Raw genomic sequence first — 72,089 nt, forward strand, 5'->3', positions numbered from 1 at the left:
AATCAATAAAAACAGATTTCTGAAACATTTCTAAATATTAGGAATTTTCTTAATCCAAAAAGAAAATTAGGAAGCAATTATTTAACTGAATGAAAATTGAAAATTCGAAATCTGTGGAAGTAGCTAAAAAATATTTAGAGAGAAAATTTATCACATTAAAACCTTCTATTAGAAAAGTATATATGAAATTAATTACTTAAGCTTATATATAAAGAAATTAGAAAAAGAATGGCAAATGAAACTCAAAGTGAGCAGAAGAAAGTAAATACAGAACTGTGGGGAAAAATAAAACAAAACAAAAAATATGGATTTTTAAAAAAGATCAATAAAATTGATAAACTCTGACAAGTGATCATTTAAAAGACAAAAAAAATTCAATATCAAATGAAAGACAGAATACTGCTACAGTTTATACATGTTCTAAGAGCATAATAAGAGAGTATCATGAACAATTCAATGTCAATAAATTTGACAACTTGAATGAAACACAAATTCCTGAAAGATACAGAACACCAAAATTCATTCAAAAAGAAATGGATGAATGATATAGACCTATATCTACTGAACATATTAAATTTGTGGTTGAAATTCTTTTCACAAACGAAACTCCAGGTGCAGATGATTTCACTGGTGAATTCTACCAAACATTTCAAGAAACAAAAAAGCAACCCAACACACACACTTCCAGAAAATAGAAGAGTGAGGAACACTTTCCGGCCCATTTATGAAGCCAGCACAGCCTTGGTGACAGAACCAGATGAAAATACTGCACTGAAAGAAAACTACAGATTAACATTCTAACAAATATAGTGATGAAAATAAATTTTTTTTAATTTCTAGAAAATTGGTTTCAGAATAAATGATAAATTAATATATCTTGACCAATTAAGGTTTTTATGAAGAATCAAAATTTGGATTAAATTAGAAAAAAATAAACTTTATTCACCATATTAACGGACTAAAAAGAAAAAATATGTATGTTCATTTTAATAGATACAGTAAGAGAATTTGACAAAATTCAATGTTCATTCATAATAAAAACTTTCAGTAAACTAGGAACAGAAGGGAACTTCCTTAACCTGAAAAAAGGGACATTTATGACAATTTTACACTTAACAGCATACTTGTGAGTTCCCTTAAGTTTGGGAACAAGGTAAGACTGCTCTTACCACTTGTGTTCAACATTGTATCAGAAGACTTAGTCAGTGCAATAAGACAAGAAAAATAAATAAAAGGCATACAAACTTGAAAAGAAAGGTTAGACACTGTGGTTGTGTTTGTACAAGATCATAAAGAATCTAAGTTTTAAAAAAAGTACAAAGAAGGAAAAGAAACTAATAAATGAGTTTACTAAGGTCATAAAATAAGATGTCAATATAAAAATTCAATCATATTTCCTTATATCAGTAACACAGGATTAGAAACTGAAAGAAAGAAAAATCTATAATAGTGTCAAAGCTATTTAAAGAACAAACTTAAAATATGAGCAAAGACCCAGACTTATAAATTATAAAGCATTGCTGTGAGACATTAAAAAATATCTAAACAAATGTAGAAATATATCATGTTTATGGATCTAAAGGCTTAAAAATGTTAAGATGGGAATTCTCTCCAAATTGATCTATAGGTTCAATAAAATCTCCATAGAAATCCCATAGGCTTTTTTGTTGTTGAAATTGACAAGCCAATTCTAAAATGTATATAGAAATGCAAAGGACCTAAGCCAACCCACAGAATTTGAAAAATAAGAACAAAGAATAGGACTTACACTACCTTATTTCGTAATTTTCTGTAACACAATGTGGTGTTGGCACACTTTAGACGTATAGATCCATGTTACGAAATAGATAGTCCAATAATAAACCTATACATATATGGCTAATTGATTTTGAAAAATAATTTTGCAACGTAATTCAATGGGAAAATATAGTTTTCTTCAACAAATGTGTTGGAATAATTAGATATCCATGTGCTAGCCAGCCTTCGAGATGACCCCAGTAATCACTACTTCTCAGTATTCATGTCATTTTGTAGTAGCTTCCCATTGAATCAAAGCTGGTTTACGGGACCAATGAAATACAGCAGAAGTGAGGGAATGAGTGTGACCTCTAAGCAGGTGTGATCGTCACAGAATGGAAATCAGATCATCTTGCTCCCTTGCTCGAAATAGCCAAATAGTGTTCTCTCTCGCTCAGAATAAAATCCGAATTCCTTCCCTTGACTTACCAGATCTTTGATGAAAAGCTCTCTGACTTCATCTTTTACTCCTCTCTCCCTTACTTTGTCCTGAAATCAGTGGCTTGCTCCCCCATTTCACTGAAGTCATGGGATGTAAACTCCATCAAAGCAGCAACTTTGTTCTGTTTAATGACAAATCCCCAGTGCCTAGGCAGACACCTGTCATGTGATAGGGTAAACAGGCTGACTGAACAAATAAACCTCTGTACTCTTTCAGATTAGGAAAATAGTGGACCACGAAAAATGAAAATGAGGCAGAAATTTAAAAGAGAAGAAATGAAAAAACAATGGGGACCAAAAATAGGAGTTTATCATAAGAACATACCAGCTCCAAAGAATGTTCAAAAGCTCACGGTTTGGGTCAGCTAATGGGTGAGAAATGAAGAAATATCCCAGAAGTGAAGCCAAGTTGGAAAGTCTGGAGCCATCTAAGCAGCCTAGTTTGCAGGTGTATAGCCCTGTTGAAAAGATCTCAAAAAAGAGAACAAACAAAATCGTCTAGGAGCAGCTTTGCTACTACCTTCTGGAAGAATAAAGACCCGAAATGGACCAATTTCTGGGTTATTGTGAAAAGCAGGAGAGTCATAAGAAAGAGAAAGTTATTTCGCTGAAAAGGAAATTGGGGGCAGATTATGTCCAGATCCTGACAAATAATGAAAAGAGGGTCTTAAAATCCAGGATTTCAGGAGCTGCTCTTAGCTCTGCTTTCTTCACCGTCTTTCTTCTGAAGCTGCAATTATTTCTGTCCTGATTTCCCAGGAATATGGAGAGGAAAGGCACCACAGAGATTTCTTTGCTGATAGAGATAGTTGTCTTCCAATATTCGTTTTCTCTTTCATTGGAGAAGCGCCCGGGTTTGACGTCGGTACCCGGCCACCCAGCCATGGACTGCGGTGCTTTACCCTCCGTGATGCTAGGACTTGTCGGCTGGTGGGATTCCAGTGGAACCGACCTGTGCTAATCCACTGTCATCTTCTGGGCCATGCTTGCTATGGACTTGCTGCTTCCTGCTGGCGGGATCACAGCAAAGCTCCCTGGCCAGCCTGGGTCCCTAGATGACTTGTGGAGGAAAACATTCCAACCCACCTCGGTCTGTTTCATAAGAGAGAAATGGACTTCCTTCACACGTCCCTTTGTTACAGCTACAGAATCTGTCTCCTAAACACTGTGATCGTGCGATGGTGCAGAGTCTGGAGTGAGAAAAGCCCAAGTTCAGAGCCTTTATCTGTCACTCATCAGGCAGGTTCTTGAGTTTTCTCTCCTCAAAGCAGAACTGTGATAATAAAACCTGCCTTGCTGCGGGCTGTATGTTCACAACTTTAAGACGCGTGTAGGGTCTGATCCTTAGTATTTACTTGGTAAAGTGATATCTTTGTTATTGACTTTATTGACCACACACAAACGCCTTCCAGGAGCCATAGCACTTGATGGTGTCAGGAAAGAAAAGGATGGAGAAGAGATGCACCATGGTCCTTAGGCTCTTGCCCTCCGTCCTCGGTTCTCCGGAGTAGCATTCGGCGCCCAGAATTTCATGCCAGACACCGAAGATGATCCTCACATGTCAGTGTGGGAAGTCTTCATGACTTCAGGATTCTTCATCAAACTTAAGTGAGGGTATTTCCCAGACCTCCCACCCATTACTTCACAGATGCTTTGGTGACACTGTATCCTGCTCTCAAATCGTGCGCTTTCCCTTAGTTCAAAAAGCTAAACACTGAAGACAAAGCAATACCTCCATGATCCACCAAATAGGATTTCTGTAGTTTTAAAACCCTCAGTGAGGAAATGCTTGAAAATAACTGTTCAACCAGAGCAAGACCAGTTTGGCCACATCCCCCACAAACTCCCTGAGGATTGCTCCCCTCCCAACCCCCGGAACCTCTCCCCTCCGAAGAAATCTGTTCTTCGGATTTCCAACTTTGACAACAACTGCAAAATCTCAAACACACAGCAAAAAACATCTTTCCGGATATGATGTACTGCGATGTTTACCATTTCCAAGGAGTCACTTCTTAGTCTGCGACACAGTAAATAACCCATTTGTTTCACTCAAATCACTTCACGTAATAAAGGACTTGTGTAAATTCAGTAGGAGCTCTGTCATCCTGGGGTGACGAGTTGGCAGTGGAGAATTTATCTATCTCTACCATCCTCCAGTACGAAAAGCTGGTGCTGTGTTTTTTAGCACGGCAAAAGCAGTGAGAAACTTGCAGTTCTGGCTTGTGAATTCATCAAGAGCTGACTTCATGAAATCTTAATGAACAGATTCAAGCCAGGGCTGAGGATAACTCATTCAGGCAAACAAAAATGCATGAATGCAACATTAAGCTCAAGAAAATGTAAACCTCTAGAGCCTGAAAATTCAGTCATTGCAGGTATAATACATAGTATCCATTTATGTATGTATATTTATACATCTGTATGTGTATATAAGTGTGCATACATATGTATACATATATGCCCAAAGAGAGAGAGACAGACAGAGAGACAGAGAGACAGAGAAACAGATATAGACAACGTATATATTAAATAACCATAACTCAGGATACTGTGATCTAATATTGTACGATAAAACTTTTAATAATGATAAGTTAATAACCTGAGGTTAAAAGCTACTCTTGGTCTAGACTTGAAAATTGCTTTCAGCAAGGGAGAATTTGACCTCCCATTTTAGAGAGAACCCCTGAAAGCAGAATTTACTCCAATACATGGAGGTGTAGATATGTCATGAGTTGGAGGTGCCCAGTTTATGGTTTTTTTCTGTGGACAAGGATGCTTTCTTCATGTGCATAAATCCAACTCCACTGCCTAGTGGCATCTCTGAGTTGGGCTCTGCAGACACTAATGTCTTCAAGGTCCTCCAAGTGGTCCCCCCACAAACACTCATCTGAACACACAACAAGGAGAGGCAGAAATCTGGGTGATGTTTCCAGCAAAAATGAGGGAGTGAAGCATTACAAAGGGACTATTCATCCCAAATGCCAATAACAGAGTGAAATTATGGTGGGCTATGAGGTTCAACAGTTACTCATGGGACACTGTCTTAAAGGCCACATGGTCACATTCTTATGACAGCACTGTGGAGGAAACGCTCACTCTCTTTAGAAGTGAAGTGTTTGCTCCTCCCTGGCCAGTTAGGTGGTGCGCGCGCGCACGCGCACACACACACACACACACATACTGTCTGTGATGAGATCCCCTGCTTTTCGCTAGTCTGTGCTGCGCATGTGATGCTGGTCCATTCTGCTGTCCACGTGAGAGTCCCACCTTTGTCAAGGACATGTGGCTCCTTCCTTCAGTGCCACCTGCAAAGTGGCAAAGGCCTAGAGCTGAAAGTAAAATTCAAAGGCACCGTTCCCAAGGAATTCATCTGAAATGCAAGAGCGATTGGATGAGGGCAGGTTTTGTTCTTGCGTCCATGAGCATCCGGCCAGCACAGGGCCTTGGTTAATGCTGCTCACATACCCAGTTGAAATCGGTCTAAGCAGCTGGCTGGCTCGATCTTTTTTTTTTTTTTCTTAAATAAAAGAGCTTCCCACCCAGAGCATCTCAGACAATAGAAAATAGAGATATCAATTGGACGATTTGAGCTAATGGTAGTTTTATCTCCTTATAAACATTTTCTTATTAGTTCTTTAAGTGGTTAACATGAAACCCTTTGCAATACTTTCATTTGGGAGGACTCGGTAAAGTCATCCACTTGTCAGGTATATAACTGGAAGAATTGTAATACAAATATAAGTGATCATATTTTGGTCACATGTGGTTAATTTTCCTTAGATAAAACACTGAGGAACCCAATATGGAAATGTCAAAATTGCCTCAGAGTGAAAAACTCAATTTGAATATTTATGTACATGCTCCACGTTGAGGCAATCCAGCAAACTGTTTAATAAAGACAAAAGAATCGAGCTGTTTGTGCATTTTAATTTGCAAAACAAAGAACATCCCATAAATGTGATTTAGTTATATTATTACACACTTTAATTTATTATTCATGCATCTTATTTTCTATAACCCAAACAAGACATGTGTTGCAAAATATCGGCATTGCCACAATTCATACCATTTCTAGTAAAACTTGGGTTAACTGGTACACGGTCAGGCTGCAGGGCCAGGTGTAACAAGGGTGTGTGTGTGTATATACATGTAAGTGTGTGTGGAAGAGAGAGGATAATTTTATCAACAAAAGCAAAATTAAATTAAATAGGTCACGATGGAGAAAGTAACTAACTTTCTCGACACAGTGCCATTACCTACTATTTTCATGTTTGACCTGCCTGTTTATCACCTCTATCCTTAACTAAAAGTCCACTCTGTGGTAACCAAAGCCTTGAATCGCTCGCTCTCTCTCTCTCTCTCTCTCTCTCTCTCTCTCTCTGTGTCCTCTTTCCCATTGCCTCAACCAACACCTACCCCCTCGCAGATGTTCAAACATCTGGAAGCATCTCTTGCTCAGCGCACACCGGGCATTTGGGATATGTATGACCAGTGAGAAATCACGCCACAAGACCGCAGGCCCCCAGTGGTCCTTAGACTCATGTGTGAGTGTTTTCGTTAATTAATTCATCTTTATTGTGACAAAGTAAACGCACACTTTACCACGACAGCCATTTTCAAGTGTACAGGTCGGCGGCATTAAAGTATATGTCCATCGTTGCGCAACACTCACCATCTCCCATCCCCAGAACTTTTTTCATCCTGCTAAACTGGAACTATGCCCGTTAAACCCTAATCCCCCATTACTCCCTCCTCCCAGCCTCTGGCGACCCCCGTTTTACTTTCTGCCTGTGCGAATTTGACTACACCAGGCACCGCCTATAAGTGAAACCATACAGCATTTGAGTTTTTGTAACTGGCTTATTTCGCTTAGCACGATGGCCTCAAGGTTCATGCACGTCGTGCCACGTGTCACAATTTCCGCTTTTTCTAAGGCTGAATAATATTCTATTGTGGGAATACATTACAATTTGTTGATCCATGAACACGTGGGTCACATTTGGCTTTGATGACATGTTCTGCCTGAGGTTTGTTTATTTGTTTGTTTTAATACGTTTAATTAATTTCGAATGTCTTTAGACAGGGCGTGTCTTCTCCAATTCTTCTGCCCTCATCACTTTTCTTCTCCAGACTCCTCCCAGTTTCCCCATTAACTCCATGTGTCCACGCCTTTCAATGGAGATTGAATGACAATGATTACATTTCACTTGCTAACATTGGAATAGGAATAATTCATATCGTAAATCAAGAATTATACCAGAGAAGGAGTTTCTACCTAATCTTTAGTTAATTTTGGTGAAAATTTAAGAAAACATGTATTTCTTGAGCTGTCCAGTCTTAATAGATAGAAATTTGATGGGCATTCTGCTCTGACTGTTAAATCCCAAATTATTCTGTATAATTCTGATATGGTCACTGGCGTATTTGCGCACAGAGCCAACTCTGGCAGAAATTAGGTTGGCGGCCAGCATTTGTTCTCATTCATTCATTCAATCATTAAATACATTTTTATTGAGCGCCTACAATTTGTAAGGCTTCGAATTAGCCTGGCAAGAACTAGAAACAACAAAACCAAGAGTTTTGGCCCTTGGGATGCTCTCTGTTTCCAGGGGAGCCAGTATTAAGGAAACAGTACCTCAAATAACGTAAAACTTAAACATGAAAGGCAAGTGAAATCAAAACAGTGAAAGGAGCGTGAAGCTGTTACAGCAAAGAGCAGCGGAATCTGAAACAGTCCTACATGTGGGTGGGCGCGGGGCGGGGGTGACTGGAGGGTGAGTGTTCTTCTAAAACGCGGACACTGAGTATGAGTGTATGACGGTTAATATGAAGTGTCGTATGGGGACTGTGATGATAGAGGTATTCCCATTTCTCTTCCTCTCCAGTCATTCATTCATCCAGTCGTTCAGTCGGCCATTTCTTTATTGAGCACCCAGCAGTGTCGGGCACTAGGGTTAGAAAGATGAACCAGACCATCATGGTCCTTACCTGTACAGGGCTTGCATTCTATTAGGAAAACATACAAACACACACACACACACACACACACACACACACACACACACAACACACACACACACACACACACGTAAAATAACAAATGAAATCATGACAAATGCTTGTAGGTGTCATGAAGAAAACCAACCAAGGCTCAACTAGAGAACCACATGGTGGGGGAAGCACTTCAAATAGGATGGTCAGGGAAGGCTTCTTCGAGAAGGTAACATTTAGGTGCATTTCAGAAACTCGAGAAAGAGCCGGTTGCAAAACAAAACAGAAGGAATTGCATTGTGGCCATAAGGAGCAGTATAAGTGAAGTCAGCAGTGAGTTTGGCAAATCCGTGTGTTTGGAAGACTATTGCAACTGGAGGGCAGTTTAATTATACTATGAGGTTTGAGATGAACAGGAGCCTGCTAAGCCTTGGCAATAAGTTTGTAGCTTTTTTCCTCTTTTTTTTTTTTTAATTTTGGACATAATCAGAGAAGTGACATCATCTGATGTCCATCTGAGGAAGATTGTACCTGTTGCTGTGTGGGACACAAATTAACGATGTCATTTGGGATCTGCTCGAGGGAGAATGGCTGTGACCTGGACTCTGCATTTTCATTGTCTTGTTTTTGTTGGATGGCCCTCCACCTAGAACGAAGGCCACACAAGGGAAGGACTTCTGTCTGTTTTTGTTCACTGCCACACCCCCAGGGCCGGACGGTGCCTGGAATGCAAGAGCTGGTAGTCAACAAATATGTCTTGTTTTGAAGTAAGATACTCATCCCCTAAAAAAATAGCTCTCAAAATACTATTTACTTTAACACATCAAGGTAATGACCAGGGTAAATTTACCGAAACAATATCCATGGCGGGGATTCTTATCTTTTTCACTTGGTCAAAGAATTCTCAGCGAATATGCCAGCAGTCTCATTCCACTTTCAGGCAAAGATTTAATATCTAGAAGCAGCTGTAAGATTGCAGATCACTAAAGCTTCATTGCCTTTACAAAACAGACTACAAGGCATTTACTCGTGAGCCCTGAAATATTATCATAAAACTAAACCTCACTTGTCAAAACAAACAAGCAAAGTAAATTCCACAAGGCATTATAGCCTCAATAGCAACTGCATTATTTTTACAAGCTAATTCATAAAACCAGATAATTCATAACAGCACATCCTTTCCTAAACTTGAATGTAGGAGATTCTCTAGCATTAATACATCAGTGCAGATGTGTAAATAACTATACTGATCCTTCAATAAAAGTGTTTTATTCTCATCACTATTGAATAAATATGCCATCTGAATAATTTAGTTCTTCTTTCCCTTTTTGAAATAATCTTTCTGAAGATAAAAATTTAGATTCAGAAAATTAAGAAAAACTGCATTTGATTACAGTCTGCCAAACGTCAAAAGAAGAATATGAATGATAACTAATACTCATAATAGCAGGAATAATAAAGCATTTTGGTATGGAAGGCTCACTATATTTCACATATTTCAGTCAATTAGTCACCCAAACAGTTCCAATTATTCACATATTTTGGCATTGTGCAAATAAAACATCTGAATGACTGATTACATTTTTTTCCTCATTCGAAGGTTTTTTTTTCTCAAAGTTATTGTAACTTAGAGAGAAGTGGCGCTTTTAAAGAGTACACAGCATGCTTTGATTTGATTTATTGTTACAGTTAAAAAAAATTGTCAGTCTTTAATCTCTCCTCTATCCCATCCTATATGTGCATTGGATAAGTAAATCCTATACATACTAATAAAAAAATAACACTCAACATGCATTTGATCATTTCCATTCCAAATCCCTTTCATATTCCAACTCAAGTAAATATAGAAAGAGCCAAACTTGTTTGAGATCCAGATGGAGTCTTCTAGAGAATCATACTTTCCATATATATGGAAAGTAAACTCATTATTATAAAATATAAAAATATATAGCTCGATTGTTATTAAGAGCCCACAGGATCATATTTCCAGTTTTAGCTGGCCAGAGGTCTTACCTGATAACTGGAATTTATAAGGGTATCTATAATTAGACTATCTACTTTATACTAATACTAGCTTTGTTTCTAGGATTTAATCACAACTACAAATCTGTGTTTGGTAGGTGTATCGGCCTTATTTCTTGATCTTTGGGCAACATTGGCATCATTTGGAAAGCAAATTGGTATTTCCGATTGAGATGATCATCTGCTTATACAGAGGTATTTCAAACTAGTATCTAGTAGAAAACATTTGACTAGCCTAAAATAGAGTATAATGTGTACCGTGGTATGGGGTGGGAGGAGTACTTGGAAAGGTGACAGATTATTGAATTGAATTGTGAAAAGAAGAAACAGGATTCAAAGTAAGTGAAATTGGAAAGAAATGAACCATATCTGCAAGCACTCTCAAAATAAGTAATGCTCTATAACATAATGTGAATTTGTTCTTGAAAATACCTTGAAAGCTTTTGAGATTCTCTGATGGAAATTGCTATATGAGTACAAAGCATTAACATTATTAGCAATTATTATTATGAAACGTTAGTAGATGATAGCAACACAGGAATTTTCAGTAAGTTTCACAAGTGTAAATATAGTGTATCCTGCTAACATTTTGACAAAAAAATATATATAAATGAACATATAAACTGATTGTCATTTTTACTCTTTTCATACCTGAAAAACAAACACTACAACCAGATGAGTAAAACTCTCAAACGTGGCAAGTGGCTTCGATTGCCTAGAAATCGGTTTCTTAAAAGAGCGAATGGTTTTTTTTCCTAATGAGATTTCATTTAACCATCGTGTTTATTCAACGATCTAATTTTTAGCTCTGAGTATCTTCCAGACACTGTGCCAGGAAGAGAGTGCCCCAGGAGGCCCCCACCTTCCAGGAGCTGAGAGCGAATGCGGAATATTTGCTAGTTTTACTGTTACCAGTAGTAGAAGGAATAGCGTCATTCGATTGAGTCTTAACTCAGTAACGGTAAAAACACAAAATGTCTGATTCCTGTGCTTCCTGATCGCAACCAAAGAAACTCTCGAGGTCCTTTGGATGGCTGGGGCAGGTGTTGCCATCTCAACATGTAAAATGCATCTATTTATTATAAGGTCTTGATGGAACAAGCTGTTTCAAAGGGCCTCTTATTTTTAACAGTCTCTCTTCTGGACGGAAATCTGGCCTCAGTGTGCTTTTCAGGCATGCCCCAGGCCCTAGGAGAAGTAAATCCAGTAAATTAAATTAAATCAATTAAAATTCAGCACTAAAGAGCCTAGGTAGAGCAGAACGTACGCGGGCGGTTCCTAGCCCAACCCCAAGGAACCTTGGGGAGGCAGAGGTCCCAGGTGACTGACAGGACAACGTATCCACAGTGACGACAGGTGTGTTGCTTCCTGTCAACCACACCTATCGCTCGAATCAGAAAATTTCCCTCTAATCTGTTAGTTATCGTGGATCTCTCTCAAAGTTTCACTCATGCGGAGGACCAAAGGATAACTGCAGGGAAGGATGATGTATCATCCTTCCGCCAGGGGAGTCAATTCTCCCATAAACAGAGGAAAAAATTTGGTTTCGGAGCTCTCGCTACAAACACAATATGGGAATAGCCAGCTGACTCAAATGCTGCCGTGAGAGAGAGAGAGAAAAAAAAAAAAAACGAAGTGAGAAAACTGTCATAACGTATAAACCAGGGTAAAGACTGTGGAAACCACAGGTTAATCTCGTGACTCCACTAATTAGGTGGCAACGTGGGGCTTTGCACTAAATCCAGGTGTGGAGAATTTGGCCAGCGGCCAGAGAACGCAATTCCTGTACTGGAAAGTCCCAAGGAACTAGGCATTTCTTCTGCCAGAAGAAGCCAAGAGGTGGTCCTAGGTCCCTGTGTCAGCATAACAAAGAGGAGCAAAAGCTGGGACAGTTGGACAAGTTGAAAGGGTCAGGCAGCAGCCGGGGGATTTAGGTTATGCGGGTTCCAGAAATAATCATGTGTGCATGTGCTCGGGGGCGGGCATCGGCCAGATAGAGGTGATATGATTACTGCCTGGGCAGAGGAGGTCAAGACCCCTGAAACCAGAGAGAGCCACTCAAGCCCCTCGGGAAACACTTGTCCACAAGTCACAGTCCCATAAGACAAGAACCGCATTCGGCTCCTGTTCTTACCCTGCCAGGCCCCAGCCCTCTGCGGATCAGCCGCATCAATAGCAAAGGTCCAGACCCCAGCGGAGAAGAAACGCAGGCTCCCAGCACACGATGGGTGCAAGGCCAGTGGTTCGGCGTTTCCTTCCTTTTTCTTTCTTGTTTTTATTTTCTTATTAGGAAGAGTTTCAAGGTTCTGCTTTTTCTTTTTTTTTTTCTCCTTAGGAAGTGTTTAAAGGTTCCAATTCTTTGTATTTTTTCGTGTGTTTGTTTAATAAAAGCAATGCGAAAAGATGATCATAAATAATCATAAATAATTCAGAACAAGGCAGTAGTACATAAGACATAGAACTGTGCGGTACGACGTGATCGCCCCTAGCCACTTGTGGTTCTTCAACACAGGAGATGTGGGTGCTGGGAATTGAGATGCCCCGTTAAGTCTAAGATACACCTGGATTTCAGAGACTTCGGATGATTGCGAACATTATATTAATTATAGCTTTATACTGATTGTACGTTGAACTGATATTTTGGATATATTAGGTTGAAAATATATACCATTAAAGTGAATGCTATCTGTTTCTCTTTTTCCTTTTTAAATGTGGCTAGTAGAAAATTTAAAATTAAATATGTGATTCCCTTATATGCCTCTCATTATAGTTCTGCCGAATTGTGCTACAATGGGAGATGAAAGTTTTCCTTTACTCTCAGCATTCCTGTCCCCAGAAAAAAACACTTGTAATGATTTATCTATTCTTAAAGACCTCCTTTGATACGTAGACAGTTAAAAACAAAATAAAACCATTTTATATGTATTTTGCAGAAATTGTCTGCTTTTTACCTAACTGCAGGTCTGAGAGATTGTTCAGTGTTGGTGTATGCACACATCTTTCGTTTTTTGTTATTGCGATGTGCATGGTTTATGAATGTCCTCAATATCCATTCCATGTTTTTATTAATGGAATCTAAGGGTTTTTTTATTTTTATTTTTGTAATAATGTTACAATATGTATACTTGGACTTGCTGAGTCAAAGGGACTGAGAATTTTTCTTCTCTATAGAGATTGCCGAACTGTCTTTCAAAAGGTATTCATTAAATTATATGACCACCTAGTACAAAAATTCCATTTTTCTCACTCCTTTGTCAAGCTTTTAAAATGTTGTCCAATTCGATGGATGAAGCATATATCATTTAAATTTAGTTTTCCCTGTTACTGATGAGTTAGAATATTTTTTCACATTTCTAACCAGTACATTGACTAAGCAGAAAACAACTTGATTCATTTTCACAACTTCCTGTTGAAAACCCGATCCAGGACTCAGACTCTTTCACATTTTTTTCTTTCTTTCTCGCTTTTTGTGTGAAATCTCAGACAAATCCATTTGTGTTTCCGGCGACTAGCAGAGTAAAAGTCCTCCCATCCCTTTCAATCACAGGAACAATTTTGTAATAGGAAGTAAAATGTCCAGGTTAGGCTCAGAGGCACAGAATCCTTTACTTCATTCAACTCGAAGCTAGGCTGTACCCCAACCCGGTCTCTTCAGATTGGAACACCTCCCGCCCCACATCTGCCTTCCCCGCCCCCATGGAGGAGCAGGTGGGCGCATTGCAATTCTCACTCCCTCCTTACCGCGCCCTGCCCCCCATACTCACTTTAAGTTAATTAATTGTACCAGTTTTTTTTTCTCCCCTTAATGTTTATAGAAGCTCTCTACATACTCTGGATATTAATTCTTTGTCTGATATATATGCTGCAACTATTTTCTCCCAGCCTGTCACTTTTTTTTTTTTTTAACTTTATCATGTCTTTTACCAAATATAAATTTTGAATGCTAATTTATCAATCTGTTCTTTTAACTTCTGTGGTTTGCACACTGAGCAAAGCCTTATATACTTCAAGTTCACAGAAATAGATTCATTTTTATTTTTGTGAAGGCATCATTGAGATATAATTCACACACGTTACGACTTGCCCATTAACGTATACAATTCGATGGTTTTTAATATAGTCACAGAATTGTGCAATCATCGCCACGATCGATTTGAGAACATTTTCATCGCCTGAAAAAGAAGCCCCGTGCCCTTTAGCCATCACCCCCCAATTCTCCCATCATCCCCACCAGCCCTGGGCAACCGCTCATCTGCTTTCTGCCTCCACGGATTTTTCTCACTGCGAGCATTTCATACACTATGTGGTTTTCTTAAACAGGCTTCTTTCACTCGGTACGTTTTCAGTTTATTTTTGTTGCAGCATATACAAGTTCTTCATTTCTTTTTATGGCTGAATAAGTTCCACTGCATAGCTACACTACCTTTTACTTATGCATTCATCAGTTGATGAACATTTGGGCTGTTTCCACCTTTTGACTATCATAGATAATGTTATTATGAACATTCCTGTACAAGCTTTTACGTGGATATATGTTTTAATTTTCTTGGGTCTATGCCCAAGAGTGGAATTTAACTTTCTGAGGAAATGCCAGGCTGTTTTTAAAGTGGCCGCACCATTTTCCATTCCTAGCAGCACTGAGTGTACGAGGGTTCACAATCTCTCCCCATCCTCACCAGCACTTGCTGTGATCTGACTTTTTGATTTTAGCCATCCTAGTGGGTGTGAAGTGGTATCTCACTGTAGTTTTGATTTGCGTTTCCATAAGGACAAATAATATTAAGCATTTTTCATGTGTTTATTGGACATTCGCATATCTTCTTTGGAGAAATGTCTATTTGAATCTTTTGCCTATTTTTAATTGTGTTATTTGTCTTTTTATTATTGAGATGTAAGAGTTCTTTACATAACATGGTTCCTTATCAAGCATATAATTTGCAAATGTATTCTCCCATTCAGGATTGTCTTTTCATTTTCTCGATACTATCCTTTGATGCACAAAAGATTTTTTTTAATTTTGATGAACCCTAAGTTATCTTTTTTTGTCATTTATGTTCTTGGTGTCATATCTGAGGAGCCATCACTAGGTCCAAGGTCACAGAAATTTGCCCCCATGTTTTCCTCTAAGAGTTTTACAGGTTTAGCCCTTACCTATAGGTCTTTGATCCATTTCAAGTTAATTTTGTATATGCTTTGAGATGGGGTCTCCATTCATTCTTTTGCATGTAGATATCCAGTTGTCCAAGGGTCATTTGTTGAAAAGATGATTTTTTTTCCCTGTATGATTATTTTAGCACCATTGCTGAAATAAATTGATGGTAAATGTAAGGCAAGCCTCCTACCATTTTATTCTCACATTTTTATAGATATTTTTTTGCTTTTATATAGATATTTATTTCATCTGCAGTTTATTGCAAGATATGATGTGAGGCAGAGGCCTATTCTCTAAATTGATAACTAATTGCGGCAATATTATGTTTGAATAATAGGGTTATAAGTTTTCTTGCTTTATTAGCTTGAAAATTCACTTTATCTTGTGCCGTATTTTGCTACGCGCGTGGATCTACGAAGAACTCATTACGACAGTGTCGTGTCCGGGTAGCTTTATCCTTGCCGCCCTTCTAAGAACTTGCTTCCTTTTTCGGCAATAACACTTTCTTCTCTTATTTTATGAATAATTTCTCACCCCCATTGTCTTCTTCTGGAAGAGATAGATACCTTTGGCGCCATCCTTTATGCTTTAGTTTTCGTTTCATGTTTCCTAATTCTGTGCTTTTCCATTATCTCCTGCAAAAACTCTTCAATTTAACCTTTAACCTTTACACTAATTTACTCTTCGTTTGTATGTGGGTTTTTTTTTTTTCTGTCATGTCCAAATCTTCTGCTAAATTAGTTTTTACAAGTGAGTAAAGGCAATTTCCTCTCACCTCTTTTTCTGAGGATAATAGCTTGTTGCAGAAGTCCCGCGTACGGCCCTGCAGCAGCCTTCATCTCGGTGCTTGTGGACCTCGCCTCGCACAGGCCAATTGCCAGCACCTGTATTTCTTCGCCTCGGGGCTTTCTCTGGCCTCTGAAGCCCGCATTGCTGCCACAATTGCAAGCTGGAGGAATTGAGGGATCAAACCCCGGGGACAGCCCTCATCCAGTGACTGATGGAAGTAGGCGTACAATTAGCTAAGCTCTCTCTCACCCTCAGGTTGGGTCACTCTGACTCGTGTGCTCGGGACCGGATCCAGCTTCCCCCGTGGGATTGAGTTCTAGTTGCCACGGTGCTTGCTGACTTGATGTCATTCTCTTCTTTATTGGCTGCCTTTCCTTTCTTATTTCCCTTCCTCTCTCTCCTCCTGCTCTTTTCTTCACCTCCCAATAAATCACTTACCCTTGAATCCTTGTCTCTGGGTCTGCTTCTGGGCAAACCCGAACTAAGACACCTTCTCACGATTCACCTTATTTCTCTGGGCTTTAGTTCTTCTGTACTTTTGGTGGTTGGTGATTCTTATTTGTTTGCTCACCTTTGTATTTGAGATTTCCTGCTGCTTTGTCTGTTTAGGCTGAGAAGCTTGCCCTAGAGGAAAGACTCCTCGTATTTCTTTGCTAACCTCGTCTCTTCTGCATCCACATCCCAGGTCCCTAGCCTCCGTTTCTGACATATCCTAGGTTGGAAGTGGGGACAGAGAGTAAGAAAAAAGAGCGGTTTTATTTGTTGGGCACAAATGTAACCTAGTGACGGTGCCCTCGAGTGTGGCATACTCCCGGCGTGAGTTTCTAACACACGGGGCACTATGCTGAGCTCTTCTGAGAGTTCCCACTGGAAATCCCTAGCTCCCGTTTTTTGATGCAGAGTGACAACTGAAAACTCCAGTCTCCCAGACTGGGAGCATCCATCCACACAGGCTTTCTTTGTTAGGGACCATTGCGTGTTCCTAATACTGCTTTTTAAAATCCTTTAATTTCTCAGACATAAATCAAACACCAGTGCCTGGTATACCCATCACATTCTAGAGGAAACAGGTCACATCGTACAAGCAGCCTCTGTAGCGGCCCGCACACAAGCACCCACCCATTTGACTTAAAATGAGAGGAGGCCTCCCGGCGGGGAGCAATAGGACAAGGAACTGATTCCTCTTCCCGAGGACGGCCTCTCTTTCTGTGTTCTCCCGCGCCAATGTCGAGGCTTCCTTTTTGGTATGGTTCTGGGGATCTTACGGGAAAAATCTTTTCCCGCCTCCGCATTAAAACAGTATTCACTTTTTATTTTTATTTTTTGAAGTTTTATTTTTGTCATTTAGATCTTTAATAAACCAGTGCATTCTTCACTCCCTTTAAAATCATCATGCCCTGAAGTCCACAGGTATTGCACTAATGCATTTCTTACTGTAGGAAATTGGAGCGGGGGGCTGGAAGTGAGTAGTTTCGGCTTAGAACAAGACAACCATTGCTGGGCTTTGTTTTCAAATATAACCTTTTTTTTTTTTCTTTATTATAAAATGAGATCATTGTCTTGGGAACTTTGTTAAGAGAGAAAAGGTTTCTCTGTCACCCAGGTACATTAGGCATCCTATTGATATACAAAAAAAGAAACTCAGGGTCTGGCATCATTCAGGGTCTTCCATTTCGACATTGCTGAGTCTCTTCTCTGCATATCAGTAGGATGCCTAACCCACCTGGGCGACAGAGCTTGGCCAAGGGAAGATTTCATCCCACGTTAGAGGTGAAGAGCTTTTCTAGTCTTGGATGTAGAGAAAGGAGAGAAGAGGAAGGGCCGTGGAAGAGGTTAGAGCTCAGTACTGAGTTTCTCCCTCCAGCCACAGCCCTGGGGCGGGGTGGGCACAGGGCAACCCCAGGGTTGGAGACCACTATATCACGTCGTCTAGCAATATGGTGAAAACATTGTGTCCTTGTATAAATGCCATATCCAACAGGGCACGAACCACACAGCAGGTCACAAATGATTACCAGAAGAATCTCACCATAGAAAGGACCGGAGAGAGTAGCTTTCGTATCTCGATTCCCACCTAGAATGGAGATATCTGTTTCTCCAGGCCAAAGATGCTTACTGGGTTTGGGGTGCATCTCACACCTCCAGTATGCAGCTATAAATGGGTACATTCAAAGGCATTTATGTTTCTCTAGGAAGGGTTCCTGATTTTAGGTACTTGTTCCAGACTTAAATATTTCAGTTCAAAATTCCCATTATCATTTCTTGTCTAATTCTACTCCTAATTTTAGGGACGTTCCTGAGAGTTTCCCATGAGTCGAGGCACAATGAACCTGCCAAGATGCAGCCTGCTAGAAAGTGGAGCAGAAAGGTCAGCTAACTAAGAATTGGAGGTCAGGGGTGGCCAGGATTCGGAGGAGGGCCATCCGGTGCCAAAGTCAAGGGTGTGGTCGTGCTGAGGGAAGGGTTTGTGTTCCCCCAGTGAGGATGCCAGCGTGGACCCTACTCTGCGGCCAGGTCAGGAAAGCACTGCCCCTCCGGCCAGCAGAACCACAGGAAAAACAGTATGACAAGAGGACATGTGTTCTTCTCTTTATACCCAGATACCATGCAAGCGAGGAGAAGGGAGAGAGAAATCCTAAAAGTCTGAACATTTGCCTAAGAGAAACTAAATTACCCCCAAAGATATCGTCTTATCGGAAATATATCGATTTACCTTTCATGGGTAGTTTTTCCTCCATCCACAGAAGGATGGGGCCCCAACCATGAGATGAGAAAAATTATAGAAAATTAAAGAAAACTACTTATTTTTGAGATGCAAACTCATTTCGATGTAGCATCAGCCTCACTGCATGTCATAGACCTGTGACAATTACCTTCAGACACTACACAGCACCAGGCTGATTTTTTTTTTTTTAGAAAAGTTTAAATGCTAGATTTTTACAATAATACTGACAATGAAACAGTCTATATTTTTAGCATCGCAAATGTCGGGAAATTGCAATGTACTCCTCTTTGCACTTCTTTTCAATGTCTGCCACAGTTACTAGACCAGCAAAACTGTGTGGTTGAAGGAGAAAGCCCACGGCCTCGGCAGACAAAATCAATTACTTTACTTAGCTGCAATTACAGTGGGAGACGAAGTTTAGCCATCTCTTAGCTCCCCTCTTTGCTTCTTCCTCAGGAGGCACTTCGAGATGCTGCTGCCGATGGTCTCCCTGCAGTAAAAGGCTATTAGTGGGATTGCAAGATGGCCAAAGTCACAGCAAAGTGCACCTTCCCTTGTGTGAAGGACGTGGAGCTTTCTAATGGAATGACTTTAGGGAGGCAGACTCCGTAAGACTGTGAGTGCCCAGCAATGTCGGAATGGAAGACCCTGAATGATGCCAGACCCCGAGTCTCTGGGTCAGGAAGGGCTGAGGCGGCTGGGCAGCCTGTAATCGAAAGGACCACTCAGACTGATTCAGGGGGACAGAGGAGAGCTGAAAGGACAGAAAAGAATAATCCTAGTTAGAACTTGGAATCTTAAAAGCAGGTGAAGGAAAGAGAAATGGGTAGGAATACAGGAGAAAACACTATTAGGGAAAATATTCTGTTTCAAAAGAGCTGAGCAATAAAAGTAAAGGAAAAAAACCTGAAAGGCAGCCTCCTGCCCGCAAGGGTATGGCCGTGGCCACTGCAAAGTGGACAGTAGTGGACTTTCATCCCAAGAGATGACTCTCTGTCTCTACTGCCCCGTCCCCGAGTGCCCTGAGCTCCAGCAGGTCCTAGAAAGTTCATCTCGTCCTCATGCAAGCTTAATGAAGTGTGGGGGATTCAGATCATAATCCTATTCATTGTTTCCCTAGGCACTAAAAGTCACAGAATGAACCACCTTGTAAACCCCGAACCCTCAGAAGTGGCCCACAGAATACTGAGCTGCAGAGAAAAGCAAGGGAAGGGACGATCCATCGGGCTTGTAGCCACCATCGCTTCCTAACCGGGTATGGCCTGGCAGTTAGTGGCCAGCTGTGCTAACGTCTGCACCTAGCCATTACGTTCACAGTACATTTCCCAGTGCCATGAATGCTGAATTAAATACTTCAAAACATAATAATAAGTAGAATAAATAGCACAAGTGTCCTGAAATTGAAAGTAGAGTTAAGGAAAGAATGATGCAACTTAGTTGTGGTTTATCGGACAGAAACGTTAAGGCCAGAACAAGTATTTCAGACCAGGAACCCTTCTGAGAGAGACACGGATGTCATGGTGACCACTCGGAACTTCTTACATTCGGGCAGCTTTGCATCAGCTGCACCCAGAGACGCGGGTAAACAGGAATTATCAGGCCCGGTCCATGCATCAAATGCAGAATATGGCATTCCCTCCTAGAGAAGCAGGAGGGAAAGGGGACTCAGTCTGCAGACACCAGCCAGAAGGGGTGGCTGCAGCTCTCCGGGGCCTCACCCCGTCTGTGGTTGAGTATTAATCATGTGCCAGGAACCAGGGGCGAATCTTTCTGATGTATATTCTGATCTAATATTTTTCCGATGCTGCGATGTAATTATTATTTTCATCTTTCAGAAGAAGAAAGTAGGACTTAGGGAGCTGAAGTAACTCGTTTGCGATCACGGAGGTAGCAATGGGGATGGCGGCGTTTCCAACCCCGTCTGTCCAGCTCTGGTGCCAGAGTCACCTCGCCCTTACCTGGGAGCCAGCAGATACGGGCCGGCTCCCCCGCTGCATCCGCAGTTGCCTGAGACAGACCATTAGTCACCTAGCTCTTAGGGTGACGTCAGGTGAAGTCCAAGGACACATCCTAAGAGCTCCACCATGGGGATAAAGATACACGCATTGGAAACCTGAGCCTCCCCCAATCACTGCACTGTGCCTGATGCCAAAACAAACAAACAAATAAAAGCAAAAGAATCAGGTACGAAGAAGTTTCAACATTTAGTATACACTTACTTGCATCTTTTCTAAGTTACGACATATATCTATAGGAAACTTTCACAGTTTACAGATATTAGGGTTTTTTGTGTGTGTTTTGTTTGTTTGTTTCAAATCAGTGTAGATCGTCTGTCCATATACTGTTTCTGGACCATGGTTCCAGATGGTCCCTAACTGTCAGATGTGGCTTATGCTCTTCTCCGGTCCAGCTTCTTTATTCCGTAAAGGACCGTGTCTTAGCAGCGCGGCTCATTCACAGGCTTCCTGGTCTGGCTGCCGAGGGAACCACCTTCCCGTGTGCGCACAGACCGCGCACGCGCACACGTCCGCTCTGCTCTTCCTCCTGAATGTCCCCAGCCGTAGGGGGCCAGCATGTGTCCCACGGGCTTCTGTCACTACGCGGAAGCTGACTTGCTCTGGATCAAGCACGCATGACACTCAATGGGGACACATATTGTCAAAGAAAGGAAAAGAAAGTGCATGTGGCCTTTGGTGAACCTTCATCTGGAACCTGCATCGGGAATCTTTGAAGACTTGTAGATTTTAAAATAAGAACATCTCTGGACAAATTTATTTCTGAGTAAGAAAGTGAATCAATAACCTTAAAAACTGGGGAAGAATGTTGCCATGTTAGATGGCTCCCCAAAACTGCTTTGTAGGAGACCGAACCAGGTCCATTCATTCTGAGTGGCTTATGGTTCTTCAGCCTGAATTATCTACTCTCAGAAAGAAAAAAGGAATTTATTGACAAAACGCACCCTTTCTTTGGCTAATTGGCCAAATCCAGCTCTTCTCAGATTTCTCTCCTTGACCCGCATCTCTCTTAGGTTCATAGAACAACATCTTTCTGTGAGAGGTGACAGTGGGGACTATATTTTTTTTTCTGATGTGAAAATGATTCTTAAAATGAACATTTACTGACTTTATTAGTGAGGAAAATAGAAATTATTACCGATCAGTACATCTGAAACTTATTTTTAATCATCAAGTAGCATTCAAGGCAACTAACTGCCTTGTTAGCTCTTGAATCCTTTCATAAGGCACAAGTGAACTACATCAGAAAAAAGTCTTTAATACGAATTTCCTGGGACTCCATGTCTACTCAGCATTTCCTTTTATTTCGATTGTTCTGGGTCACCTGCTGCTTCTGCAGTGAGTCCCTCATGCCTTTGATCACTACACTGATGGGGCTTTTATGACACTTGATATTTATAATCAGAGAGCTGCATGCAGGTTATCGTTACATATTCAGAATATGTTTTTCCTTTCAACGAGAATGAGAATTATTCCCTTGGTAACGATAGGAGTGATGGAAGCATTCAAGGGAAAATTCAAGGGAAAATGTAAGGCTCCAGTAGGACCACCTGGAATACAGTACGCTAGATAGGATCCTGCTTTGCCCAGAATGAGAGACATTGGCTGATATCTACTGAAGTGGAAAATGAAATGAGATCGCATGAATCGAAGGCAAACTTTTATCTACTACAGAGAAAGAACCTCCTGGGAAAATATGGGCCTGCTAGGAAATAGTCCTGGGTAGCAAAGGTGATTTATGCTTCCTGTAGTCAGTTCTGAACTAATTCCCAGAACGGCGTGAAGAGATGCCAATTTGAACAGAAGACAAACTGTGCTCTCTGTCCATTTGAAATCACATCACCTACAAGAGGAATACAAATGGCTCGGAGTTTTTTTATAGTCACTTACTTCCAACGAGGTCCGAGGGCTTCCCACCCATGATCTCATTTACTAGCACATCGTGAACACTAGTCTCCCACGCGCAAGAGCAGTGCAACTCCTCTGGGTAACAGAGAGAGAGAGGGGCTTCCTCTATTCCATACCGCGTCTCTATTCAACCCTCTGCACAAGCAAAGAGGGAAATATGTCAGCTGCTCAAAACGGTGGCCCCAAAAGAGCAGGGTCTTCCAAGCCGGGAGACACAAGCCTCCATCTGAGTTTCCTCTGCCACTGTTCATCTGGATGAACTTGGCCAAGTCATCTTAGTATCTCTGGGCCTCAGTTTTTTTTCTGTCGATAAAATAGAAGTGACTCCTACCTTGAGGATGGTTGTGAGGAACAGAACGAATGCAGCTGAAATGTCTCGGACAATGTTTGGTGAATACTTGGCGTTCGACGAATAGTGTCGTTTGTTATTATTATCTATTGAGTTGATCCCAAGGTCAACGATCAGGCCTGCTTCCCCCCTCCCACTCCTACCCCACATTTCCTCTCTTGCAAGCTCCCTTTGTGATATGAATTTAGAAAAACGGCAGGACGGAGGTGTGGACATACATACGAGATGTCCAGGCAGGAGTTTCAAAAATGGGCACAGACAGCGGGGCCCCTTCTTCTTACCCATCTACTTTTACAGAGAATGGGGAGAAAGCCTGCATCCGCCCAGTGAAAGCATTCGACCAGTTATCCCATATATATTGCTGTCAAGGAGGTGCAGAAAGTTCCAGAAAAAAAAAAAAAAAAAGAGTCAGTCCTTAAAACCTCGTAAAACTAGGGATTTAGAAAATCAGTAACCTAAAATTGGTGTCGCTTGCTAAATAGATCGCGGACCTGTTAACTTCTCCTACGTCTCGTTTCACAGCTCCCGCAATCTGCCAGCCACTGTCCCAGACCCTAGGAGCCGGGCGCTGCCCTTGAGACTGTCACAGCACAGCTTTGAAATGACACTTTACACGTATGTAAACCGGAGTGAGGGGCAGGCGTGTCGCTGCACGGGGGGCCGTCTGTTCTCTCCCACCAACCCCTGCATGCGGCAGGCCCGAGCTGGGGGAGCTGAGGGGTACGATGGAGGGCCGTCGCCTCACTCAGCACTTCGAAATTATGACCTCAGATTTCTTTAGAGAAGGGTGACTATTAGTTTTGGAAGAAATAAATCATGCAGGAATCATCGTTGTTTTTTTTTTTTTATTAGTGTTATTTTGTTTTGTTTTGTTTCATTGTTCCTGACTTTCTCTTGGCAATACAAATTAGTTCTCAAATCACTTACTAAAGAAATCCAAACCTCATAAAAACAACACAGATTAATTATTTATTTCTAAAGTGGTTTCCACAGTTTAAGAAGTCGTTGAATGAAAGTGTGTTTCCAGTTATGCGTTCATAGAAAAATAGCTATTCTTATCATCATAAGTTTCATTGAGATATTTTCAAGTACCAAATATATTAATTTTCTAGAGGATAAAAATATAAACTGAGGGTTTTTTTTTAATCTTTTGTGCCTTCACTGCAGATCGAACAGCAATGTTGCAAATTAATGTATAAAGAATGTAATAGACACGTTTGCAACCCTCTCTAGCTATTGCTGGGGATCATCCCAAACCCTGCTAGAAAATTCCATAATAAACTAAACATCAAGGGTCCCCAGACCTCCTTCTTGGTTTGGATTCTACTCTGCAGGATTTACCCTGACACTTTCTAAACACACTGCATGAAAGAGACGTCTTGTCTGGTTTTGCTGGTTATCATTCTTTTTTCAGAATGATTTCAGAAAAGACCATAAGCTTGTGACAGAGTGAATTTGTGATCTTATCCAATCATCTGGGCTGTTTGCAAAACTTCAGTAGGTGGCAGCGTTTTGTTGATAAATGTTTTGTTAGCCAAGTGATCTCATTTAGTGCAACTGTTGCAATATTAATAAACTGAACTTATGATCGTGTTTGCCGGGACTGAAATTATTGCCATTCTATCCAGCGGGTGCTCTTATCTGAACTGACAGCAGCATTCATTGTATTGGAGATGGGGGGCGGGGAACACCCTGTGTAATTGTACGTGGGGAAGTGATGGAAGCAGAGGAAAGGTTGGGGAAAGAAGGCTTGAGATAAAGGAAAGGAACATGAAGGAACCAAGGTAAGTTGTCACGTCCACTACCTGGCTGGGTCTAAGAAAACCCTTGGCTGGCACAAATGTATGCTCCTTCCCAGGTGCCCTGTGTGGCCCATAATGACCCTGAAGGTGACCCCTGAGGTCCTAAGCAAACTGGATGAGGGCCGTTGACAAAGCAAGCCTCTTAGATTCCTTGTAGCAAACACAGGAAGGCTCGCAGGGCTGAATCGCCCCGATGCCCATTTCATGAGGCCGAGCCAGAGTGTTCCAGATATGTCCCCACGCTTCCCAGGGCCAGCACAGGCAACATCCCATTACCTCTCCAAATTAAAACAACTTCTGCCGGGCTTAGTATGACCAACCAGGAGGAGAAGTCCCAGAGCGGCCTCTAGAAAGAAGGGGACTGCATCTCCTTTACCAAAAGCCTCAGCCTGACACTCAAGGCTTTTCAATCTGACCCCAATCAATCATCTGACCTTCCTTCATTCTCCTCTGTAGTGAACCTCACTTTGCAGATTGTAAAGACCTGACCAGTAAACAGAACCTTGGGCATATTTGAAAAAGTGCCCAGTCTTTCTCAGGGGGAGGAGAAGCTACCGTTACACTAGAAATTTTTCAGAGTCACCTAGACCAGCACTTCATGGTGGTTCCTCGTTTCCTTGTGGGAATGATAGAGTGGCCCCAGATATGCCTTTTATTTCGCAATTCCAAAACTTCGCTGCTGCCATTTCTCTCCCTTGCTTGAGCTGCCCCTTATCCTGTTACCTTCATCTGTCAGAAAGACAGATTTCACGAGTAGACTCAAATCCTTCCTCAGCAGTAAAGGCCTCTCTGATCACCCCAGCTGGAATGGACATTTGTCTTTCATGAATACCCACGGCAATTATTGCTCCGCCAGCTGCCTTACACCGCCTGACCACAGGAAGAGGACTTGTCATTGCTGCAACTTAACTGCAGCATCTGAAAGCATAAGGGCCGTGGCCTATGTGTGCCCATAGGCACTCAGTTAAAACTTAGCTAATGCATTATTTGCCTTGCTTTACTTTTTATGTCACTTATTTTCGCCTTGTATGAAAATCGTAAAAATACCATATGTGCAATGCCTACTTTCTTCTCCAGACTGTAAGCTCCTTGCATGTAAAGGTTTATTGTATTTATCTTTGTATATCCCTAACACCTAGCCCCATGGCTTAATGACAACAACAATGACAAAAAAAAAAAAAGTCTTTTGAATTAATCAGTGATTAATTGATGCCTTTTTATTCAAATTAGCATGCTGATCAGTCTCATCGCTGTGTGAGGACTCCTTCAATTCTCTTTTTGGTGAAGTCATTTCTCTAAGACACCACGGTTAAATGCCTCACCAAGGAAAGAGACACATGTACCATTTCAGCCCCTGTAGCACAAGACCCAGGCCTCTGGACAATTACACTAATGACTAACTGAACAGATCAAAAATTATACAGCTAATTTGTTTCCAAGACTAATATATAAAGCATTTTTCTTAACATCAATTAGTAATCTTTCTTAGTTCTCTTTATAATTTCTTATTGAGGCAAAATGATGACCTTATTTGCAAGAAGGTTTTCTTTTTCTTCCTTGCCAAGTCCTCTTATTAAAATCAATCAAGAATCTTGGAAGATACTGATTATAGATAATATTGAATTGTCCGATGTGGCCCCAAGGAACACATCCTCTTTCCTAAGGGTTGCTCAAGTCACTACTTGAAATAAGTTGGAACTGAAGTCCATTTTCTTTACACAAAGTCTATCACCAAATATGAAAAGCTTTATTTATTTAGCCACATTGATTTATTAGTTCATCGTGTCAGAGTGAGTTAGGTAAATTTAAAAATGCATGACCATCCATTTACATCAGGCACCGTCGTTATAGCCAAATATTTTCTGAGAATGCACAGTGACATCTAAGCGAATGGTCTTACGCAGAGAAGGAAATGATGTCTGGGGTCAGCGCATGGGCTTAACAGCAAGACAGGTAGTATGTGAGGCAGGGAGGAAAAACAAAGGCCTCTGGTGGCATCGCTAAGTCCCTCCGATATGTCTTCCAGGCACTTCGGAGGTCTTTTGCGATAAAATCTCTCAGGGGTTTGGGTGGGAGAACGATTCTGCAGCTTCTGTCCCACGATCTACAAGGCTGTTTGTGTTCCTTCATACAATATTGCAATTCAAATGGTTGTCTTTTGCTATCCTAATTCTTTTCCCATAGGACCAATCAATGTCCAGGTGCACACGGGGTCTATAGAGGTTTTGAACTATAAGAACTACAGGTTCAAAAGGAAGCTCAAATTAGAGCTTTGCTTTACAAAGACGCCTCTATGTTCACACTACAGCAACAAAATAGTGTGGGGGCTTCGTCCTCAGGTTTAGATTCACAACCAGATTCACCTGAGACCAAATCACCACCATTGTTTCAAATGTCTACAGTAACTGATAAAATCGTGCTCATTCATTCTGCTTGAACTTCTAAGCCACGCTCCCCTGGAACCTTTGCATTTAAGTCTATCTGCCCAAGGTTCGCTTCAGAGCGATCACAATGTCGTCTCGTCCCTCCCGAGAACTGGCCATCGCTTTCATGGAACAACACATTCATTGCTTCATTCTGTCATGCTTCAGCCCACACACATCCCAACTGGTTGAAGCAAACAAATAACGACATTATAGACCAAAGAAAAAAAAGCACATCACAGAAAATGTTAATCCCTTCACAGCAATGACATAAATTAACTACCTAATTATGGGAGATCAAGCGGAAGTGTTTTTCACGACTCGCCGCCATAATTGTGTCTTCCTCGTATTGCTATCTCCCATGTAGTTGCAGCATTATTGCTGAAGAATTAAAGTTATTACGATAGAATGGATAGTGGACAGTATGCTAGTCTCCCACTTTTCACATTTGACAATAATCAGCCTGATGGAAGGTCTGGAATTCACACGGCCTGTCTGACATGAGTGGGCACTGGACATATTAGAAGTATAATTCTTAATTTTAGGATGTAGTCTTATAACATGGCATGTCATGGAAAGAAGGAAAAGGGGTCTGATTGTGATTGTCAGTTTGAAAGTTCTCACTATTGTCTTGATTAGTGATGAAATCTTAAATCTGACATCTCAGCTAGTTCTCTCAAGGTGTCATTATTTAAATCACTCATCATTAGGGCACTGGCAAGTAAATTAATTTTATATCACTATTGCTTATTTGTCTGGCATGAAACGATATTGTTAAATTTATTGCGAAAGCCACTTCTCACTTCACAGTCGAAGGAAGTTGTGTGGTTGTCTTGAATCCAAGGAACCAGCTGAGATATGTGCCCGAAGGAGCAGCGGACAGGAGTTTCAACTCCAGAACCAAATTAAATGACTTTATACAAGTCACTCTTTTTCTCTGGGCCTCTGTTGTCCTTTCGGCAAGATGAGGCCAAATACTGGCTAAGAGTTCTCTACTATTCATATTCAGTGATGCTATTAGCGTTTTATGATGTTGACACCAAAAATAAAAAATCACAAAGAATTGTGGTTGGCCACCCAAGCTCACAGAATTTTTAAGAACCTTTTCCAAACAGATATGAAGTCAAAGGTGACCAGTTGACCAGAGTGATGACGGGGGTTACTAGTGATAACAGGACTTGACCTGAGTAAGTAGGTGATAGTGGCGAGGGAAAAACTAAGACTCTTAATGATGAAATTGTATAGAATGGTGCTTATGGATGTATGGGTAGCACCTACTCTGGAAATAATTTTGATATAAGCAAATAATTTGGGTCCATAACCTCTTTCTCACCTGTTTACTCCTCTTCCAATTTTCCAGGACCTTTAGTGTTAGAATGGATTTGGGGCAAAGTGGAAACGCCACATGGAGCTTTACATTAATCTTTAATTTGCTTACTGTTTTCACTTCAAATTCATGATGATCATTCTCAAAGAGGCCCTAAATCCTGCCTAAAAATTTTTCTATATGTCTCTAGTCCATTGATTTCTTACTCTTCTAGACAATTATTCATCCTTACTCAAACCTCTAACACTTCCTCCATCATCTTCATTTTCATCTGACAATTTTGCTTCCTACGCCGATAGAAGATGAAACCTATAAACCTACCTTCGGCAGTACTCATATATTCTGCTTTCTTTCCTTATACCATGAGGGATGGAGGCCTCCAAGCTGAGAAAAATCTCTCCATCGTCACTAAATCCCAACCCTTCTCAGCTACACAAAGGCATTTCTCTGGTAATTGTACCAACTCTTACCTGCTTCTTCCGGTTTTTTTCCCTCTTTCTTAGTGTACTGCATACAAACATTCTATTAATTCTACCACTCTTATAAACAAACCAGTTTCTTCTCTATGCATTATTTCTTTGCTCTCCTTCACAGCAAAACTCTTTGAAAGACTGGTCTATACTCACTGCCTTCTTTTGTTCTACTGTTTTCTCTTAAAGCCACAGTAGGCAGCTTTCACCTGCACCACTCCACTCCACTCAGGTTGTTCCGATGTCAGCGAAGACTTCCCCATTCCTAAATCTAACCTTCAATTCCCAGTTTTCCACTAACTTGATCCTTCAGTAATTTCTCTGCCCCCTTGAAATAATTTCCTCATTTAACTTCCGTGATATCAGCCTATCTTGGTTTTTCTAAGACATTTTCCCCACATCTCTCTGACCATCTTTCTAACCTCTTATTTTTAGTCTACTCCAAGATTCGGTTCTCAAACTTCTTTTTTCTCTATAACTTTACTTTAAATACTATATATATACTAATTAGCCCTTTTTTATCACCAGCTATAATATCTCCTCTGAACTTTGGACTCAGATATTTATCTGCTAATTAAGATTTGGATGTCTAGCAGTACTATAGATTTGGCATGTCAAAAATGAAACTCACGGTGTTCTTGCTTAAATCTTCACCATCTCAGTATGGGTTACTTTATTCTTCCAGATGTTCAGGCCAAAAAAATCATGGTTTTATCCTTGACCTCTCTCTTTTCTCACCTCCCACATGCAATCAGTCAACGAATCCTATCGGCATTATTTTCAAAATATATAAAGAATAAAATAAATTTTCACTACTTCCACCACACTAATCTGAGCTAGTATTATGTCTCATCTGAGTTATTACGATCACCTCATGCCAGGTATTTGAGCTTCCATCTTTCTTCTTTATAGTCATCACAGCAACTGGAGTGAATCTATTACAAGCTAACTCAGACCAAGTCATTCCCCTGATTAAAACTGTGCAATAATTTCGCATCTCACTCAGGTTAGACAACAACATCTTCTCTGTGGTCTACAAGCAACTAGGTAATTTTCCCCATTCATCGTTAATTTACTGATCACATCTTCTGTTACCTCTCCCCCATTGCTCACTAAGCTCTAGCTGTCTGTCACTGTGGCCTCCTTGCTCCTGGAACATGACTGGTACACTGTTGCCTCCAGACCCTGTACCAGCTACTCCTTTTGCCTAGAACCTTCTGCCCATGGCTTGCTTCCATACATTCTTCTTATATTTGCTCAATTGTCACTTCTCAGTTATGGTTACATGATGTCTTACTTATAATTAATTATTAAAATCTACCTATCTCCCTTGCTTCAATGTCCATCTACAAGTTGTTTTCCATAACACTAGTAGCCTTCTAACATACTATATTTTATACATATATTGTTTTTCACTCTTTATTGCCATTAGAATATCAGCTTTCCAGAGATTTGGAATTTTTGTTTTGTTGACTGCTATAGCCTCAGCAACTGAAAAAAAATTGGGGCACGTAGTAGTCCCTCAATATTATTGCATGATTGAATTTCTTTAGCTTCTATTTTCCAAAAACATTCAGGTATTATAGTTATTGGCGATCTCTTCTAAAATAAATTTGCAGGGACATATGTGTGAACGGACTAATATTTTCTATCTAAGTATTTTATATGTAGTGATCGTGGTTTTATTTCACTTTGTCTAGTGAAAAAAGACTTAAATTTGAAGACAGGTTGGGCTGACTTCAAATTCTGGTCATGTTGCTTGTCAACTACATAACTTTCAGAAAATTTTTGGGGCCAGCTATAAAACTGATGCAATGAGGGAGCCTGCTACTCAAGGTTTTTGAGAAAATGATATGCATTGACCTATATAACGCACATAGAACAGTGTCAGGTACAGACTAGCTGCTCAATAAAAGTGATCTTGAATGTTCACCTTGTATGAATTAATCAGGTGTCTTAAGGCTCACAGAAGGTTTAATACATAATCTCTGTCTCCTCTAGGGAGCACTTGGATTCAAAGGAGGAAAACGTACAGGAGAAATGCCTAGTATCCGCCATCATGGAGGAGATTTTTATTGGTGATGGGAGGAAAGACAAAAGGAGAGGCTGGGGTGGGCAGAACGCCCTCCCCTCCCAGGCCTCCTCACGTTCCGTGGGAAATCACTCTCATTACAACCCTCAGTGTCTCTGAGTTTTAATAGAGTGAGAGACTAATTCAAGAGCACATTGTGACTTCTGTAACACAGAGACGGACTGTCTTTGAAGATTAAAATCTTACCAAAAGGTCCCCCACAGAGATGAAATGCTGAAAGAGAGGAAAGACAAGCATGTGGGGGAAGGGTGGGGTGAAGAGAGAGATGAAACAAAAACTAGGAATTGTTTCTTCTGTAATAATTGCTGCATTAACACCTGAGTGGCTAACACACACACACACCCCATGGCATGTTAAATGGGAAACTTCAAAGACTGTAAATACAAGAAAAGTGAGGATGCTTGACTCTAACGGTTGGTATTCACAGGCAGACAGCAGTTGGCATATATAGACTCAGATTCCCCAGGCCACACATGTGGAGAGACACTTGTTCCCAACATCCCCCGTCCTTTAATAAGCCAATAAATATTGATTCTGACCTGGTTGCCACTTGTTCTCCTTACCTCGTCTTTCATTCCAAGGTTTCTCAAAACTATAAAAGCTAATTTCCAGATTCCTAGTCTGACCAGAAGGACTCTGGTTTTCAATCAGATCTCCCAGAGGTCTGATAGCAATCATTATGAATGAGAAAAGGCATTTTGTATTCTTCTCAGGTTGGTAGCAGTTAGAGGAAGACTGGCCAGTTACCTATAGAGGCCAGGATCAAATTAAAACACTAGGACCTGCTACTCGCCCTGGAAGATCACAGAAAAAGTGGGGCAATTGCTTGACGTCCAAAAAGACGGTCAACAGTCACTGAAAAGTATAGCTTTTGGCCTGAAATTATGACCAAAAAGTCAAAATGATTCTAATTTCTCACCACCAGGATTTTGTCTCAGGCAATACAGTTCTAAAGAACCTTATTCTGAACAACATACATGATGACTAAATTTAAGTTTTAAAAAAAACACGACTGAAGGGAAACTTGACCTACCTGGTGAAGCAATATTCTTTTCACTTTTCAGAGTCAAGAATACCAAGAATCTACTCTATGCTTAACACTATTGGAATAGGTCACCTGGGTAAGAGACAGGTCCCTAATTCAAAGAGATTTTACTGATTGGGAGACAAGACAAGCCTGTACATTCAGAGTTCTGTTTCTTAATATTTGAGGGACCATGGAGCTCTTTGAGAATCTGATGGCTGGTAAAGAGTCCTGTTTTAGTAAAATTCAAATATACATACAATCCTCTATTCCACTTTAGAGATTTTGCACACCTCACAGACAACTCTGTGGTCCAAGATGAGGCTGAACTTCCCATCACACTTTCCCATAATGCCCTTACTACCTCTTCGGAAGCACATGTTACATGTCTAAAGTGTATTTCTTATTTTGCCATTACCATTTAGTAAAGTTCTGTCCCATGATAACTATTGTTGAATAAATAAATGTATCCATAGGTTTAGCATGCCTGCACTAGAAAGTAGAAAAAGCAGAGTTGATGCTCAACAGTCTGGGCCCCACGTGGGGTCCAGTTGATCATAGTAACAGAAAGTCCATCAGGACTGGTAGAATTAGGAAAGACATCATGAGGGGATTTGAGTTGAAACTTGACAAATGAATAAAAGTTGAGTATGACAAAGAAGAACAAATATTATCACCAAATCACAAAGATTGGGAGAGTAAAGTGTTGCCCTTAGCTTGAGAATCAAGGGAACAGTTATCCTCTCACTACGTTGGAATAGGGGCCTTTATTTGGAGGATGTTTGCAGTGCCTGGAATCATATGGAAACCACAAAGACTGGGGTTGGAAAGCAAGCAAGGAAATCCAGCAACTTGGAAGCTTAGCTACAAATGAGGCTGGACTGCTATTGTGATGAACTTCTCCCAACATGCTGCTTTCCATCCTGCAACCAGGATGCGAATTCTGAGGAGACGGCACTGATAGGACGAGCTGAGGTTACAGTTCTGCCCCAGGTGTGCCAGAAACACATAACAAAGAATCCCCACCTCCCACCCCCCCCCCCCACACACACACAGCTTCTGTAGGCAGAGGTGGCAAGAGATGGAAACCTGAGAGGCTGGCTTTAAGAATTGCTCTCCCACAAAACTACCTGAAGCAGTTCTCCCCCAAATGAGAGACAAGTGCTAATAGGAAGCGAAGGAATAGTGGTAGATGTCAGAAGCCGAACTCAACACATTTCTGAATGATCCTGAGCAAGAGTTCCCAAGCCTATTCCATTATAGGTGAAAGGGGAGATGATGGTAGTAATAATTGCCTCGGTTTGAGGAAATTAAATAAGATAATTCATGGAAAGCTTTGAGCTTAGTGCCTAGTGTCTGTTCAATAAATGACTATTATTGCTATTGTTATTTGTTATTTAGCTGGATATGGGGGACAAGATTTGGATACCCATGTGTTTTTAACTTCAACCTCCAGATGTATCCTATATTTGGGTCTCCATCTTGAAGGCATAGAGGGGAATGAAGAAAGTAAGGAAAAGATCTAAGAAAAAGATCAGCTCCGTCCTGGAGAACTCACTCTTCCTCTAGTCAGCCTTCCTTTCTCCCCTGCTCTCTTGGCTTTACTTAATGCCCTAATACTAATGACTTCCTCCAAGTTCACTATTTTCCAAAGCCTGGAATTGCTTATTTTTTTATTCTTCGTCCAGCTCTTTAAAGTCCAGGCTGGTTGTTTGCCCTCAGGAATCTGGCCTCTGATGGGTAGCCGGGCATTTGCATTTGTCCCTGTTTCCAACAACTGCCTTGCCCTCCGACCTACAATATGAGTGCGCCTTCATGTAATGTTCAACCTGATGTAATTCGAGGTGGGTGTACGCAGAGCAAAGCAACGAGTCCTGTACAGATTTGATTAAGAAGCTTAAATGTCACTTCTACGCTTAATACTTACACACGTCCTCCCGTTTCTCTTGAGGGCAGAACCTTCACTTTCGAGCAAGAACATAATTTTATCCTATTATGGGAATGGTATGATTAAGACCTTTTTAAGAACTGGTCTCCGCCATTTATGAGTGAATGCAATTGACTCCACAGAAAATTTTTCACCATCTTCTTTCTTATATTCCTTCCCTCCCTCCAACTCTGAGAGAGTGTGTGTACAGTGAGGATGAAGGATAGATAGAAAACATCGCTGGGATTTTGGGAACGAGGTTAAAGTTGATAGGAGTTAGAGGGAACCTTACGTTGCTTCCTTTTCCTACTTTCCATGGCTTATCCCCTCCATATAAATAATGGGAAGCAATATAACTGTCCAAAGGAAAGAGTTTGAAAAGTTTTTCGCACACTCATCAGAGACCAGCACATTAAATATCAGATTGCAACTATCTCCATAACTGCATGTTACTTACTCACTGCCAAGTTGTAATCACAAAGTTTTCATCTACTCCAAAAAGCCTCCTTATGCAGTCAAATCTTGCATACTAACTCAAAGATACTTTGTTAAAAAACAGTTCCCATTCAATAGGTAAGGTGAGAGTGCCCATCCTACTAATTATGGATAAAGACCTATAGAGACTTAGATCCACAATGTATGCTCATGTTTTTCCGTCATCTTAATGTGCCTGTACAGAGCCTTTTTTCTAAATCAGCAGAGATGGACACTATCAAAAGCATATGGTATGCTAACCAAGCCCTAATCAGCAAACCTAGGGACAGGCTGAATGTACAAGGCTGACGATCATTCACAGAGATGTTGATGTCCTTCTGTCTATTCGTTAATCTGCTTAAATCAAAGGGTTAGTGGAGGGGGGTGGGGGGATGGGGACGGAAGCCTAGGCATGATCAACAATAGGTGCAAGACAGGATGAGCTGGATTAAACTGCTCCATATGCAAATCGCACAAGTCTGATTGCATCAGGACCATGCACAGTTTAATGAGTATGGTAGGATGCCTTTATCTCTGCTTGGATATGTTCCTAAAAGGAAGGCTGTTCCCAGATAAAGCTCAGTTTAATAAGGAGATTTTTCATTACAGAGTCGATGAGCATTTGCATATCTTCCCCTCAGCTTCGAGCCTGCTCTGTGTTGCACGCTCGTCTCTGTCACTCTCTAGCATTTTTCCCTCCTTACGTCGACTCCCTCCTCCCCGTTCTTGCACCCACCAGCCTCTCTGATCCAGGTGGCTATTCCGATTCTTTTTTTTTAATGGAAGCCAGTAAACATTCTCACGCTGTTGTCATATACTTTAGGAGTGTGTATACTCAGTGCAAATTAAAGAGAGCCCTGCACGGATGAGATTAAAATCTTCAAAATGTGATTCGAGCAGTTGTTTATCTCAGAGGATTTCCAATTTGTTGAACATTGCCATGTTTTAAAAATTCTTTAATTGGTTATTTAAATATGTTCTGGCAATTTATTATTTATATTTTTTAGTTTTGTTTTTTATTTTCACCTTACTAAACTGCTGTGCAGGTTGTAAGCACATGTCGAGGATACAGGTTTTGGAGTTGAAAGGCTTTCTCTACCTCCTATGAACATTTACTCTTGGACAAGTCACTTAGCCTCTCTGTCCTCACTTTCCTTATCTAATAAAATGGTGACAATAATGCCTGTTCATAGAATTATTTAAGGATAAGACAATATAGTGTATGCAGAGCAATCAGCACAGAGCTTGGCACATTGCATGAGCTCAGTAATGGTCGTTATTCTTCGTTGGGAGCAGCTTCTCCAAAAGTTTTAAATGGATAACTACATGTCTGATATATACTACGTATATATGTAGTGATATTTTTGTGCTTACACACACAAAATGGTCTCTTGTGGACCAGGAAGGAAATTCTAGGACAGATTAGCTATATTGATGCAACTTAAATCATACACACACACATAAATGTATATATATGCACCTGTGCATTTTTGTGTGTATAAATCCATATACATACATACACATATACATGTGTTTATATGATCTGCATTGCATCAGTACAGCTGATCTGAACTACATGTCCTAGAATTCCCTTCCTGGTCCACGAAAGACATTTTGCTCAAGACTGGGAAGGTGGAAGTGAAGCAGCGACCATCTTGCTTTTAACTCTTGAAAGGTCAAACCAGACCTTGAGATAGTATCACAACTTACGTATGTTGTCACTTATTTTCTGCCTTAATGAGTCAGCATGGGGCTGACTTCCGGCTTTCCGGTTCTGCTCCATCCTGAGGAACACCCATCTTTGCAGTTACAGGCTTGGAGATGGCAAGAGACCATCCCAGGCTCCAGTCTGTCCCCACTTCCTGTCCAGGTTCACCTTCTCCTCCTGAATACATGAACTGGGGACTTCTAGCTCCTACACTGGATGTAAAAACAACTTCCTCACATAGACTGCGAAAGCTGCTCCCGCAATTGCATGTGCAGTCAAATCCCCATTTTATTTTTATATACGTATCCCTTTGAAATATAATCAATACCTTAGATTAAAAATAACTATCATTCTCAAGTGAGATAATGTGAAAATTAATATTTTGTAGAAGACCAGGCCCTACATAGAAGTTGCTTCTTTATGATTTTCCAAACCAAAAGCTAAATGAAGGCTAAACCAGCTTTGATTCATATCAATTTCCTGCTCCCAACACTCAGCCTCGTGCTCTTGAAGGTTTCGATAAATGATAAGACGAATTACAATTGCAATGTTAGGAAGATTGCAGTGGTATAATTTTTTGTAGAAGGTTAAGAACAATCGACAACAGTGAACAAAAAAATTAAATTCTACAGAGCTTGATGTATGTATTTAACTATGAAACCATCACCACAATCAAGATAGTGAGCGTGTCCCTCTCCGCTGAAGCCGCAGTGCCCCTCAGTAACGCCCTCCTTCTCTCTCCTTTTCCTTGTCTTCACAAAACCACCAATCTGCTTTGGTCTCTAGAGATGGGTTTGCTGTTTCTAGAATTTGATGTAAATCCAGAGCGGACTCTTTTCTGTCTGATTTTTTTTCTCACTCAGCATATTCATTTTGGCATTCATCTATGTTGTTGTGTATATCAATGATTCATTATGGTTTTTTTATTGCTGAATAGTATCTCATAATATGAACATGCTATCATTCGTTTATCCATTCACCACTTTACGACTTTGGGGGCTGCTTACAAATAAAGCTCCCGTGACGATTCCTACACAAGTATTTGCATCTCATATACTATTTTTCTCCTGGAGTAGAGTTCCTGGGTCAGCTTGCAAGGGTATGTTTAAAGTTTTAAGACATTGCCAAAGTGGTAGCACGATTTTATATTTTTGCCAGCAGTCTAGGAGAGTTCCAGTTCCTCCACATCCTAGACAACTCGATATTGTCAGTGTTTCGAGGTCTAGCCATTCTAAAACAAGTGTGGTGGTTCTTCTTCCCTTGAAATTGGAAACTAAGGTTGTCGATTGAGACCTTTTTTCTGTTGTTATATAGAAGTTCAATGCTGTAAGTTTTGCTATAGTCTACTTTGTATCCCACAAATATTGACATGTTGGGTTTTCATTTTTTCCGGATCAGAATTCTTTTAAATTTTACTTCTGGTTTCTTCTTTGATTCATGAGTTATTTTAGAAATATGTCATTTACTTTATAAATAGTTGAGAATTTTCCAGAGATCTGTTACAAGATTCCAATTTAATTCAGCTATGATCAGAGAACTTGCTTTGTATTACTTAAATCTTTTTAAATGTATCAAGATTTATTTTATGGCCAGAATATGGTCTTTCTAGTAAATACTCTGTGCACACTTAAAAATGATGAATATAGTGCTGTAATTGGGTGGGATTACATAAGTATCAATTAGAGTTGGTTGATAGCATTCAAGTCTTCTATGTCCTTATTTATTTTCTATCTACTTAGTCTTTTATTGAAAAAAGTATATTGAAATTTCTGACTATAATTATGGATTTGTCTATTTTTCTTTGTAGTTTTATCATTTTTTCTTCATGTATTCTCGAGTTCTGTTATTGAGTGCATATACACTTAAGACTTTAGGTCCTCTTGATAAATTGACTCTTTTCTAACTATGAAGTGCTCTTCTTTGACCCTGGTAATATTCTTTGCTCTGAAACATGTTCTGTCTGATAATAATACAGTCACTCCAAATATCCTTTAATTGGTGTTAGTGGGGTATATTGTTTTCCGTCCTTTTCCTTTTAATCTATTTTTGTCCTCGTATCTAAAGTATGTTTCTAACAAGTGGCATAGACTTAGGTCTTGCTTTTGTATTTAATCTGACCATCTCTGTGTGGTATTTAGATCATTGACATTTAATATGATTATCATATTAGGTTTCAGTTTATCAATTCACTCTTTGTTTTCCATTTGCTCCATTTATTCTTTATTCTCCCTTTTTTAAATTGATTGTTTTTATGATTTGATTTTATCTCCCTTCTAAGCTCATGAGCTATAAATAATTGTTATTTCAGTGGTGGTTGTAGAGTTTCCACTACACATTTCCATGTCCACCTTAAAGTAACATTATATTAATTCATATGTAGTATAAAAACCTTATAATCATAAACTCTCATTTCTCCCATCGTGGTCTTTGTGCTCATATTGTCAAACATTTTATTTTTATATATAGTTATTATTTTGTTTAAATCTTAAATTACCTTTTAAAGAGGGTTACAGAACAAGAAAAAAGTTGATATATTTACCCCTGTAGTTAGTATTTCTGGTGCTCTTCATTCCTTTGCATGGATCCATATATCCATCCGTTATTCTTCTGCCCAAAAGACTACCTTTTTACAAATTTCATGCTGCTCTGTTTGTAATTAATTCTTTCAGCTTTTGCCTGCATGATAAAGCCTTTATTTTGCTTCTGTTTGTGAAAGACATTTCCAATGGGTACAGAATTTTATGTTCTCATTTCTTTCAGTATTGAAAGATGGTGCTCTATTATCTCCTCACAAGGTTTCAGGGCCCTGCCAAACAGAACCTGAATTCAGAACAAGTCTCCAGTCTCAGGAAAGAACACAAGTACTAGGTAACTTAGCAAACAAAGTGAAGATTCGGGTTACAGAAACATGTAGGTCAACCTCACCATATCAGTTCCATGATGGCATCAGTAATCTCCCTTGCCCTGATGGACTCAATCCTCGCCCTATTGATGGCAATTATTCATTAGTGGGTGGTCTCTTGGGAGCCAGAGAAAACAAAGGTGAGGAACATCCTGAGACATACGAGAATAAAAATGTTAAGATATGATATGTACTTAAAATTTAAATAGAATATGAATGACTCATTCAGCACATCACTAGTTTTCTGTGATATATATGAAGTTTCATTATATGAACTGAAGATGAATTTGCCTCGCACAATTTATAACTGAAACCTCAGCATATTCGAAGAGTAAATAACAGAATATATTGCACTCCCTGGTGCTGTTTAAGTGAATTATGCAAAACCTTAACTCTACTCTTGTAGGGAACTGTACCTATAGCAATATCAGCTAGTAGAGGGATGAGCAAACTTGTACAAGTATGATTCCAGAACATCTTGATCAAAATCTTTTTACATCTAAAAGGGTAAGGAATGAACAGAGATGTGTGGCGTTCAGAAGGGGGAGAGTTACATGTATTTGCAAAGTATTTTATTATTCAGAACCATTCGTTGCTCTTATTGGTGAAGATTTGGTGATAATTTGATTGCTGCCTGAGGTTTGAAAAAATTGAGCAAATCAATTTCATTCCTTTAGATGTTGTCCTTGAGTTATTAAATCATTATAAACTTAATTACACTCCAAAGAGTTATTTTTGTGCTCTGATCCTATCAGGGTTCACAAGCATGTGGATGGTCAGTCACAGTCAAGAAACATAAGAAACCAAATCTCTTAACAAAAGCGACTCTATTTTCTATGTGAATCCTAAGCCATAGCTTATACCCAGGACAGAGTGAAGAGGGGCTATTACATTCATTCATTCTTCATTCACCCCACAGACTTTTATTATTTTTCTGTGTTTCAAATAATGTTTCTAATGGAAGTTTTGCCAGCTGCTCTAAACAATTTACAGTACCTTGTATATCTGCATATTTTTATATTTATGACCCAGGACGGTTTGTCACCCTCATTTTTAGATTATGCCCTCCACCTTTCCACATGATCTGAACTATGTAGATCGTAAGCCCTCCTTGGATAAGAATCATGAGTTACAATTGAATAGATATTTCTTAATTTATAAAGTAGCAATTGCCTTTTAAAATTAATAATTTTATTAATGTTGTTCTTAGGTCTGCTAGAGCACACACTACTCAAGTGAGGAATCCAACTCAGATCTCTGACCTCTTGCACCTGTGAACCAGTGTGAAGACTCCAACTTCCTCTCAGGAGTCGCAAAGGTGGTGAACAATCCTTACCATCAAAGCTCAAAGCTAAAATTCTAATTAACCTATTTTTTTTTTTTGGCAACTACAGCCCTTGTGAGTGTTGCAAGTCTTTGTCAAGGTCCATGAAATATTCAGTAATTCCAAGATCCCTAGAAAAAAGTAAGTAAAAGTAAAATATGTTGCGTTGTGCATGCAATGTTATTTTTTATGATATTTTAGACAGCTATATAACAAATAAATCCTGGGCCCTTGCATGCCTGGTCTCTGTGTGGAACCTTAACAAAGACACATTGCTCAGTAGCCAAAGAGTAAACATTAAAGGAGAAACTCTAATATTTACTTATGTTTCTAGGAAAACATCAAAAGAGAACCAATGAATAATATACAACACTATTCAAAATCCTTTCCTTTTCTCCTCAATTCTCTTCCACAGAGCTTCTCACATCCTAAAATCCAAACTGACCCCACAGTCCCAACCATAACGATATTCACCCATCTTCTCATATCCTCCAAGGTAAATAAGTAAATCAGCCTAGTTTCTCCAGCTGAGTACTTTGTCCACTCTTTGGGCCTCTGTGGCCCTATATCCCTTTTAATTCAACATCAGAGACGACCTGGAAACCAGGCTAGGAGATGTTACTCTTTAGTGGGAGGAAGTGTAGAGAAAGAAGATACAAAAGTCTGAACCAGTAAAAATATTACAGTGGTTACCAGAGAGTAGGGGGTGGGGGAGGAGGGGGGAGGTATACGTGGTAAAGGGGCTCAAATATAGGGAGATAGGAGGAGGGTGAAGTGGGTAAAGGGGATCAAATATATGGTAGCTGAAGGAAACTAGACTTTGGGTGGTAAACATAATACAATATATACAGATGCCAAATTACAACGTACACCTGAAAATTATATAATTGTCTTAACCAGTGTTATCCCAACAAACTTAATTTAAAAAAAAAATTACATTCCTACCAGATTCTCTTGTCATCTAAGAGAAATAGGCAGTTTTTCAGATTTGGCCTACTTGTTGCAGAAAATCAAGGTCCTAACAATAACTCAATTGTTTCATATTTCAATGATATCGATATTATTACCTTAATTCCCCAGGTCAAATCAATTATGTGGCATGTCCCTAAATAGCATCATTCAAATACTGATGCCACACAAGCTTTTGTCCCAGGGGTCAGCACATAACAGTGTACCTCCTGTTTTTTTTTTGACATTTTTACATGGTTTGGAAAAATCAGAGGACTATCTTGTGACACACGAACATTTGGCACGATTCGAATGTTAGCGTCCACAAACGATGGCTGTGCTGGAACACAGTCACACCCTTTCCTGTCCTTGTCCCTGTTGCTTTCGTACCTGGACTGCATGTTCATCACTGAGGTGGGATGACCCACAAAGCCTAAAATATTTACTATCTGGCATTTTTTTTTTTAGAAAAAGCTTGCTCACCCTCGCTTATCTCATAACTTTCCAGTTTTATGTCATTCAGGAAGCTACTCCCGCATCTGCTTAGTATTTAGATACCAAGAGGTCATTGTACGTGTCCTACATAAACTTTTTCACCACAGAATTATTTGCCCTACAAAACTTCCAGCCTCAAGATGGCTAGGTCTATGAAGAAAGTGCATTTTATAGGAGAACTAGAGCCTTTGGTGCTTTGGACCCTTATTTTGTTTTTATTAAAACAAGACCAAGGACTTTTTAAATGATTGTTATTATAACAAATTTAGCGAACTGCTAGGCCAGAATCCATTTACATGAAGAAAGGCCTTAACTATTTCAGTTGGAAATCAAGTATCTTTCTTTCTACTCCTCATTGAAGGAGGGATCCAATTATTTTTCATTAAATGGTGGTTCCGTTTACCTTAGAGATGGCTGCTCAGCATGCAAGGGTGGTACTTGTGGGAAAGAAAGGGCACGTGTGAAGTCTCCTGCACCCCTTCCAGAAGAAAAGCACCGTGTCACCACTGAAAGCATTAGAAAAATAAGAGGTTTCTGTTTACCTTACAATACTGAAATGCTACATTAAGAGCATCTCAAATTATAAAATTATTCCACTTTGTTTTTACTCTCCCTCCTCACTTCTGCTTAATTTTTTAATTTGAGTTTTGACCTCAAGTCCTGTTCTTGTTTCGTGGAAAAGCCAAGCTCACTCCCTGCCCACCACATCTCCCCTCTGCCTTATCTCCTGAAGTCACTTGAAAGCATTCGCTTACTCAGACTTGGAGGTAAAAGTACTCTGAGAACTTCAAGGTTACCAAATGCAAAAGCTGTCTTTCATTTATTTCACAGCCAGTGTACTAAAAGCACAGAACGAAAATTTCGATTGTACAAATCTGCCTGTGTTTAAGAAGAAGCACTAAAAAAAGCAATGGGATCTCTTAAGACATTTCTTAAACAGTATTATTCAGTGAATAGCCTTGTTTATAGTAGCATACCAGGCAGAAATGCACATTTAAAACTACCTCTGAAAAGAAAAACAAAATATATTATTATTAATGTGTTTGAAAAGCTAAACCACTGATGAGCATTGAGTGGTTGGAGCAGGGGGGATAACGTTTGAAGTTATTAAGGAGAAGTCTTGACGACAGAGGAAGAAGCCCTGGTTTCAAGAAGAGCTGAAGCTACTACTTTTAACTGGTGTGAATTTTTTTGAAGTCATCAGAAGAGATTTAGAAGAATCCAAAATGCTCAAGAGCTGACAGCTAAAAGGTGGAAGGAAAAACTGGCAAGATCCAAGCAATAAATCGCAAAGTTCTGGGGAGCACAGCTTTAAAAGAGCAAACCCTAAACTGGTGTGTAAGCAGTTCAACCACACACACACACACACACAGACATGCACGTGCACGCGCGCATGTGCACGCGCGCACACACACACACACACGGCAATATAACCACACACACACTCCCCTTGCACCCCAACAGCTGTTTCGGGTCTTGATTTGATAAGTAACAAACAGGCAGCATGTTCTTGATCCTGATAATAGATCAGAAAAAGAGCTCAATCCTGACTCTACTACCTATTAGCTCTGTGATGCATTAGGCAGGTGTTTTGGGATGAAGTGTGTCCATCCAAAATTCCTATGGTGAAACCCTAACCTCCAGTATCTTAAATGCGACTGTATATGGAGATCGGGCCTTTAAAGACATAACTAAGCTTAAATGGGGCCCTCAGGGTGGGCCCTAATGCAATCTGAGCGGTGTTCTTACAAGAAGAGGTAATGGGGACATGCAGAGACCACGGGGAGGCACACACACGGAAGAAAGACCGTGCGAAGGCACAGCACGAAGACGGCCATCTGCAAGTCAAGGAGACAAAGCCTCAGGAGAAACCAGGCCTGCCAACACCTCGATCTTGAACTTCCAGCCTCCGCAGGTGTGAGATAATAAATTTCCGTTGTTTAAGTTGCCCCGTCTGTATTTTATTTTGACAGCCCGAGCTGACAAACATAGCAGGTAAAGTGAATATAAGCTTCACGGCAGACATGTCTGTCTCTTTTGTCAGCTGCCGTATTCTTGGCACCTTGAATCATCCCTGGCGCGTGGTGGGCTCTCGCTGAGCACTCATCGAGTGGATGAGTAAATGAGTGGATGAACTCGAGCTTCCCGAGCCTCTGTTTCTTCATCTGTGAAGAAACTAATCCTACCACACAAGGAAGAGAACACGTAGGTACAGATCATTATACACGGCAAGGACCACCCCAGCAGTATTCTTCGCTATCATCCCCATCACTGTTGTCACAGCAGTGTATGACTTCTGATCACTCCAAATCTCAGTTTCATTGTGAAATAAATAGAGCTGTTGGTCTCAGAGGGAAGGCAGAAAAAATAAATTAGCAGTTATTATATGGAAAGGATGTCAGACTTGTTCGATGACAGACATTTCAGAATAATTGTTATGACTGTGTGTATTCTGGGACTGAAAAGACACAAGAGGTCAGGATATATAGGCGTCAACACACCTCGATGCAGTGGCAAGAGCTTCACGCAATTAGCATCTGAATACACAATTATAGAACGTGTGCAATTGGAAATCTCCATAAGACAGGGGTCATTTTCACAAATATTACAGTACGTATTGCACCCGAGTGTATTTTGGTATAACTCTCGTAATAATGCAAAATTGTCCCCCCGTTTTATAGATAACGTTACTCCATAACACTGAGGGGAAAGAAATATCAAGTTTGCAAGCTAGGCATTTTTTTTCAGCATTCACAATATGACCACGAGAAGTGATGATAATTTAATTGCTTCGAAATCATATTCTTAGACATGGGGTTCATAATTTGAAAGCCATTCATCGATGCTCCATCCCTGAATTACCAATCCACAATTCCTTGTATTCTGTCATATTTTTGCCACTTAAAAATTAAGGTGAATTTGACTTTAGGAAAGTGAGTGAAATTTGGAGATAGACATTTTGAGTTTTGTTTCCCTCTCCACAACTCTTGATTTCTAGTGACAGGCGATTGTCTTTAAGCCCTTGGAGTTTCCACTTCCTTATCTACAAAAGTCAAGGTGATGGTGTCGGCCCCCCACAATGCAAAAATAGACTCTAAAGTTAGACTCCAGGGTGTAAACTCCGACTTTCCCCCCATTAGCTGTGTACCGAGGCAAACGAATTAATAAACATTTCTGGACCTTGAGAGGTCCTCATGAGGTCCTTTGACAACTTGTCTCACACACTGTATGATTTGGCACTACATAAAATCACTCAGTAAAAGAGGTGGAGAGAGGAGAATTCTCTATTTGTCGAGCCGTGCGACCTCATGGTTTTCATTTGCTTTTCCCTGGTGATTATAATATTGAGCACCTCGTCCAAGTATTTGTTGGCCATTTGTATGTCTTCTTTGGAGAAATGTCTAGTCAGGTCCTCTGCCTATTTTTTAAATTGGGTTATTTGCCTTTTTGCTATTGAGCTGCACGAATTCCTTATATATTTTGAATATCCATCTCTTATTAGATATATGGTTGCCAAATATTTTCTCCCATTCCCTAAGTTGCCTTTTTGTTTTGTTGATGATGTCCTTTGCTTTCCAGAAGCTTCTAATTTGATACGGTCCCTCTCGTTTATTTTGCTTATTTTTTACCTGCGCTTTTGGTGTCCTAGCCAGAAAAATCGTTACTAAGAAGCTTCTCCCTATGTTTCCTCATAGGACTTTTATGGTTTTGTCATTTCGAGCCTTACATTTAGAGCTTTAATCCATTTTAATTTCACTTTTGCACATGGTATAAGAAAAGGGTTGAATTTCATTCTTTTGCATGCGGATATTCAGTTTTTTCAACACCACTTATTGAAGAGACTATCCTTTCCCCATTGTGTTCACGACAGTCAAGATATGGAAACAATGTAAGTATTGGTTGGTACATGAATGGACAAGGAGATGTGATATGTATGTGTGTGTGTGTGTGTGTGTGTATTCAGTCATAAAAAGAAAGTCCTGCCGTTTGCGACAGCATGGTTAACTGAGGGACATTATGCTCAGTGAAATAAGCCAGACTGAGAAAGGCAAATACTATATCATCTCAGTTATATGGGGAATCTAAAAAAGTTTAACTCTTTGCATCAGAGACAAGAATAGTGTTTACAAGGGACTGTTGGAGAAGGTGGGAAAAATGGTGAGATATTGGTCAAAAAGTACAAACTTTCAATTATAAGGTAAATAAGTTCTGGGGATCTAATACACAGCATGGTGACTATCGTTAACAGTACTGAACTACATGTTTGAAATTTGCTGAGAGAGTATATTTTAAAAGTTCTCATCATACCCTCCCCAAAATGGTAACTATTTGACATGATGGGTGTGTTAATGTGCTTGACCGTGGTAATTATTTCACACTTATATACGTATATCAAACTATCATTGTGTTGTACATCTTAAGTGTCTATAATTTTTATTGGTCAATTGTACCTCAATACATTTGGAAAAAGAAAAAGAAAAGAAAAGGCATTGGGAACTTTAAGCCAGAAAAGAAATCACAAATTCAGGGCCACAGCATACAACCAATTCCTTGGACTACGCAGGGCTGACAGCTGGGGGTACCGTTCACGTCGAGTGTGCCCTCCGACTTGTGCAGTGCACAACTTGCATAACTGTATATGATGGACTGGAGTCATTTCTTCCTGGGAGAAACGGTCCTGCTGAGATGGCAGGGCCTCCGAGCTACTGTGTTGTGCCTGAGTCATGCTTCCCTTCGTAGTTTAGTCTCTGTGACCGGATTTTGGGGAAATGAATAAATCACCCAAAGTGAGGGTTTTCAGAATCTGCTGAGGCTGAGTAACATTCTCAGCTCTAGTTTCTCAGAAACAAGCTGAGCCACTGATAGGAGTTTTCCTGCAGAGCACAGCCACAGAGGGCACGTGACGTGGACTCTTGGCATAAGCCAGGACTGAAACCAACAGCACCAAAGAGGATTTCATGGAAATGCCAGTGTTTGAAAACCAAAACATTTGGCAGCCTAATATCTCTCATATTACAGAAAGAAGGTGGAGGAGCAAGAGAATTTGACAACTGTGATAAAATTTACCCTCCCTACAACCGTCACGCAAAGAAGCTGATGCTCAGGGGGGCTGCGTGCTCTGTCCAAAGCCACACAGCTAAAAATCAGTAAAGTCCAGATTTGAACTCCAAGCTGCCCAATTCCATTTTTGCCTTTATTTCCATTTCTTTCTAAACTAGATTCTGAGTAATTGAATGATACCTCTGATTTCTATTCATTAATTAGAGTTGAGGTTAAATTGGGCCCAAAGTTTACCTCTAGCTACTCATGGTTAATTTACCATCTGTTCGTAATAACAGTCGGTGTTTAAAGATTGTAAACAAAGACATCCACTCTCTACCATTTCCAGCATTCCTATGCCCGCAGATTTTTCATTTGGTCTTTAACCAGTGCTGCGTCTGGAGCTTCTCCTCAGGCGATTAAGTGTACCTGTTTCATCTTCCAACTTCAGAAACATTCAGGAAAACTCTTGAGCTGAAATATTAGCAAGTTCAATGGCTTTTCTTCTCCTTCCAGGTCACAGTAACTATCACAACAGCAATAATGACAGCATTTTCTGCCATGAATCCTTTTAATCGTAGGTATTCAAAATCACTTTAACGTAAGTGGTTGAAGAAAACTCTGAAGAGTTGCCATGGTTTAAATAAAATTTCATGGAAAAAAAAATAGCAGAAGAAACTATCTTAATTTAACACACAAAGAGCTATATTTCAGTTCTATCCAATTAGCAATGTTCAATATTATTAAAATCTGTTGACAAAAAAGTAACAGATGCTCCATTTTCCTTGATGTTAATTAATGAAGTTTTTACCTCTGAAAAATTTGGAGAAACCGGATCTTTTACAATCAAATAGCTTTCGCCTACACAAAATCTATGTCTGGAAAAACATGTAAGTGTGTCAATATTCAAAAAGGATCATTATCCTTTGAGTTCTCTAGATCTTCATTTCTCTTTCTCAGGATTCTAACTCCAAATATTCATCAATTTCCATTGAGATAAATAGTGATAATACCTACATGGTGGAAATTATTAGATATCTCTGGCTGAATCTTTTATGGAGGAGATGGCTCATTGGGAATGCTATAAAATTAGAAAATTGTTATAATTCTAACAAGAAACTCCATGAATTTTTGACCTACAGAGAATAGTTTTTGTGAATATTGATTTTCTAACTTTATCGTAGGAAATTTCCAACATATAAAAAATTAAAATAATACAGTGAACGCTTAATTGCCCATTACCCAGCTTCAACGAGTATCAATTTCTGGATGTTCTTGCTTCATTAATAACTCCACCCACTTCCCTTTTACCGCATTATATCACTTCATGCAAAAGTATTTCAGTGTGGGTCACTAAGATAAAGATATTTTATTTAAGCACAAGCAAAATATTTCTATTACATCTTAAAAATGTCACAAATTTCTTAGGGTCAATATACAAATTTCTCTGATTATGTCATGTATTTTCAGTTGTTTGGTTTTCTAATTTTTGGAATCAGAAGCCAAATAAGATTTATATATTGCATTTAGTTGTAATAAGCTACTAGCACCTTCCTGGTTTTCAATCACAAACATTTACTTTTTCTCAGGCTACACGAGGACTGAACCGGGCTTGGCTGTGTTCATGCCCATGTGTTTACTCATTCTGGAGCCCTGGCCGCAGTGGCACCTGCTACCTAGACATGCCATTCTCAGGAGCAAGGAGACAGAGCCAAAACGAGTAAGTACATTGAAGGCTTCTGTTTGGACTCAATGTATGTCATTTTCACTCACTCTTCAATGACCAGAGCAAGTAAATGACCAAATCCAAATTCTATCTAGGCCCTAAGCCAAGGCCAAAGTGTTTTGTTCTTCTGAATATGAGGAAAAGAAGTTTTCTATCAAGAATGTTTCTGTGGCCTGTTGAAAGTTTTATGACCAAGTAAACAAAGAAATCATAGGACAAAGGGTCAAAGCATCCTGAGTCACTCACATCAACAGTGGTCCACTTCCATCAGCCCATTACACCCATCATTTGAACAGTGAAGTATCAGAACTGGGATTTCAAAGTCTAGGCCCTCCCACTCCATCGTACATGATAGAGATGAGCCTCAGCTACAAGCTGCCTTGCATGGGGTTCTAGTACCTGTCCTCCTTACCCTGAGTCATTGCTTCTGGAGCTCCATACGATGTTAGTAGATGCTATAAAAATCAAGAGTGGTTTCCATAGAGAAATACTGGATGAAACCAAGTTGACAGTTCTCTTGGTCAGGGGTCTTCTCAGAAACGTTAATATGCACTACACACGTAAGTCTCAAAGATGGGCGTATGCAGTAGCTGCGTTTCTCAAACACATCGATCACAGAATCCTGATTCCAGAGCATCTGGAGGAAGTAGCCCCTTGGGGAACGTCTTTGGGAAATGCCGGTCTGTCTGAATGATATACTGTCTCTGCGGAACATGAGGATTTCTGAAGTACCTCCGAGTCAAACGTTCTTGACTGTGCTGTTAATCCTGCCGCTGACCTGGCTGCACCATCTGGCTGTTTTTCAAAGAATCCTGATGCCCGGGTTCTGCTCAGATTAAAATTACGATTTAATATTGGCAAGTGTGGGCCCTGATGCACAGGCATTGTATTACAGCTCCTCTAGGTTATTCCAGCAGAGCTTGCTATTAAGACCTATAATGGGTGGAGGGGGGGAGTCCATTTCTTGTTAATTTGCTTCATGCTATCCATGTGACTAGTGAATTGTTTATTTTATTCTCATTGGGAGTTTCCACGTCCATACCTCAGGAGATCACTTTTACGTGTTTTCAGCCATTACTTAAATCAAACCACTTTACACCCTCTCAAGGCCTATAAGAGAACTGCTTCCAAAACTGGCTGATCATCAGAATTAACCAACATGAAAAATGCATGTCCCTGGACCTCAGCTCCAAACATGCTAATCCACTGGTGGCAAGATGCCAGGAAATTTGCTTTTTTTTTTTTTTTTTCCAAAGTTCTTTAGGTGATTCTCATGATTGGTCAGCTTTGGGAACCGCTGGCCTACTCAATGTGATCCCATCTTCCCCTCCCTAAGACAAAAAGGCAAAACAGTTCTAATCCAATTAAGTTCCCACATGGAAGCATTGCAGTTTTGAAACTATAGACTATTTGCATAAATACGACATTGAAAAAACTCTAAGTCATATTCTCTTCCCAAACGATATCGTGTCAGTAGTAAACATTTGTGACTGGTGCTTCGTGATGACCACATAAAGCTGAAAACCTGATATTTTAGCAAATTTAAGAGAAAAAGTGTTTTTTAAAAAAATGCTATAATTTCCACCATTTTCCCTTGCTAATAATTTTTTAAATGTTAAACTAGTCCTGAGTCAGAAAAAACGTTGACTCAGGGAACTAACTTATTTGGGAGATTTCTAGTCCCCGATCATAAGGAAGTAACAGACATAACAACCAATAACTACAGCAGCATAAATGTTACCCAGGTAATATGAACCAAGTTCATAGGAGTATTTAATTCAGACTAGGGGAAGAAGGTCAGGAAAAGCTTTCCCAAACAATTGATATTTGAGATGAATTGTTAGCATATGCAGAAATTAGCTTAATGAGAAGAAAAGTGCTGACATTATGGACACACCACTTGTAAAGGTTCGGAGGCAAGAAAAGATAATGGCATGGTTAAGGAACTGTTGGAACTTAACCGTCCTATGCCTTAATATTTGCATCCATAAGAAGGACTCAAAATGGTACCTACCTGACTGGGGCATTGTGAAAAACAGATTGGGCATTTAACACAGAATGTTAAAACAATGCCTGTCACACGCTAAGTGCTCAATGAATGTTCACTAGTGTTTTAATTATTTGTTCATCGGATAATAGAATGAGTGGGAAAAGTTGCAAATATGGAATCCAAACATCATTCTTAAGAAAACCTCTAAGGAAAAAAACTTCGGAGGATAATGAGATTATAAACAAAAGCAATCTATGAGATACTGAGCACTAAAAAGCAGGGGCAAAAAGATGTGATCTCTACTGATTTTTTAAACTGAACCTTTTTTTTTTTTTAAACAAAACGACATGTTTGTGTGAGAGTTCAGATCCGACTCGTGGCATGAAAACGACATTTGACGTGCCTCTGATCTGCTCTGCCCAGAGAATGCGAGTTAGTGTCAGAGCGTGCAGCTGGAGCCGTTCCTTCCCATCCAGGAGCGGGATGCAGGGGAAGAGGCCAGGGCTATTTGTGCACAGGCAGCAATTATACTCCGAAACCCAGAGCCTGACAGTCGCTGCTCCCGGGCAATCGACACTGCTTCCTGCCGCTGGCTGCTTAATGCTGCAGAGGCGATGGAACCTGAAGGGAGCCAGCGAACAGGTGGTAATTATGACTGACAGAATGACGGCCTGTGCAGACATGCAACCGCGGAACAAAACACCGCGGTTAGCTAACAAGAGCTCGGTGGAAGGTTTTTCGCTGGCACTGTGTCTCCTGTCTGACACCTCTGAAATTGGAGGGAGGGGGGAGGCATTGTAAGCCTGGGTATTCAGAGGTATAATAGGCCAGCTGAGCTGCAGGGCGAGTGGTTAACTTTTGTTCCTTTAGCTGTGATTATCTCAGCCCCCGTTTTGATGCTGATTGTCTACAGTGTTCTTTGCCGGCAATTTTTTCTTTTGAAACTGTGTCCTTTTGGATGCGTTCTTTGATACAGTCCAGCTCTCTCACACCCAGCATCCTCGGAAATTTTCAAACTGTTCTTGGAGTTCTTGGGATTGCAGTTCATAATCTATACAAAGAGGTTTTTGAATACAGACTACCATTTCCTCCCTCCTCCTGGAGGGTTCCATGGACCTATTTTCTCCCTTTCTACAGAAAGGAAAAGAAATATTGGGGTGTGTTCTCCCATCAGCACTTCTGTGGATTCCTGTAAAGTTAGTCGACATCCCATAGAGGCACATTGACCCCGAGACCAAAGAAAAAGGAACAAATTTTGTAATACCCGATAAGCGCATCTTTAGATTATTTAAGCAGATTCCTTCTCCGTACTGGTTTTCTTTCCAAAGCTTTTGGTTGTCCCATCCCCTGCACTAGTTCATCTGGTTTGGCTGGTCCTAAGCCTTCACCTATTGGCCTTGAAGTTGAACGGCTAAATTCCTGATTCTCTTCCAAGGTCCTGCTGCAGCACATCCACATGCTGGTTGCTGAGAACTAATGACTTCGGTTTTTCTTTAAAGAACTAGACGTAGTCCCCATCTACGTGACACATGACATCAGATGGATATTTGCAGGAAGAATGAATGTGTCTTTGGTGCGGGCAAGAGCTTATTAACTGTTTGAGCGCTTTCTGGCCTGCTCCAAAAGTAATCCATTAAAAATCTCCCTGAAATAATTCACGCGTCTCTTGTCACAATAATTACAAATGCAAAATACGACTTAATTCTTTTCCAATTCAATTTGGGGCTTCTGTCTTGTGCTTACCGTTACAGTAAAACGAGACACCTCGACAGCCCTTCGTGGGCCAGTGATGGTAAATGGTTGACTCTGCTTCGTGACGATTGATGGGAAGTCGTAGATCTGTCCAAATTAAGCTTTGATTTTTCACTTCGAACTGTAAGTATCAAAAAATGTTTCATTTCTACAAAACATCCTACAGTTATTTTTTTCTTTAGGGTTCCTATAGGACAGTGCTTTCTCCGATCTCCTCTTGTTAGCCTTATCCTTCTAGAAGAATCCTTCCTCTTCTACCCACCAATTCTATTTACCTTCAATATGTCCTTTTGCTTTGCTTTATTCTCTTTAAATCAACTTTATTATCAATCTTCTATCACTTGTATAGGAATAACTCCCAAATTTCCAACTTAAACCTGACATACGGGCTGGTCTTTCAATGGATATGTTTCTTTTATCTCAGATAAACATGTTTCAAAGAAGTTCTTCTCAAGATTCTAATTATTGCTCCTAACTGAAATAGGTTCTATTGGTACCATGATGTTCCTATGGTCTTTCAAGTCATCAACCATTCTGTTATTTGATTCTTCTTTTCTTACACTTACTGCATCAGAGATTTGTAGTTTGGAAGAAACTTAGTAATTGAGACCAATCTTTCTACAACTGAGAAAACTGTAGCCCAACTAAAGCAAATTGTCAAAGGAGACCCCAACTTCCAAAGACCTACTAGCGGAACTGAGACTCACCCTCACAACAAGCATTTCTGGAACAGATACAGTGGTCCAGGAGCTGTCCTAGGTGCCATGAAAACAAATATGAATCCATAACATGTTGGAGCTAAGCATCTAATTCAAGAGATGAGCCACAGTCAGATAACTAAGAATGATTTTTATAAGTGCAGGGATGGAGTAGGCAGGGGCTCGGTATGGGAGCTCATGCAAGGACTTCTGATGGTGGGAGAAGTAAAGGAAAAGGCCGAAAGAGAGGCAGGAGTTCTCTAGTCCAGCTCCTCTGGCCTCTCTCTGCCAGATGACCTTCCAGTGCAATACAATTAGTGTGACAGTTCCAAAATTCCTTAAGGACAGCTGACTTAGGTAAAGCCAGGGGACTCTGCAAAATTAACCATGCCTTCATTTTATTGTCTCTTTATTTTGGGATGACTTGAAATTGCATTTTATATAACCATTTTCTGTAAGATGCTAACAGAAACTTTGTATTTTCTATTACGTCCCTTTGAAATAACTCTATCTTGCCCCTGAATGAAATGTCCCATCCCTCTTTGGGGTCAAATTGCCCCTTTGAGTGGTCTTCCTGGGCAAGACACCTTTAAGGCTCCTCCAGCCTTAGCCCCCTTTGATGGGCCCCTCTGCTTGTGCCTGGAGTCAGGACCCTCTGCCTTGCTCTGGGTGGTTGTGCCTCTTGCCGGGAGCTCAGACCTCTCTTTCTCTGCCAGCTCCAGCCAGTATGCACCTTTACGGAGTGTTCCCCAAACTCCAGAAGACGTGACAAGTTCTCTGGTTGTTTCTCTTAAGCTCCCTCCTCCAGTTGGCCTCAGTGAAGAAGACACATGTCCTCCTCACTGCTCGAGATGGTAGAGGATGTACAGCACTCTGACCACTGTCCCTAAGCAGTCCTCAAGACCACACCTCTGTGTAAAGACTAGAGGTGACGAGCAATGCTGGACTCACAACCTGCTGTCATGCGATAGGTACTCTTGCGTATAGCTTTAGAGTAGAAGATGGTTGACCCTCATCACGTCCTCCTCAGCTTTTGAGGCCTCAGCTGAATGAAACAGAGAGACCTCTGGACAAGTCACACTGAGCATCTTATAATATAGGGAGAAAATCTAGCCTGGCCATAAGGGACCTAGGGGACTTGGATAGCAAGTACATGGTTTTCACCTGTTATTTGGAGGGACTCGAAGTGAGACCTAACCATGTTGAGGACAGCTCAAGTGCCCTCTGCCCACCTCTGCCGCCATGCAACCCTTGGCACATGACACAAATTCAGTTCCATAAATCGACAAATAAGAAAAAAACAATAATGCTCTTTTCTTATCAAAAATAAAATTTGGAGCGCAGATTGCTTTGGCTGATTGTAGGGGTTTACTTAATTCAACCAAACCTAACCATCTAACCTTACTTCCTGCCTGTCCATGATAGAAAGCCTTCTCTTTTTTATTGACCTGAATCTAGTATTAATTGGCCAAATATCCATATGAATGTCATTTAAAATTTCTACCTTCCTGTCATGTCCTCAGATTCATAATGAAACCATCTGCTAATAAGTGAATAAAGGATGGATGACATGCCAGCAGTCACCAATTTCAAGAATTCATGCTATGGATTTGAACAGTGTTTTTATGGGATTTTTTCAGATCCAGCCATTCAAAAATAGAAGTTTGTGAGACAGCATTTCAGGGCTAAGGTTCTCAGCATGGGATTCCAAGGTCACAATCCTAGCCCATAAACAAGAATAACACATAAGTAGGTAGATCTACTTACACTATTAGTGTTAAAGGAGAAGTTGAGGAAAGATCAATGAGAGACTCAAATTCCTATTTCATTTTGTTTAGTGATTTTGAAGTACGTGAAAAGTGGGCCAGGAAAAACACTTTAATTGAAACACCGGAATGTAATTGTAATTCTTACCTTCGAATAGACATTTCCTAGACTTAAAACTAGTAAAGAGAAGCCAGAAATTTGAAATGAATAAGAGTTTAAGTCACTTCAGTTCTGATATTCAAGCCACATATTAAATGTATTAAACTTTATAAATAGAAAATTACAAAAGACCCCTAGAAAACTGTTTGAATTCAGGAGCGCTCATGATAAATCTACGTAAGAGTGTGGCACAGTAGTCCCTGACGAGCCGGCGTCCCTCCGCTCTCTGCTCCTGACCTCCGAAGCTGCACTTGGAGGCCTGCATCGCCCAACTTCACCAGGCTCTCAAAACCCACTGGCACACCGCCTGTCGGTTATCCCGTGTCCTCGCACGCAAAGTGCCTCGCAAGTTCTAAGAAAAGGAACTTTACATTACATAAGTCAGGACTCGTGACGTTTCTCAGAAATCAAATGGACACCTTTTTCAACTCAGCGAATCTAATACGAATGATGACCCAGAGGAAGTCCCCTTTAAAACAGAAAAGAGGAAATGGTCAGCCTGTTTCAATCATCTTTTACCACCACACCTCCCTAACTCCCACCCCCAACTCCGACTCCCACCCCCGCCAAGCAGTTGGAAAATGATCTAGATTCTCTGTGGAAAGAAGCCACTGACTGCATTTTCTATTATTAGTGAAGTTTGTCTTTAGTTTTATTTAAAATTGAGGAAATTGTACTCAGTCAAATGGGTAGGTAAGGGAGAGTGTACCCAGAGTCCTAGATGAAAGGACAAGCGCATCAGAGTTAAATGAGACAAGTCGGGCAAGATGAAACCGCGCAAAGAGCAGCTCTGGAACTAGCTGCTTTATTTACAACTTAGCACGTGCTGTTGATTTGGTGCTCCTGAGGTTGGCCGGCCGGCCTGAGATGTTTGCATTTCAACTATACCTTCTATAACATAGCAATAATATCTACTCCCAGGGGAATAAGGATTAAATACATCTTTTAGAAGGTATCTTTCTCACAGTTATCAATGTCTTATTGGTATCAGTTTTCGTCTCTTTTTCCCCTTGCCAAGTGTCTTTGTCTGTTTGAGATGATATCACAAAATACCATAAACTGGGTGGTTGATAAACAATAAACATAGCCTCCCCCAGCACCGGCAGGTAGTCTTAAGGATAGGTTAGGTGTCATTTTTACCTCTAAACTTGCCAAATGTTGTCACCTCTAGGCTTCATTTTCTTTGTAAAATAATGGGGTGGCTTTGATGTTTTCATAACTTTCAACTCTGTGGGTCTCAATAAAAATATAATTGATGTTCATTCTCTCTTTTTCTTTTCTCATCTATCTTTTAAATTCAAAAAGCACAGTTTCCTGTAAAACTTGAACCTTGGAGCTTGTTAAAACACACACACACACACACACACACACACACGCACACACACTTTTTACAGTTTGGGACACCAGAAGTCCAAGACCATGGCGTCATCATGACATGTTCTGGCGAAGGCTCACTCATTCCCAGACTGCAGACCGCCTACTTCTCATGGTGTCTGCACTGGGTGGAAGGGTCAGGCAGCTCTGCAGTGTCTCTATTATAAGGGCGCTAACCCCATTCGTGAGGGCTCTGCACTCATGAGCTAAGCTCTTCCCAAAGCCTCCACCTCCTACTCCACCTGCTTTTGTGGTTAGGATTTCGACATAGGAATTTGGGGGGAGGACAAAAACATTCAGACCATTGCACCAAGGAAATGTGTAAGGGGATCCTACATTTAGTTGTACTTCCTTTTGCCCTGGTGATTCTCAATTTGACTGCGTGTTAGAATCACTGGGGGAGATTTTTTAAAATACTGGTGCCTACATCAACCCCATACCAACTAAATAAAAGTCTTCTGAAGGTAGGACCTAAGCACCGGTATAGTTAAATTCCTCCAAGTCATTTGGATGTGCAGCCTGGGTTGAGAATCTCTGCTGACCACTCTAAGCTTTTTCTTTGCAACGTAATTTATTGGAATATTCCCTCTTCACCTTCTAATACAGTAACCAGTAACCACCACACATGGCTATTCAATTGGCGTGTGGCTAACCTGAAGGGACACATGCTGGAAGCACAAATACACACCAGGTTTGGAAGACTTCGTAAGAAACAAAAAACGTGAAATGTCACATTAACAGTTTTCACGTTGACTATATATTAAAATGATAATATTTTGGATATTTCCGGTTAAATAGAATATATTACTATAACTAATATCACCTGTTCCTTTTTACTTTTTTATGAAGCTACCAGAATACTTAAAATTACCTATGTGGCTCACATTGTGTATCGATTAGACAGCACTGCTCCAGATCAATGGTCCTTAAAGTAGGCTCTCCAGATTGGAATTATTGGCATCCCCTGGTAACTTGTTAGAAACGCAAATTCTTGGGCCCTGCAGACCTCCTGTATCTGAGACTCTGGTTTCACAGGCCCACCAGGTGATTCTGACACGTGTCACATGTGAGAACCACCGCCCTAGATGATGATCAAATCATACGTTCCTTTTCAATTGCGTCTCCTTGTTCCCTTCCGAGTGGTCTACAATTTGGAAACAGAGTATCGAGTGGCTTTCTTTAGGGACCTTTTGTGTGACATTAGCAAGGAGGGTTCATTGAACCCCAGAGCTGCTTCTTTTTCATAAATACAGGAAAAACTCTTATCGAACCGAAAAATAAAAGATGTACAATTGCCTTTTAAATGAAACATGAGAGTCTTGACATGTTTGAATCTCTTCATATTTTTTTATGTTACTTACCTAAAATTCGTTCAGAACCTGTTAAATATCAGGAAACGTAATGTAGAAGATAGTTCAAAAATGCATGCTGTGAAATTTGTGTGGCACTAGATATAATCGCCGAAAATGTGTCAATTGTTTCTGCTCTGGAGATGATGCCACTGTTCTCCGAAATGTTTGCTTGCTCCTTGATCTATATGCTTATGCTCCTAAGCTCTCTCTGGTTTCTCCAGAGCGTGTTAAATCTCATCTGTCAGCCCCTTTGTCAACTCTCCTTGGAAAAGGAAAAAAGAAAATGATTCAAGGTCAAGAAGCTCCCTAACCATGAGCAGTTTAACCTAATTTGTCTGAAAGGAGATTTGAACTCTCAAAAGTCAGCCAAAATTGGAAGCTAGCAAATTAAACCCTGACATTCAGTGAAAGCTGAGTGGCGTCCTTCTAAAATAAAAGACCAGGTGTTCACCCAAAAGTTCCAGGGGTCACAGGCAGTCATCGGGCATTAGTACCAGGCACTCTGCAACTACTGTGGGGCGAGGCGCCTGACCCTTGGGCACTCAAGTGGGAATGGAAGCAACTGGGCTTGACTCCCAGTGGAGGCACCACAGACCCAAAGCGAAGTTCCCCAACTGAAGGGAGACAGAAGACGAAACTCACTAATCCATAATTTTGCCTTGATCCTATTCCCCTGAATTTTTCACCATGCAAATGAATAATGTGAGAACAATAAATACCTATTTTTAGTTCAGTACCATAGTCAAAACAGGCCTAATGGGAGACTAAAAACCACAGCAATGGCAAGGAGTCCCGGGTCCAATGGCTACCCAACAAAATCTGTGGGAGCTGTGATTACAAAAAGATAGCAGACTGTGAAAATTCAACCAGTATAAGAAAAAAAAAATCTTACCTGAGTGAAATGAAAATGAGAACATCCTTTATGCTAAGTATAAAACACCGTTACCATTAGTTTAGTTCTTCTACAGATTCTTCTAGAATATTAGCTAAGCGGCATAGAGGAAGAGAAAAAAAAAACAGGCTCTGGCATCGGTTTACCCTGGATCTGAGATCTAGTTCTGCCACTTGCAAACCTTAGGGCCTTTAAGACATTAATATCTCTAACGGTCAGTTTCCTCTCTTGTAAAGTGGTCTTGCTTCCATGCATCACGGAGCTATAGATAGGGTTAAGAGAGATGATGTTTTTTAAAAGCTTAATCTAGTACCTAGCACAAAGGAAGCACTCTATAAATAGGAGATATTACTTTAATAACTATTACCATCGTCAGTACAATTCCTATTGTCATTTCCAAAATGTAGACTCACACCTATCAAAGAGAGAATCGATATTTTTTAAATGTCGACTGCAAGCAAGGCACTCTGTTGATGATATTTCTCTCTTACCATACACCAAAAGGTTTTATTATCTGCCTTTTACTGGTGGGAAAAGAAGACCCAAGGATGTTAAACAACTTACCCAAGATCACACGGGTAGAAAAAGAGAGAGAGAGCCAGAATTTATGCCCAAATCTAGCTGGCTCCAAAATCTAAGCTTTCCACTGTAGCATGCGGTCTGCTTGAAATTTCATCATTGAAAAAAAAAAGGAAAAAATTCTACTATGATTTTTTACAGAGAAGGGACAATTTTTAATTTTTATAGATAGAAAATTAAATGTTAACCAGAATAAATAGAAATGCATTGCATGCAGGAATTAGTAAAGTTTGTTTTTTTTTTTCAATTTTTATTTGGATACTCCGAGACTTTTAAGCCTCTTAGCTCTGGGCTAATATTGGGTTTTACCCAATGGCAATAGGAAAACCAGTTCTCAAGAAATCTGATACATCACAACAGATGCCTGGTTGCATATATGTTTAATTTTAACAAATAGTTTTTCATAACTATAGGATTTTCTATATTTATTAAAAAAAATCTGGCACACGAGAAAATATCAAATTGTGCTATTCCACCTCCATATGTGCCAGTTATCTACAAATATAGAAATGCAATAATTATCGCTAAAACTGTTACTTGTTAGATTTTTGAAAACAGATAAATTATGAATTTGAAAAATAGTTTGAGGAGTTAAGAAATGGGTAGGGATCTAGAATCACTGACTGCCTGAAAGCCACCTAGTCCGATACCGAGAGGAGGTGGGTGTTTGAATTCATTGTACCAAGTGATTTTCAAGCTTTTGCTTGACCACCTCCAGGGTCAGCAAGCCCACTACCTGTCAAGGCTCTCACTTGCTGTTGGTTCACCCTATTTCTTGAAAATTCCTTCCTTCTGTTTATGCAGAGTCTGCTGATACTAACACTGCTCTGAATGAAGCCACCACTGTGTGCCAAGCATCCTATTAGCAGCATTAGATTCATTACCTCATAGAAGAGTCTTTAACACAACCTTATAAAACACTCATATGTTCACAGGGGACACATTAATCGAGTCACAAACCATGATAAAGCCAACGAGCGGCCCAGCTGGCCTGGCTCCGAGGCCTGTGCATAGCAGGGTGTGCAGGTGACAGGTCCCAGGTGGCGCGGTAGTGGTCTGGCTCACTAGGATGCACAGGGCAAGTTCAGACCTGTTTCCACATGAAGCCTCCTCTAAGTACATGATTGACACGTACTGTGTTTCCATAAATATCATTTTGTTCAGGTTAAATATTCCTGATCCTTCATCATTTTGTGCACATAATAAAACACATTTCTTCACCTTTCTAAGAACCCTCCTATAGATACATTCTAATTTGCCAATGTTCCTTTTCCAATATGATGACCAGACCAGACATGTGCACCGGAAATGACCTGGAGAGTAAAAATGGTCACCCATCGTGTTCTCTTTCTGGGGGCTCCAGCTCCATCAAAGCAAAATTCCAGCTTTTTCGGCCACCTCATATTATCATCAACTCCAATCATCTTTATGGTAAACAAAGCCCCCAAGTCATTCTTGCTTTAGACCTTCCATCTCATACCACCTGTCATTCCAGAAGAATTGCCTAATCATGTGATTTACTTGACAGGTAACTGTTCTTGATGTATTTCCCTCCTTGTCTATGGCATTTGGCCTAGGGTACTACCTGACCTAGGCCAAGTAGAAGCCTTCCCCGATTTTTTTTAACTTCATTTCTTTTGACTAAACTAGAAATGTGTGAGTCTGAGAGTTGTCTGAGGCCAGACTTCCTTCTCTGTGGAGAAAACTAAGAAACGTACACGGAGAATCAGACATGAGACAAACAGAGAGCAGCGCACCAGTTCTAAGGTTCTCATGGTTTGCTTACAAGAGCCCAAACCTTTCTCTTTTGTGTCCATGAAAGTAATGTTTTTGTCACTTGCAACCCCGGGAGTGCTGACTAATTCACTGCTACCTTATCTCTGTTTGAACAGTTAGTTGACTCTTTGGATCCAAGTGCTGGCCCTGACATCTATTTGATATTCTTAGAGTCAGGCCATGTTTCTAGCTTATAAAAATATTTTGTTATGCTTTCCAGCTTCACGTCATCTTTGAATTTGGTCGTTTAGCTAGCAGACCCTTCGTCCAAGTAATTAACAAAAACTTTAGTATAGGGCAAGGTTGCGGGTCAGGCCTGAAGTCTTAGAGCTCTAAGACCCCTCTGTCAAAACTGAACCAGTTGATTAGTCAGCAATTTCCCCATAGTTTAGCTGATTGGTTGGTCAAGAAGTGAGTTCAAGTGTTGATGCTTCTACAGTTAGTCTATAGTGCAAACTCTCAGCCCAGCCCCCAAACACAATCTTTCTTCCTTATGATTCGGCATTTCCATCACTAAACTACCTCCCAGGATTGCAAAACAGAATGGTAACAAATGACAATATTAATTACAAAAATCAAGCATTGGGTTGAATATAAAGAGGGCAAGTTCAAGATTTGGAGAGATCTAGTTCTCATTTTATAGATGAAGAGTCTGAGGTCAAGAGACCTGGCTAGTCCCATTTAGTTTGTTAAGTATATGGACATTTTTTTAAAAAAATAATGATGATGATAATAGAAGAATTAAAATGCTTTGCAGCATCTATTGAAATAATCATATGGTTTTCCTTATTCAGCTATGTATTTTGTAGATAAAAGGAAATGATTCTTCTTTAATAATGCTAGAACCAGGCTGACGCAGGTGATGGATTATCTGGTGCGGGTGGTGGGGGGTGGGGAGGGGAGAGAAATGGCACTGGAAGTGGGAAGATGGTAAAAATATAAGGAATAAGCAGAGATCGACTTGATACACTTCAAAACTGCACATTGTCCACTCTCTCTGGGCTTCGCCCCTGTGCACAGCAAAGTAGTAGAAAATGAATGAGCTTTGGGGCCTAGTAAGCTTAGGTACAAATCATTCTACTTTCCACATCTGAATAGTGATGTGGCAATGCCTACTTCACAGGCTGTTTTGAGACACAAATGGCCACAATGTGAAAGCATTTTTTTCCAGTGCCAGGCTCCATACTAGTTTCTCAGTAAATGTAGTTCCCTACCCTCCCGACTTTATTTCTTCTTCTGATAATATGCAAAAAAAAAAAAAGAAAAGAAAAAAAATTTAATACACATTCACTTGGCAAAGTAGCAGTGACAAGATGAAACTTTATGAATGAATAAACAAAATGTGGCATATACGCACAAAGGAAGAAAATTCTGACACATGCTACGACATGGATAAACCTCAAAGACGTGCTAAGTGAAGTAAGCCAGACACAAAAGGGCAAAAACTGAATGATTCCGCTTATATGAGATACCTAAAGTAATTGAATTCACAGAGACAGGAAGCGGAAGTGTGGTTGCCAAGGGCTGGGAGGAGGTGGGAAGGAGGGATTTCAGTCTGGGAAGACCAAAAAGTTCTGGAGATGGATGCTGGTGATTAATGGTTGTACAATATTGTGAACTAACTTAATGCCACTGAACTATACACTTAAAATGGTTAAAATGCTGAATTCTGTGTTCTGCTTATTTTATAGCAATAAAAAAAACAATAACCACTTTTTAAAAATTAAAAAATTAAAGTTTGGGGGTTTTTTTGAGTGTTCTCATTCTGAATTAAAAACGTAACCTAAGGATTTCCAAGCCATATATCCATCCCCCCATCTGTAAACTCCCTGGAGAGCCCAAGATCAGTTTCTTGGCTGGAACAGCATACTGCGTGAACACCAGGGCAGAGGCGGCTTCGAAGAGGGGGTGGGTTCACCCACATCCCAGAGCCTGTAATTTGCAGCAGCCTACAGAGCCACTGCGGATCCTTCTGTCTCTAGAAGCTTCCACTTAATTCTCCCTCCTCAATGCTGATCTCAAGGCTGAGAGATAACAGAAACAGCAAGTTTCATCTTTTATACTTTCTTGTTCGACTCGCTCTAGTTTCACGTTTGTAATAATATGTCAATCATCATAATTTTTTAAAGCATGTCAGCAAATGTGTTACCATTAAGGAATATCTTACTAGTAAAATCCTGATCACTGTGGCTCATGGTAATCACTAGCTCCTCTGAACTCTTAGCACTTACCGTCTATACTATTCACTAGGCATTTGTCGCTTGGAGTTTTGTGACATATGTTTTTTATTGTCTTGCATTGTCAACTATCACCTAGTCAGGATCAGTAAATCCTTTAGCAAATCTTGACATTGTCATTGCCTTGGGGTTGATTGCACGTGTCTTGGCGACAGAAGAAAAACATGCAGACGTTTTCCGTTGCTGCTCAGCATATTTTCTCTGGCACTGCTGTCTACACTGGTGTGATCCGAATTGCCACTTAATATTTGAGACCTTCAGCCTCTCTCTCCATCCTGCTGCCAGAATTATCTACTTAAAATGCAAACCTGGTCATGTCACATCTATGTTTAAATCATCCTATTCATCTATTTGCTTAGTACATATTTTTTTGAGCAAGGAAAGTGGGACATAGCCAAGTCCTGAGCTGGCCCTAAATTGGTTGTTCAGGATACATCCAGGATAAGACACGTTCTGGTCCTCGAGGAGTTCACAGCCTGCTCAAGAGACTGACAGGGCACCAAGTGCAATGTAAAGTGGTGCTAATGGATGTGAACACAGGCACCTCACGAAAATCCCCATTTCCCCCTTGGGTTCTACTTGCTTCCTTTCCACCTCGGTACTAGAAATGTGGAATTAGGCATAACCATCAGTGTCAACAAGAGAATGCTGGAGAGACGGCACTTTTGAGGCAACCGATAGTCTGAGAGAAGATATTGGCAATACATACTTGACAAAACACTCTTAGAACGTATGCAGAATTACCATACATCCATAAGGAAAAGTCAAACAACCCAACTTTGCAAAATGAATAAAACACTTGAACAGATACTTCATAAATGAATTATCCAGATGGCCAACAAGCACTCAACTCCATGCAAGATGGAACATCCATCAGGAAAATGGCAATTAAAACCACAATGAGATATCACTACACACTGGTCAGGGTGGCTAACTCTAAAAGACTGAAATACTAAGTATTGGTGAAAATGTAGAACATCTGGATTTCTCCTCCATGACTGGTGGAGATATAAATTATTAAAAACACTTTGGAAATTTTTTTTGGCAGCATACAAGAGCATTCATAGCAGTTTTTTTTCATAAGAGCCAAAAACTGGAAACATTTCAAACGTCCATTAACAGCAGAATGGGTAAATATACTTCAGTATATTTATACAGTAGAATACTAAACAGCAATAAAAAGAAACAAACTTATGCTATGAACATCATCATGGTGAATCTCATCAACATAATGTTGAAGAGGAAAAAAAGGCAAAATACAAAAACGTTCAAAAATGGCCGAAACTTATCTCTGATGATAAGAGTCAAAATAACATTAGCTTTTAGTCGGTAACTACTGGGAGAAGGCAGGATCGAGCTTTCTGGAATGCTGGCAGATTCCGTAACTTGATTTGAGTATGGGGAGGAAGGAGTCGTCAAGCCATCCAATTAATATTTGTGCACTTCGTGGTATACACACACACACACACACACACACACACACGTATGTATGTGTGTGTATGTATGTGTGTGTATGTATGTGTGTGTATGTGTGTGTGTGTGTGTGTGTGTGTGTGTGTGTGTGTGTATATATATATATATATATATATATATATATATATATAGTGCCTTAATAGGGTTAATTGTTTAAATGATTACTGCCTTTGAGCCCTAAAGATCTCCATTGCCCCTGCTCTGGCTGAATGCCTCATCTATCAATGGAGGTGCTTCTGTCTGCAATGAATTGGGAGAGTTTGTACCAAATAACCAAATTTAAGAATCTAAATTGTTTCCCCCATGTACATCAAAACCCTTAAGATGCTCTAAGGAATGGCACACCTTTAGTGATCATCTTGGTTGTGGAGAGAAGCTACAGATTGTTAAGACAAATCATTGGTGAAGAACCTTTCCCCTGAAGTGTGAGAAGGAGAACTTGGACCAGGAGACCCTCTTCCAGGAGACAGGAAGGACATGCTGTTCTGCGCCATGTACAGTTCCTTTGAATATTTAAAATGCTGGGCATCGAGCCAGGGGACAGGCCCAAATTTTCTCTTACAGAGGAATTCAGCAGCCAAATTGAGTTGGGCAGAAGTTTGTTCCAGAAATTCAAGGGCTCTGACCAGCAGGGGTTGAATGGTCTCCATCTTCTTAATTGAGTGAGAAAATATCTGCATCGGGACGAGTGCGGCAGTGTCTCCCCGAATGTTTCCTCACTTAAAAGTGGTCGCTATTGATCGGCTGTGTCAATTCCAGTGCTTCACAGCGCAGAGACAATTAAAACGATCAGAGCTGAGGACAGAACTTTTGGTGACATTACCGTCTCACAGGACTTTCCATCTGCATCGACTGAGTCCATATAAGATAAAAGCGTTGAGTTCAAAAGGCCCAAAGGCATTCGGACTGGGACGCCACAAGAGAATTAAATATGGCTCCACGTGTCCCATTAGGAGGTGTCTTCAGTTGCAAGGAGAGCCACACCTCCCTCCTACTTGGTAGACTGTCTTCCTTTCTCTCCACCTTTGCTCAGTGACCTCTATGTCAAGAATGATTGCCACAAATCTCCTAAAACACATCTTCAAATTTGAGTCCCGATAAAAATATTAAACACACAAAGAAATTATGTTATCGATCACTGTGTACTTTATCCTTGTTCAAATGCCTTCCCATCCAGACAGGAAAGTCTCCAGCATTCTTAGAATGACTTCTCCATCCACAGGAGAAGCTTCCATAGGTGGATGCTGGCCTTCAACAAAAACCTTGAGAACCCTATGTGAACTTGATTCATGTATATTATCATTAGACCTGAGACAGAATAAAACCAAAAAGGGGGAATTTTTTAATTTTTCAATTACTTTAAGAATCACTCTTACAAAATGAAGTAGAATATTTCTCCCAAGGTAAACAATGACTCCTCCATCCCCTGATGCTCTCTTAGCTGTCTATGCCACCATGGTGAGCAGGGGTCAGTAATCTTGGGGCAGTTTTGCTGACACTAAGAAAACTAATGCAATAGGGATCGTCTGTCTTTGTGCCCTCGAATGCCTCTTATTCTTGATATTTTTCTTACTGGTCCAAGAGTCCCTCTCTTTTTCAGGTACCATTCTATCCCCCTAAAATAAAAACCTATGAAATGGTTTCGGTGGCATCCATTAACCATTACTAATGATAACTTTTATTATAAATAAGTAATAGCTAAAGATGTGACCTCGTGATGGAGTCATTTTGTATTTTAGAAGAGACTGGGGACACTTTTCTCCTCCCTTGCTCTCTGGGTCTCACGAGACAGGCATTCGGGAGAACTGGCCTTCAGTGATGAGAACAGCAGTACCACCTGCTGACAGAGTGTCTCTCTCTGCCTCCCAAATCTTGGGGGAAGCCAGAATCGTCAGTCTCTACCAACAGGGATAATGAATCTGGACGAAAATAACTTAAATAATAAATGTCGTATGAAGAGAATAGCAGAGCTGAGCCTCAACACCCAACAGGGCCTGCCTGCAAAGCATCCACAGTAGAATTCCAGAGCTAGAATTTCCAGGATGTCCTTATTATCTCTTTGCAAGGAAGTCCCAAGAATAGATTAAGGCATACAGAAATAATACTGAAGCAACTACTGATTCTGCACTGGCCCAGAAGTCAGGCAGTTCAAGGCAAAGCTGGCTAACGCATCTGTTTATACAAGAGCTTGAAATCATCATTTTCTATTTTGTTTTCTATAATTACAGAATCGGCGGAGGCTCTGAAGATAAGTCGGGATGGGAATTACCAGTTTGCATCGGCCTGATTTTGAACTCTCCAGGGGAAAGGGGAGAATGCAGCTGTTACCAGACTGGAAACTCTGTCTTCTGACCTGTCTGAAATTCTTCTTTCCTGCTTTGGCAAGGCTGTCGCATACCAAGCACCGTGCTAGATGCTGGGGATGATGAGTTCGGTCTTTGAAGGCTTGAGTTTGAAATATTAGAAGACAACTGGAAATACTGGAGGGTAGTTCAGGCCAGAGGTCAAGACTAAAGATATAATTTTAAAGTCATCCATGGGGAAGACATGGTTGAAAACATGGGAGTAAATAAAAATGCCCAAAGAGAGCTTATGGATATAGAAAGAAGTGGGGTGAAGGAGGTACCAAGGAGACAGCCAACATTTCAGTGGAGGGTAAAGGGGAAGGAGCCATGAGGATAAGATGAATTAATATCAAAGAAGTGAGAGGAAAATTGAAAGAGTTTCAAGAAGGAAAAATAAAGACTAGAACCAGGAAAAAGTCGGTGGGCACGGGGCAGTGGCAGAATCATATTGTGTTGATGACTTGAGTAGGTCAAGAAATAGAGTAATCTCTTAAAGGGAGTCTGAAAAGAATAATAGTTGAAGGAGACTACACAGAATTTTTTGTAGATGTTTTCCTCCTAAGACAAAGGAGAACTAGGTTTGTTTATAGCCAGAGAGGGAAGAAGCCAGTATAGAGAAAAAATAATTGAAGAGTTAAGAGGGAATAATTGAAATCTTCCCCACGGATGACTTTAAAATCCTATCTCCAGTGCCAAATTCCTGCCTGAACTGCTCTCTAGTATTTCCAGTTGTCTTCTAATGTTTCAAGATGTTGGGGGATGCCAAGGGAGACGGGATCAGGAGTTCACAAGTACCTGGGTTGGCCTGCAATAAAGCGAAGATAAGGGGGGGAAAAAAACAAGCTGGTAAATCAGAGGACAAGAAATTGCCGGAAGCCATCCCCAAGAGCTTCAGGGTGGCAGGGAAGGAAAGCAAGGAGAGAGGTGACAGTCTCCGTTGCTCAGACCTTTTCTGTTCCCCCAAGTTTGAGTGAGATCCTGGAGCGAGTGAGGCAAGAAGAGAAAAGAGGAGGGAGGGCACGAAGAGGAGCCCATAATCAGAAAGCAGGATTTCTGAGAGTTTGGTGTGATTCTGGCGAAGGCGTGGTCCACACCCAACATTCACTAACCCGGTGGGAAATCCAAGGTCATGATAGACAACGAGGGAGAGAAAGCGAATGTTTCGAATGCAGACTTGAAAATAACTTGGAAATTAACGGGATGTTAATCTCTTGATGAGCACGCCTCATAGCCCAGATCTGTTCTTCCACTGTGAGATGCCACATGAGCTGGGCGTGGCCAGTCGAACGCAGTAACATGGGAACGCAGATCCGACCTTACGTAGAGTCGCTGCGTGCGACTCATCCTGATTTTTGTTCGGTGACTTTAATTAGGATTGCCCCATTTCTGAGTGTGTATTTGAAACACTTACGTGCATTCTGTATCCTTTCCTCTTGATTTTAGTTTCACCCCATTTTAATAATTTTCTCATTTAAAGATATTTTATATTACTTTCCATTTACGATCTAGTTGTAAAGCTTCAAACTCTACGTTGATTGCTGAAAACAAGATAGGAGAGGACAGAAAAAATTTCTCGTCTAGCAGCACCCCCGTCCTTGTCCCACTTCACCCTTGATACAGCTCCTTCCTCCACTGGTTTCCCCTAACCCACTGGAGATGAGGAAAATCGTCAATGGTGGTTTTATGGAAGAGTATTTTTCCTCTCATCTTTCATCCTTCCTCACCACCTTTGTCTTCCATATTTGAATTTATCCACCATTTATTGTTGATATCGTCTCCATGAACTCTCTTCCGGGAAACGCAACCTTAATGCAGAAGCTTTGGAGTGACTACCTTCAGCTCCCAGAGGATAAATCCCCCGAATCCTCTCAATAATGACTTGAGATGTCACAAGGCCACCCAAAACTGAGACTGGATCTCTCTAAAGCCAACAGGACTGCAGCTGAATCATTTCATGCACCCCAGTGTGTCACCAGTGCAGGGGGGACGCTGCCCCCAACCCCCCGCCGCACCCCCAGAAGGCCAGGTCTGACAAAGCAACTGCAGGCCTTCCAGCCCTGGTGCTCAGGCAGGAGCTGACATCGCATCTCCCAGACTTGAACTTTTCCCTCTGCAGGGTTGTCGATCTACTGCCTTTTGTGACAACTAAATTTACCGGAAAATAATTCAAAATTATTTCAGCAGCAGCCAGCTTCTGAAATTTTCCAAATGTACTTTTTTAGCTCTCGATTTCCCTTAAGCCATATGATGTCATTTGCCTCTCAGTCCCTGAGTGCCAAAAATTCTGCTTTCATATCTTTGAAATTTGCCAAACTATAAAAACCTCAGCTCTCAGTTTGGGTTTTTGTCTCCCCACCAAGAAGGCACAAATTACTTTTTACACTTTTCAGAGTAAGAATATCAATGACAAAAAAAAAAAAATAGCAGCTCATAAATTCATTAAATCTTTTACCCTGTTTCCCCTTGTTTGGGCTAATGGGTTGTCCTGACTGTACCCAGAATTTTCATTTCAGTAGCTGCTCAGCTGTTGTTTCGGAATATACCTAAACTCTTCCAAGCTCTGGACTTCACAGGTAACCAAGAGACCAATTTTCAAATGCAGTCTTTTGCTTTAGGATGTATTCATTAGTGATTTTAGAAGTCAGAACATTTCCCACTGATTTGGAAGTTTCACAGGTTCTTGTTATGTATTTACTGAAGCTTTTTAATTCACCTAAAAGAGAAGGGGGAAAAAAAAAGGCCTCATTCTGCTTCTCTTTCTAATTACAGTCCCCATTTCCTTAGCAAGTCCTTGAAAAAAGATTTCCCCAAGTCTCTAATCATCTCTCTAGTCATAATCCCCATAATTGTGTCTCTTCCAGATTCCTACCTGGCACAGCTCAGAGAGTGATTTGCTCCATGTGGTTAAAAACCTTTTATTTTATGCCAGTGAGGACTTGTTTTCACGGCTTGCCTTCTTGGGCTTTCATGCTATGTCGGATGTGATTGATCACTACAGGCTCCATTTCCATGCCCAGTGACTGATTGGAGTTCTTGTTCCATCGTCTTACGTTAGGGGCAGACTGAACTTGGCCCAACAGGATCTCAGCTGTGGGGTTTCCACCAGGGTCCCACCTCCTCCCCGTTGTCTTTTACCCATGTAGTTGACCAGCTTGATAGAAAAGCATTATAAAGAGAACTATTTCTCTCCTAACGCCATGTCAAATAAAAATCAAGGTTCACTGATCTTAATACTTTCTTAGATTAATGATTCTTGACCTCGGGCAGTTTTTCTGCCAACGCCCCGCCCACCACTACCCCCCAGGGGACGTTTGGCAACGCCTGGAAACATTTTGAGGGAGGGGCCATATGCTCCTGGCATCTGGCGGGTAGAAGCCAGGGATACTGCTTAATACCCTGAAATGGACAGAACATCCTCCAAAGAATGACCTAGCCCCACTCATCAATAGCGAGGAGGCCGAGAAACCCTGCTTTGGACAAACCACGACCCGACCACCACAGTGAACACACTGAGGTCGTTTCTTAGGCATCCAGTGTCCCCGGCCCCTGCAAGACCACCTGGCATATGAGCATTGCTCAGCCATGAGTCTACTCACTTTAAAAACGTATTTCTCATAGGCGTTCTAATGATCAATCATTTTCAGTAGAAGAAATTGTTGCTTACGTCTAGGTAGAATTCCTTTTGCTGCCAGTTAGACCCTTTCTTGCTCGCTCTGTCCTTGCCGAAGGGGTAACAGCTGCACACACTGTTCTGTGGAACGGTGTCAACCGTCTGGACGGCCACCATGGGAACCGTGGGATGTGAGTCAGGCCATGTGAGGGGGTACTTCTGTTCCTGGGGTTCCTAGCCCTGTGTTTGTGTGTAGGGGGAAGCAGGGAGAGGTTCTACCGAAAACATTGTGGGTTACAGCCAGGCCCTCGCATGCTTAAAATAAGGCCATCACGAGGTCACAAGGGAGGGAGACTGTCCCGATCCTGACCAAGCACTGAGAAGGGTCCCTCGGAGGCTGAAGCCACCTCCGGATTTCAGAAAGTCAAGGGACCGTCTTCTGGACAAAGGCTCAGGAGGAAAGCTCAGAAGTGGCCCTCTAACACCTTTCCCAACCAGACCCTGGGACACACATCAGCTTCTAAAGGAAGGGGCGGTGACTGGAACCACGAGTTCAAGGGCACGCGTGACGAGGAGCAGCAGCACCCACAGAGCACCCACAATAACCACGGCGCGCCTGCGAGCGGGAGGTGGAGGGGCGATCGGACCCACGCGGAGGGTCCCACGCGAGCCCACCCAGCCACCGCTCCCAGCACCACTGGCTGCGTCCCAAGGGAGAACTGCCCTCGGGTGTGACGGCACTTCTGCACAAACACTTGTGTGTGGTTCTGGTACGGCTGACATTTCAAACATTATTAAATTGCCAAGCATCTCTTACTCTAGAAACCTGAATGCCCTTTTGAGGTATCTGGTCGCTAAAATTGTGGAACCTCTTTGGCTGCGTACTATTGATTATTTTCGTAGAAGAGAGGGCTCACAAAGATTTTTTAAATTAATCACATATAATTCGTAATTTTATTTACAAGAAAAATGTATATACATAGCCATGTTAGGTTATGGTTTCTGCACCAAACACTTCACCAGAGATGCCGTTAGATAATGGGATTCGCGGGTTTGGGTTCCATGCCCTTTTATACACACCGATCCTGAACAAGTTCCAGTGAATAATGCAAAAGACTAACGCTGAGCTGCTTCGCGGTCTTCCCTCTACCTCCACCGCAACAGTTTACGTGGCGTGAATTCATATTCCCATTGCTGGTTTTATTGGGTCTTTC

Source organism: Rousettus aegyptiacus, unplaced genomic scaffold, assembly GCF_014176215.1.
Source record: "Rousettus aegyptiacus isolate mRouAeg1 unplaced genomic scaffold, mRouAeg1.p scaffold_m13_p_1, whole genome shotgun sequence".
NCBI classification, from domain to species: domain Eukaryota; kingdom Metazoa; phylum Chordata; class Mammalia; order Chiroptera; family Pteropodidae; genus Rousettus; species Rousettus aegyptiacus.